We start from the raw sequence: 70038 nt of genomic DNA on the forward strand, positions 1-70038 counted from the left end.
GCTGCACAAGTGTGAGTAGATTCCCCAGCACCATAAAAGCCAGGGCAAGCATCCATACCTCAGCTCCGAGAGGGGAGGGCAGGATGCCTGGATGGGCAGCCCTTAAGCTCACTGGCCAGTCTAGCTTAACCAATGCAGTAGAGGTTTAGTGAAATGGCTTAGCAGGTAAGGGCACTGTTGCCAGGGCTGACAACCTGGTTTCAAACTCTGGGACTGACACGGTACTCAGAAGGCAGAGACAGGCAGATCTCTGAGTTCAAGTCCAACCTGGCCTACATAACTAGCTCCAGACCACAAAGGGCTACTAGTGAAACCCTGTTTAGATAAGTAGTAAGGTGGAGGGACTAGAGGTGGCCCAGTGGTTAGGGGCATAGGATGCTCTTCCAGAAGCTTTGGCCTCTATTACCAGCACCCACATGGTGACTCAGAACTGACTAATTCCACTTCCAGGACATCTAATGCTTTCTTTTGGCCTCTGTGGGCACCGGGCACCAGCTGTGTGCATGATGCACTGACATATATGCAGGCAAAACACCAATACACATAAAATAAGACATCCGATGTCTTTTGGCCTCTACATGTACACACACACACACACACACACACACATATGCATGCACACACACACACACACACAGACACACACACACACAGACACACACACACACACACACACACACACACACACACACACACACACACACACACACACACGTTAAACTGAGGTCTAAGAAGAGATAGAACCCAGCTAAGGATCTAGAGGAGTAGAGAGGCCTGGGAAGTGTCCATGAGACAGGTGAGACAGGAGAGATCACTGGTCAAGGATAAAAGAGAGAAAGGTGAGCAAAACTAAAGAGCTTCTAGTCTGACCGAACCTCTGAGTCCTTCCTTAGTGGCAGAATTAGAGAATTCAGCTCAGGTTCTCTGTCCTGCCAGACTCTTTGTGATCCTCAGCTCCCCCATCAGTGTGTGTGTGTGTGTGTGTGTGTGTGTGTGTGTGTGTGTGTGTGTGTGTGTGTGTGTACACGTGCAACACCACTGCTCCAGCCTGCAGAGGGACTGCTCATCTCATCCTATTTTGCATGTATCTTTACATGCTTCCCAAGTGCCAGCATGCCAGGTGCTGTCCCAGGCTCCTGGTCCTCTTGTGCTTCTCCTGTTTCTCCCTTGCGGTCACTCTGGTAGATGTGCTCTACCCATTCACCATGGTGGCTCTGTCCTGCTCCCTACTTCAGACCACTTGCTGCTGCTGCTGCTGCTGCTGCTGCTGCTGTTCCTCCTCTTCCTCCTCCTTCCCTTTCAGACAGGGTCTCACTTTGTAGACCAGGCTGTTCTGGAACTCACAAGAGATTTGACTGCTTCTGCCTTCAGGTGCTGGGGTTAAAGGTGAAGAGGGGGTGGTCAGAATGAGAGAAAGGGGATAGAGGGAGGAAAATGGAGAGACAGAGAGGAAGGGATGGGGAGAGGGAGGGAGAAAGAGGTGCCATGTTTGAGGAAAGCTTGCTTCTTTTTTTTTTTTTTTTGGTTCTTTTTTTCGGAGCTGGGGACCGAACCCAGGGCCTTGCGCTTCCTAGGCAAGCGCTCTACCACTGAGCTAAATCCCCAACCCCGAAAGCTTGCTTCTTATATTTCCAACTACTATGTGCTTGTTCCTGTTGTTCCTGGCCTCCAGCCCTCAAAATCCCCACTCTGCATGCTCTGGGAGAACTGCCTTGATTGGTCACTACCCTGGTCATCTTAGCCAGTCATTCAGCTAACACCCAGGGAAGGGAACACTTACTAAACGTTAGCTTCTGGGAAGCTCTGCAGCGGTAAGCAAGGGCAGTGAAGGTTAAGAGAGGCTCCAAGAGAACAACAGGTGTTGTCCGAGGTAGAGGGTCACCTGAGGCTTCCTGACCACAAGACCAAGGCTTGGGTGGCTAAAAGAACTCTCCTAATGACCTTGCCTTGTTTTTCCCCAAGAGGATCCTGAGGAACTCTAAGTAAGTAATATCCAGGGGCACTCTGATGTTGTCCCTTCCCTCTATCTCCTCTAAGAGCCCACCGAGAGGGCAGGATCCATGTAGAGGAGGGAAGGCAGCTCTAAATCTGGGGTCTTTTAGGGGAAAAGAAGGACAGGAACTAGGTTGCTTCCCCCTTGGTCCTCACCCAGACCCACAACTGGGGAAACAGGTTTGCCAGCAGATGGTAGCTCCTGCCGCTGAAGGGAGGGGCCACCTGTGCTGCTGGCTGGTTGACTGCGGACTGACAAAAAGGGTCTCTTCTTTCCTTTTGAGACTAGACTCTGTAGCCCAGATTGGCCTCAGACTTTTGGCAATCCCCCTGCCTCAACCCCTCTCATGCTGGGCTTACAGGCATGTGCCATCATGCTGGGGCTCTGAGGGTCTCCGAACACCTGTCAGATCCACACTTGCCTTACACACACCCCGTGACACACACAACGGGTCCCTAGCAGCACCCTTTCTCCTTGGGAGCCCAGCACCGAGGACTGGGACGGTGTTTTTGGAGCAGGCAGGAAGGCTGCACTGGGAGGCTGCCTGGCTTCCTCTCCCCAGGCAGCCCAGCCCCACCCGACTCCTGAGTTTGCTCTCACATCCTGGATTTATTTGTTGGCTTGGTCCCAGACTGCCCCCTGCCTATCTGGGCTTCCACAACTACAACCAACCAGCTTGTGCCCCATACCTAAGCGGTCTGGGAGGCGGTGGGAGTACACCGGACAGAAGTGGCTAACAGCTCAAAACCAAACAGCCCAGCAACTATAAAAGGGCGCAGTCCTGGGAAGCCGGACCACATCTCCAGCAGCCTACCACCCAGCCTGAAAACCCAGCAGTGACAACTCTCAGATTCATCACCTGGTTTAAGTTCTCTTCACACGGTTATCTCCCCTGAAGATGGAGAGACAGAGGTTGAATGGAGGGGAGGCAGGCTTTTCTGACCTACACCAGCCATAGTGGCTCCCTCTTTACAAAGTCCAGATGGCCGGAGGGCAAAATTGTGCCAGTTTTACAGTCGGGAAGTAGAGGCTTAAAGGTGCAATGGGTTTGGACTGGGTTACCCTAAGTGGGACTCTACTACGTGCCACCAGCCCAAGACTAAAGAAGCTGTGGCCCTTCAGACGTAGACCTTATGTTCCTAAGAGACAAACCATCAGCCAGCCTCTTCAGAGGGTCAGGGTAGAGCATGAACTCTCCCCATATCCCTGCTCTCCCAGTGACAAGCTGTTCAAGGACACACAATGGACCATTGTGTCCAGGGCACACCTGAGCTAGGCACCTAGTGCCAAGCAGGTGCAAAGAGGGAGGCGTAACCCCAGGATCACTCCCTGCTTCCAGTGCAAAAAGGAAAGTGGGGCTTCTAGAGTTTGAATCAGAGGCATCACAGCCCCTCCACTCCCCTTCGGATACCAGCCGAGGCAGCTTGAAATGAGAGTCCTTTCAGACATCCCTCCGGGCTTCACCACCGACCCTGTCCCATTGCAGAATGGAGGTAGGCTAAGGTTGCCTCAAGTACAATAAGAGCTCATCACTAAGTACTTCTCTGAAGGAGTCTGAGGTGACTAACGTCTGATGTACTTGTCAGGAGTGGCACCTGCCGGATCCCCTAGCCTACAAGACATTCTAGCCACAACGACCAATCGCGAATGCGCCCCTAGGACGAAGCAGCCAACATGCAAACTGAGTCCCTCTCTTTCCAGGTCTCCGTTTACCCAGTCGTGAAAAGGGTGAGAACTGACTGGCCAGGGCAACTGAGGCTGCGCGGTCTCGCTGGGGACTTGCAATTCAGCGCGCACCCGCGAACGCTGTCCCCTGGCACAAATGCCCCAGGCAGCCCGGCGGCCAGGGGCACGCACGTGTGCGCGGAGCTGAATTCCCGCGTGCGCGCGCCTATCTGCGGCCCCGGGGGACCGGGACGCAGGTGCAGCAGACACTGCGCGCGCGAATCTGGGGACCCCGGTGGACCAGGGGCGGGACGGGCTCACCTGCGCGTAGTAGAGCAGCCACAACTCGTAGAGCCGCTCCGAGGCGGCCATGGCCTGACCGGGCTCTGGCCCTGCTGCGCGCCACCTGTCGCCGCCTCCTCCGCGCCGCCCGCCGGTTGCCCCGGGCCAGGCCCATGGGCGGGAGGGCGTCACTCCGGGGCGGAGCGGCGCTACACTGCTGGGGGAAGTCCGCGGCTCCCGACCCTGTCGCACTTAGCCACCAAAGTCTACACGCCCCTCCTCCTCCTCCCGGCCGGCCACCGCCTGGCTTCCTACACTTGGCTGTCTGTGGCAGCGGCCACCGCCCCGCCTCTCCTAGGACTGTGCAAAGGGCGGGGAGTCAGGCTGGAGGAGGAGCCTGGGGTCAGGGCGGCCCGGGAGGTCGCGCGGAGCCCCGCCTCTCGCAGGCGGAACCCATTCACAGCCACCCGCAGGATCATTTCCAGCCTTCCCAGCTAGGGGTGGGTAAAGGCTTCCTAAATTGTTTATCCGAGTACAGAACCTATCGGACTTGGAATTGTCGCTATTCCACGAAGGGACCGTGGTTCGCATGGAGATGACTAGGGTCTTTCAACGACATTAATAATAACCTCGTCCATGAGGACCACTTGTGGCACTAACTGCGCGCAAGGGTTCTGATCTAAGAGCTTTATGGAAGACAAGTGCCACCTTTTAGCTCTTGCCAAATGTTGAGCTGGATGGGAAGAATCATCAGCCGACAGCAGGACAAACCTGCCTGCAGAGGAGCGGCGTCCTTTGATTGGGCAGATCCTTACCAAGTTTAGGATACCTACAGCCCACTCTCTCTAGGAAGCCTTCCCAGATGCTCCATTGGTGGCAACCCCTCCTTCCAGGGCCCAGCAACTCTTGTCATTTTTTTTTTTTTTTTTGTTCCTTTGGCCTGAAGGAGATGGGTGCCTCATGCCTGCCTTAATGAATGAAGAAACTGAGGCCAAGACAAGCCGAATGAGAATTACAGGGACAGCAGGAACAAGGGATCTAGGTCTGGCTGAATCTTTTCTGGGCCACTGTCACCAACACTCTGTCCTTTCCTTGGGCCCAGACTGTGAGGTGAGGGAGCGCCTGGTGTTGGATGGGTGTTCTTTGATAGGAGTAAGGGAAGATTTGCTCGGTTCGGACAGCTCCTATTGGTCCTGATCAGTATGAAGTGCCCTATGCATCTCAGTCGGAGCTTAGATTTCCTAAGCAGACACCTTCTATGCCAGGGGCTGGCAGCCACCCTCCTCTCCTACTGTAAGGGAAGGTCCTAGGCAGAACCAGGTCAACCCAGGGTGACAGTGTAGTTAGGAAACAGTGGCAGGGCGCTGGGAGGGAAGACCATTGTCCTGTGGGCTAGCTTTATAATAGAAGCTCCAGACAGGGAGCCACGTTGCTAATGGACCAGTCATCTCCTGAGAAGAGGAGTAGAGGAAGGGATCAATGCATCTGTGCCGTCTGCTGCAGTCAAACTTCTTCCTCCTCCTGTTTTTTGTTTTTTGTTTGTTTGTTTTTGTTTTTGTTTTTTTAATTTTGTGAGACAAGATTTCTTCTGTGTAGCCCTGACTGTCCTGGAACTTGCTCTGTAGACCAGGTTGGGCCCGAACTCAGAGATCCATCCACCTGCCTCTGCTTCCCAAGTGCTGGGATTAAAGCCGTGTGCCACCACTGCCCTGTGCCCATCAAACTCTTTCCATACTGGGAGGAAAGAGTAGTTTTGTGGCGCTTATTTGGCCTTGGTTGCTGTTTTCTCTTATGCAGAGAAGGTAGCCTGACTCTGATTATGCTGCAGCTCTAGAAAGGGATGAGCGATCATTCTTGAGTTCAAAGGAAAAGGCCATGCAGCCAGGCCTCAAACTCTGCAGGTCTGGAGCCTACGAGCAACTCATCGGGTGAGACCAAGGTGCCATTGGCTGCTGTCTGAAGAGAAGGGAGAGGCTGACCTCAGAATGAGATGGGAATGAGAGTGACCAAGGAAGATTTCTGGGTGTTTGTCTGGTAGTGAAGCTTTAAGGCATGGTTATTTTACGTGACCCAGACTGAACCCGAACCCATAATTCTGATGCCTCAGGCTCTGAAGTGCTGGAATTACAAACGTGCACCACCTCACCGGGCTCAAGGAGTGTTTCTCAAGGCATTCGCTCTTGAAAAATCGGCACAAGTGGATAAGAATGGGTAAGCATTCCAAGAGGGCAATCAGGAGAGGTGAGTGGTGGTTAGGCAAAACCAGAGCAATCGACTCACTCTATTCTCTTCCTCTCAGGTCTGATTCTACTTGCTTTCTCACAAGTAAGTGTCGGACAAATCGAACCTTAACGCCTTTTTTCCCCCCAACCCAGCTCACTTGCTGTACAGGTTGCTCCAGATCAAGGGGGCGTAGCCTTCTGTAGCAACTCAGCATTGATTGGATCTCAGGGCTTCATTGTCTCCCTTGGATTGGCCGAAAGACCTTCTTCTACTCACTGAGCCTGCGCGAGGCAGGAGCGAAAAGGAGGGGGGGCCTCTGAAAAGATGGCGGCTGCTCCTGCCGGTGTGGGCCGCCTCGAGGAAGAGGCGCTGCGACGGAAAGAACGACTAAAAGCTCTCCAGGAGAAAACTGGGCGCAAGGTGAGGAACATGGAGAGATGCGGGCATAGCGGCCAGTGCTTTGGGTCAGTGGGAAGGTGGAGGACTACTAGGGAACCACTACAGCGAAAGTGCGCGTGCGCGGGAGAATGGCGCATGCGCAGTAGGACGACGCTGAAGTCTGCTGCTGAGATAGGCTCGTTTCTTAAGACTGGGGGCGGACCTCGCTCCTGCGCTTTAGGAAGTTTTGTTTGTTTTGTGAGACAGCCCAGGTACTTCATCCTTGGTAGTTGTTGCAAGGCCGGCTTTTAACTTTACATGTTTGTTGGCTTCGGCGGCGTTTGTTTGTTTGTTTCACGTTTTTGATTGGTCTCATTGGCCGGGCCTTCCGACTCCTGCCACCAGGGCTCCCCTAGGGTAAGACAACTAGTGACTTTTCTGTAGACGAGCAGCTGGAGGTGATCCAGCAAAAGTCCAAAAGATGTCTGGGTGGACTGCAGGGAAAGAAAGCTGCCTTTTCTTTTCCTTCTTGTCTTGCTAGTCGTCTTAGTTCCAGATTCGGAAGCACTTTTCCTTAGCCACCGAGATACGGTCTGGATTCATCTCTACTTGCTGATCTTTCCAAAGTAATGAAATTCACTACTTGTGTGCAGACTTTGGCCGTGTCACTCGACACGGTGAGAGTTGGGGACAAATTATTTTATGTTCTTAAGCCTGTTTGTTTTTTTTTTTTTTTTTTTTTTTTTTTTCACTTCTCCACCAGAGGAGTATGACACATTAACTTTCCGTGGTTATTTTGAAGTGTAAAAGGGAAAATCAGTAATTAAGACTTGTTCCACCACGCCCGACCTGCAGTAAGTTTTGAAATTAGTCTAAGTCCTGTAAGTCCTGTAACTTAGTTCCTTCTCAAGCTTTTTTTTTTTTTTTCCCTTTTTTGGCTATTGAGGTCCCTTCAAGATTGCACGAGAAGCTGGACTTCGTTGGCTCTGTTGTTATGTAGGCAAAAACGGTGTCCCTCATTCAACAAAAACAGATTTGCCAGAGGTGGGGGAAATTGGAGACTCCACTTCCGACTTAATAAACAAAAATGAGATTGGTCAGTCTTGGTTGGCTTTTGTTTGTTTTCCTTTCGGAATGGCTGCCTACTGTATATACCTTGTAGTACACTGTGAGAAAGTGAAAGGGAAGTGAGAGTTTGCCAAGCAGGCTTCTGCTTTTGTTGGCAGCCGGTGAGATCCATCAGATAATCATCCTCCTGCAGCCCAAACCCAGGGACACTCGGGCTGGGCTCTTACCCTCATCTGTCATCCTCTGTGTTAGTTTGAGGCAGGTTCTCTCCAGAGCTTGTGATTTGTTTGCTTTGAGTAGGCTGGCTGTCAACAAGCCCTGTAGGTCTTCCTGCCTCTGCCTCCCCTGTACTGGGATTAAGGCTCCTTCCACCATGCCCAGCTAGCAGTGAGTGTTGGAGTTCGTCTAAATGCTGTAACTTAGTTCCTTCTCCAGATTGTTTTGGCTATTGAGGTTCCCTTAAGATTCCATATGAAGCTAGGGGCGGTGGTGCATGGTCGTTATCTCAGCACTTGAGAGGCTCAGGGACATTGAAAGGAGCCCTGTCTCAAAAGAGCAAAACAAAAAAGATTCCATCTAAATTTTGGAATGAGTTTTCCCTTTTATGTAAAGCACATTGTCAAGATTTTTGTAGGGATTGCCTTGGACCTGTAAGCCATTTGGGATGATGTCATTTTTATTTTTTTTTTTTTTTTTTTTTTGGTTCTTTTTTTTTTGGGGGGGATGATGCCAGAACCGGCCTTCCTAGGGCTCTACCACTGAGCTAAATCCCCAACCCCTTTCATCATTTTAAATGTGTTAAATCCACTAGTCCTGTTTAGGCCTTTTGTTTTTGAGATAGTAGACCAGTCATCATACTCACCAAGCAACAGAAGGCCTTGAATTTCTAGTCTTGCCTCCAACCTCCTAACACTGGGATTATGAGCATGACCCACCATGGGTTTTATATTTATATATTTATAAAGAGAGCTGGGGACTTTTTAAATGTGTGCTGGAATTTACTACTGAAGTAGTGTGGCTTACCTTTCCTTTGGCCAGGAGGAGCATGTGTCGGCGGATCTATTTACTACTGTATTGGGTTCTTACACCTCTGCCTCCCTCCCAACCCTTATCCCATCCTTATCCCTTCCATTCCCTCAACACTAGGTAGGAGAGAGAGAAGGTTAGAGGGGAAGGGATGTAGACATATTTCAGCCAACAAAGTAGACTACTTCCTGCTGATTACGGGCTTTGAGTTCCTTGGGGCTATCTTTGCTGTCAGGATATCTCCAGATCTCCCACTTCTTCTCACCTCTTTTCTCATGACCAGTTGACACACTACAGCAACAGGAACCCAGCGCAGCTGCCAGCCCTCTCAGGGCTCTCTCATGTCTACCATTCCCAGAGTCCAGAATTAAACTATCTGTAGCTGGCAAAAACCATGCCCCTACTAGAGCATGAGGCAAACCACAATCACCTGCTGTGAAGCAGCCTCTCATCCCACACCTGGGAGTAAAACAAAAATATGTATTCACATAACTGGAATTTGAAAGAAACCAAAACTCTCACTGCAAGCGTGTACTACTGTTTGTGTGGATTTGAGTGTGCAGGTGTGTCTGGACCCGTGTACATGCGGAGGCCAGATGTCAGCATTCGGTGTCTGTCTTGATTCCATTCCACCTTACTCTTGTGTGTGTGCATGTGCAGTTGTGATGCTCATGGAGGCCAAAGGTTGGCATCGGATGTGAGATAGGGTCAGAAATGGGGATACCTGCCGGCCGGCCAGCAAGCTACAGGGAGTCCCCTGGCTCTGCTACCTCTGCACTTGAGCTGCAGATGTTGCAACCGTGCTCAGCTTCTTTGTTGGTATGTGAGTTCTGGGCTCTGAGCTCAGGTTCTCATGCGGGCAGAGCAAGCATTTGACTGGCTGAGCCATTTCCCCAGCCCTCCCTGCTATTCTCCCTGTTATTGGTCTCTTCTCACTCAGTCTAAAATTCGTCACTTAGGTTAGGCTGGTGGGCCAGTGAGCTCGCAAGGACACTGTTGACGAGGTTACAGATGTATGTCACCAGGGCTTGGGGATTTAGCTCAGTGGTAGAGCGCTTGCCTAGCATGCGCAAGGCCCTGGGTTCGGTCCCCAGCTCCGGAAAAAACAAAAAACAAAAACAAAAACAAAAAAAACCCCAAAAAAAGATGTATGTCACCTGGCTTTTAAATGGTGTCATGGGTGCTAGGAGTCTCAGAACTCAGGTCTTTATTCCTGCATGGCAGGTACTTTACTGAGTGACCCATATTCCTGGTCCCACTTTTTTTTTTTTTAACTCTTGTTATGCTGAGATGAAACCCAGGGTCTTAAGAGTGCTAATCCCTGGGTTGATGTGTTATTCATTTACTTACTAGGTGTGAAACTATTCCACTTTTTTTTGTTTGTTTGTTTGTTTGTTTCTTCATGAGTCAGTCTAGTTTGTGTTTTTCTGTGACTGTTCATTTTCATTTCATCTAGATCACCCAGTTCTCTGACACACTGATTGCTATTTAATTGGGCTAACTTTTCACAGTTATGGTTTCAGAAAGCTTTGGGCATAATTCTAGAAAGTTTGCATATGGGAATTGTATGGCTTCTGCATTAGACTGGAGAGCTCACTATTGGTTCTTGGGATTTCCTCTCATTCCCTTTAAGAAGTAGGGGCTTGAAAGACAGCGCAGCAGTTAAGAACACTGTCTGCTTGTACAGATGACCCAGGCTCAGTTCTCAGCACCCACGTGGCTCCTCACAACTGTCTATCACTCCAGTTCAAGAGGATCCAACGCCCTCTTCTGGCCTCCACAGGCACTGCATGCATATGGTACATGGACTGCAGGCAGGCAAACACTCGCAAACATAAAATGAAAAAGGAGTAAATCTAAAAATAAAGTAGAAGTAACTGTAAAGTTCCCTCTTGAATAGAGGGTTTTGCCTTTTCCTGATTTCTTTCCCTATCCGTGAACTCTCTGGTGTAGGTGGAGGGTCTTGGTTTTTTGAGACAGGATGTATGTGTCCTTGGTTAGCCTGGAACTCATACAGATTTGCCTGCCTCTTCCAACCAAGTGCTGAGATTAAAAGGTGTGTGACAACAGGCAGGACACTTTCTATAGGCTCTTAACTTTGTCCCCACCCCCACCCCTAGGCCTTTTCCTCATTAGCAAAGCAAAGCACACATTTTTTTTCTTGATTTTTTTTATTTTTTTCAGCTTGCAGGATAAAATGTTAGGTTGGATTCCAAACAGGTCACTGGAGCTGGCAGTGCATTCCTTTGGCAGGAAAATATACCGAGCTTACCGTTCGCAGGCTTCGGGCACTGCAGTGGAGCTGTGGGAAAAGCAGCTTCATGCAGTCACCGTCTGTTTTTCTGGGGAGACAAACACCAAGTACACTACATCTAGTGTTAGGTGGAGATAGCCCTGTCGAGGAAAGGAGGAGAGGGAGCTGGGATTTCCTGGAGTCTCTGTCTGTCTGTAGCTCTCACAGTTTCATTTATTACTGGGAACAACAGCACTTTCAGGGTTAACTGGGCGAAGGTATCACCAGAGCAGCTTATCTTCTCTGCTCTCGATGACAGTCGATAAGGCAGCAGAGGAAGGAAGGCTTCACTGTTAGTTCATGGGGCAGCTGAAGCCAGTAAAGCTTAGCTCATTTGCCCAAGACCACGTGACTAAGACCAATGGAGCAGCAGAGGAAGGAGAGACCCTGAGAGCAGATGACAGCTCTCTTTTGTTTGGTTGGTTTTGTTTTGTTGTTTGTTTTTCAAGACAGGGTTTTTCTGTGTAGCCCTGGCTGTCCTGGAACTCGCTCTGTAGACCAGGCTGGCCTGGAACTCACAGAGATCCACCTGCCTCTGCCCCCTTAATGCCGGGATTAAAGGGATGCCCCACCATTGCCTGGCTGATGATGATTCTTTGACACTCGGACTTTATTTATTTTTTGTGGCATTGATGATCAAATTTAGATCCTCAAGCCAGTTAAACATTCACCACAACACTCTCCCACTAAGACAGAGTCTTGTTAAACTGGCTTTGGACTCATTCTGCAATCCAGACAAACCTTTTGAATTCGTAATCCTCCTGCCTCAGCCTCCTGAGCAGCTGGGATTCCAGGTCTGTGCCACTGCAGTTGCTGCTGCTGCTGCTGCTGCTGCTGCTGCTGCTGCTGCTGCTGCTGCTGCTGCTGCTGCTGCTCCTCCTCCTCCTCCTCCTCCTCCTCCTCCTCTTCCTCCTCCTCCTCCTCGAGTGATTTGAGGTGTTTGCTGAGGTGAGAGACGTGTGAGAGTGGCTTTGGAAGCTCCTTCCTACATAAATGCTTCTTGTGTGGTGCTGGGGATGGAGCTCAGCTCTAATGCATTCCAGCGGTATCCTCCACCACTGAGCCACACTCCTAGCCACTGTGTGCTTTCTGATGCATTCTGGGTTGTGCATTACCTGATTTTTAACAAAAATGGGCTCGGAGAAATGGCTGAGTTGGCAAAGTGTGTGAGGACCTGAGTTTAGATCCCCAGAAAACCTCCTAAAGGCCGGGCACGGCTGTTTTCCTGGTGCTTCCACAGTGAGGCGAGAACAGGAGAGGCCTCAGACGTTCATGGGCCTGCAACCTGGCGTACACTGTGCTGAATGAACTGCTTCTGACCTCCGAGTGCCCACTGTGGCACACTGTAATGGTGTTTGTGCACACACACATACACCACACCACAGAGTAAATCTTTCAAAGCATCAGCTTCTGCTGACTCTCCTCTTCCTGCAGCTCACTCTAGGAGTGCTGGATTTTAGGCTTGTGCCTCCACATCTGGCCTTTTAACTGGGTTGTAAGGACCAAACTCAGATTATTAGGTTTGCACGACAAATGTTTTTACCCACTGACCCAGTTCCCCAGCTCCTAGATTTTAAAAGACTTTTCAGTGATGTGAAAGTGATAGAGATTTCTATTACTTGAAACTTTAAATTATATTTCACATTTTGAATTTATGTCATTTCCCAAATTACCTGTGTGTGCTATGGTCTTCCTCTCATGGTGCTAGGCACTACAAGACATGACTTGTTCCGGCCAGGCTTCTGCTGTTAGATGGCTGCAGTGAATTTGTGTTTTTACAGCAACCACCACACTGCTGCCATTAATGCCAGCCAACCTGTGGCTCACCGCTCCCAGCCAAAGGGAAAGGGCAGGTTGAGTCAGGAGGCCTCACTCCTATGGCTTGCACATGGCAGATGCTCTCAGGTCCACAGCAGTGAGGCATGCAGCAACTGGCTAGAAAAACCATGCAAAGTGTGCCTGCTACGGAGCGGTGAAGAGGTTCATCACCCCAGGCCTGGCACTGTGGTACTCAGTGAAATGCGATGCTGTAGAATTTGAGTGAGCTGATCTACAAACTCCCAGCACCTGGTGTAAGAAATCATTCAGGACTTCAAACTGATTCGTACTTCCTGAGTGTAACTATTGGTGTTTTGCAGATAAAGTGGAGGAGGTGAGGGCTGTCTGGCTGAGCCTTTGAAGATATCAGCCTCTGCTGTCTGTTTAAACCTCTAACTATTATGCCAACAGATACCCAGCTACCACACAGGCAGAGAACAGGCTTAAGAATCCACGGTAGGGACTGAGATGGCTCGGGAGTTAGGAGCCCCTGCTGCTCTTGCAGAGGACCTGGGTTTGGTTTTCAGCACCCACGGGCTGGCTAACAGCCATCTATAACTTGAAGTTCAAGGGCTTCTTACCTGAGGGCACCAGACAAGTATGGTGTACGCACATGCAGGCAAAATGCTCAAATGAATAAAATAAATTTTAAAAAGAGAGGGCAATGGTCCACCACAGCTTCTCTCTTCCTTTCTTTCTCATTTCTCATGTGTGTGTGTGTCTGTGTCTGTGTGTCTGTGTGTGTCTGTGTGTGTGTGTGTCTGTGTGTCTGTGTGCAGGGTTGTGTAGTCCTCACGAGTGTTTCAGAGCTTTTGCCCACTTCTGCAGAAACACTGCACCCGTTAGGCCGTAACCACCGTCTGCTCCGCTGCAGCTCCAGCTTGCTTTCCCTGAATACCCTTGCTCGAGATCCTTCATTCAGATGGTGTCTGTCCTGTTGTGTTTGCCTGCTTTGCTTTGCATGAGTACAAACTTTCTTCTTTTAAGTATTATTAGGATGGCGATAAGGAGGTCAGAGGGCAACTGTGGAATCAGTTCTCTTCCCCCACCTTTATGTGGGACCCAGGAATCAAACTCTGGTCATCTCTAACCCATATTGCAAACCCAGTAGGCACAAATTCTCAGTGTTCAAGCATCAAGCATCAGGACCTTCTTTCTTTTTAAGGCTAAGTATAGCACATGTGGTGGTTTGTATATGCTTGGCCCAGGGAGTGGCACTGTTAGGAGGTGTGGCCTTGTTGGAGTGGGTGTGTCACTGTGGGTGTGGGCTTAAAGACCCTCATCCTAGCTGCCTGGAAATCAGTCTTCTCTTAGCAGCCTTCAGATGAAGATGTAGAACTCTCAGCTCCTCCTGCACCATGCCTGCCTGGATGCTGCCGTGCTCCTGCCTTGATGATACTGGACTGAACCTCTGAACCTGCTAGCCCCGATTAAATAAATGTCATCCTTGTAAGACTTGCCTTGGCCTTGGTTTCTGTTCCCAGCAGTAAAGCCCTAACTAAGACAGCACACCCTGGACATGCACATGCATTTCCTGGGTTTCTGTTACTGAGGATTGAAGCCATGTGCAGCTTGAGCTCCGCCCAGCTTTCACCCCCACTGACTTATTATGCATTTATCCAGCGAGGGACACCTTTTGACTGTCGCTTGTGTGTGGCTCTCGCTCTTGTGGATACATACCCAGGAGTGCAGTTGCTGTATTAGTCACTCATTCTGGGTTGTCGTTTGTTGTCCTTGCTGTTGTTTTTTAAAGGGGGTCTGGGTATGGAGTCTAGGTTGGCCTTAAACTTAGCTATTGTATTGTGGCCCAGGCAGACTTCAGACTCAAGATGCTCCTGCCCCAGCCACCCAAGTACTGGGATCCTAGGCACGTTGTGCTTTCTATTTGATTAGATTTTTTTTTTTTTTTTTTTTTTTTTTTTTTTTTGGAGAACCAAACTGTTGGCCTCAACAGCTGCACCGTTTTATCTTCTCACCAGAGACACATGAGGTTCTGATTTTTCTCCACATCTTTGTCAACTCCTATTCTCCCATCCCTCCCACCCTCCGTCCCTTCGTTTTTTTAAATTATGCCCACCCCTAGCAGGTAAGTGTCTTATGGGTTTGATTTGCATTTCCCCAGGAATTAGTGACATTGAACATCTGTGCTTGCTTGCTGTTCGTGCTTCTTTAGAGAAATGTCTGTCTGCTCAGGCCTTGGGCCGCAGTTCTTCTAGTCAGGTTGTCGTTTGCTGGGGTGGTTGAGTTGTGTACAGATCCTGGACGTTGAACCTTTATTGGATTTGAGATTTACTCACATTTTTCTCACTCCCTAGGTCTTCTTTCTGTGGTGTCCTTTGGTCATGTCCTCTGATGTTCAAAAGTTCCCGAGTTCGGGGCACTCTAAGTCGCCTGTTTTTAATTACGTTCCCTGTGTGTTTGCTGCCGTGCCCCCTCCAGGTTCTGTTTGTTCTTTAATTTGTTTTATGTGTATGAGCATTTTATCCACATGTGTGTCTGCACCATGTCTGGGCCTGGGGCCGCTAGAGTCAGGTGAAAGCATCAGATCCCCTAGGCCTGGAGTTACGGGTGAGCCACCATATTGGTGCTAGGAATTGAACCAGGATCCTCTGGAAGGGTCGCCAGTGCTCTGGACTGTGCCGCCATCTCTTCAACCTGGGTTTTTTGTTTGATTGCTTGTTTTTTTTTTTTTTTTGGTTCTTTTTTTTCCGGAGCTGGGGACCGAACCCAGGGCCTTGCGCTTCCTAGGCAAGTGCTCTACCACTGAGCTAAATCCCCAGCCCCTGATTGCTTGTTTTTATTTTTGAGACATAATTTCATTACATAGCCCGGATTAGCCTGGCCTGGTATTCATGATGCTTTGATCTTGTGTAGCACAGGCTACCCCAATTGCTATGATATGATGAAAGGAGAGAACCACCTTGAATTTGTAATCTTTCTACCTCAACTTCCCAAGTCCTGAGATTACAAATGTGGACTACTACATACCTGACTTCTCTTTTGTTTATCATCTTTTAAATATTGTTTGTTGGGGGGCTGTTGTGGTTATTTTATTTTAAATCTCTGTGTGTGTGTCTGTGTCTGTGTGTCTGTGTGTGTTTACACGTGTGTCAACTCACCAGTGGGAGGTCAAAGAACAGCTTTTGAGATGTGGTTCTCTCCTTTCATCATGTGGATCCCAGAAACCTCAGGCTTGGTAGGAAATAATTTTATTCTCTATACTCCTGGGCTTCTTCTCTGAAGTTCTTAAGTGACATTTTCCCACCTTGCTCTCTGTGTGGTATGTGTCTGTCACTGAGCTACACTCTCAGGCCTGGTGTGATCTTTTTTTTTTTTTAAATTAGGATGAATGCCCGGGGAAAGGGGAATAGAATTAATATGCCTTTCCAGTTTTGTACTACTCAGTCTTTAACATACTGGAGGCAGTGCTCTGTTAGCTAAATTCTACTGTGTATAACACAGTGTCTGCCTAGCAAGGTTAGTAGATCCTTAGTGAAGTCAGTTTATTATACCCAGTTTCTCCTGTGTCCGAAGAAGGAGTGTCTAATTACTTTGAGTTGGTTTTCCAGCCCACAGTGGCTTCTTGTACTACAGGGTAAGTGGGGATACTGGGAGGAAGTGTGGACTTTCTGCTGTCTACAGATAAGACCCCAGGAGGCCCTCCCTAGGGAGGAAGTGTGCCACATTGTTCGTCTCAGCCCTGTGATATGACAGTAGCCTCTATGAAGCTGAGCACTTTTCTTCTCCTATACCTGCCAGTGGGAACCCTTTGACCTTTACAGCTGTCCTTGATGGCCCCCAGAAGTTGGTGGCAGGTCCTCTGTGGGCTCCTCCTGGGTGGATTGGTTTCTCCTATTGTTTTGTCCCCCACCCCAAGTATAAGCTCCTAAGAATGGTATTCAGTTAGAAGCAGTCCTTAGGTTGTGGGCAGTGAAGACAGACAAGACTTGGAATCACATTGTTTCTGTGTACTAGGTACACAGGTCTGTGTAGGAGACACACAGCTTTTAAGTTTACAAAACACTTACTGGTGAGCCAACCTGCTGTGACAGGTCTGTGAGAGACACAGCACAAGAGGCTCAGGCTGGGTCCTGGAGGGGAAATGATGGTGCCTGGAATCTAGGGCCTGCAAGTCCTGTGGGGAGGTAGATGCCGTTGAGGTCACAGTGCTGCCCAAAGCAGTGTTGTATGGTCAGCCAGCCCTGGTGGGCAGCTGGAAAGTCCAAGCACAGTGTACTCTGTACTCCTGGGCTTAGTGTCGGGAAGTCAAGTTGGGTCTGAGGCAGCTTCATGGAAAGAAGCTTGCGTTGAGCCATGGGGTGGGAGGTGAGCATGGGGTGGGAGGTGAGCCACTGGGTGGGAGGTGAGCATGGGGTGGGAGGTGAGCATGGGGTGGGAGGTGAGCATGGGGTGGAAGGTGAGCATGGGGTGGGAGGTGAGCCATGGTCATCGGGGAGCTGAAGGAAGAGTCTTCCAAGGAGCAGTTCAGAGGTGGGGACATTCAGGGGCACAGAGATGGCAGCAGAGACACTGTGGAGGATTTGATAGCGAGTGCTTTGCAGTGATTGAGGCAGGGATACAGTTTGCCCCGAAAGTGCAGGGTGATTGGTGACCTAATCCTGCTGCAGCCAGGATCCATGATTTCCAACTGGAGAGCAGCTATCCTGGCCTCTTTCCTTTGTTGTAGTTGAACCTTTTTTTTTTTCATCTCTTCTCTCCTTTGTTTCTTTTTTCTTCTGTTTTGTTTTGGCATTCTTCCAGAAGTTTCCATCTAAATGGGTAGGTGAGCAGTTTCAAGACCGTGTGGATGGATCTCTTTAGTGCGTCCAGCAGGGCCGTATGAGGTCACTTTGTCCTCTTTTGAGCCCTCTCTTCCTTAGTGTCCAAATGTAGTCACTGTAAAAGTGATTGGCTTGGCATAAACCCCCATGACTGCTGTTGGCTTCTGGAGTACTGGGCCAGAACCTGCTGTCTTTTGCTTCTGTGACAAGGACAGAGAGATCAGTGGTGTTCCACCCACCTTTAGGGGTTGGATATGACCTTGGAGACAAGAGCTGATTGACAGCTTGTAGTCTCATCCTTAGCTCCTGGACTGGCAGCTTTAGGGACTGGAGAGGTCTGTGCAGTAGAACTTTATGTAGTTATGATTATCTGTGTCTTTACTAATCTGACCCATAGCCACAGCTGCCACATAGCTTTTAGCCCTTGACATGTGGCTAGTGTGAAACTCAGTTGTAGATAACTCTTCGTAAGTGGCCACCTGCAGCTCTGGGTGCCTCATCAAACAGCACAGCTCTGAGGCCCTAGCCCTTACACAAGGACCATATTTCTACCTGAATCCCCTTTACTAGGATTTGAGGGAGATAGTGAGTAGAAGCCCAGAGAACCCCCAGGCCGCAGGAGATTTGAGCTGAAGTGTCCATGTTCATGGCCACAACCTCCAGCAGATGACAGTCTCATGCCTCCTGTGTGTGCACCCTGACAGTGGAGTGCTGTGGCTCTGAGCTGCACACTTAGGACACACAGCACAGAGAGGGGACAGCACTGGGGTAGAAAGCACCTTCTGACCTATGGGGAGCACAGTGATAAGAGAGGACAGGGAGTACAGGACAGCATGTGCTGTGTGCAGGGTCACAGACCTCCATGTCCTGCCTGTGCCTCAGCTTGATGTCTCTGTCCCCATCCTAGATGGCCACAGCCTCAGGCCCAAAAGCCTGGTTGCAAAGACAGCCCGCCCCAACCCCTGGGTTGACAACCTCTTGCATATTGGCAGTCATAACATTTGCGTAGCCATTTAAGGCAACATCGCACCTTGTATTCAGTCCTAGAGTTAGATGTTAGTTCACTCCTGTTTACCAGACCAGGAAATCTAAGGCCTAATGAACCTGTCCCAGGGACGCTTTGACATTGCTATTCCTGTGTTGCGCCTTAGAACCTGGCCTCATTTCTTCATTCCTCACCTCCAGTGCTTAGGGCTCTGCAGTCCCCGTGAAGGAACCTCCTGTCCTTTGATCAGAGACTGTTGTCAGACTGCCTGGTGTAGCCCAGGCCTGGTGGTGTGACGGAGATAGCATGGGTATCTGTGCCAGGCATATCTGGCTTAAACCTCAGCTCCGAGATCTTGAGCAAATCTTTAAAGCTTTGCCCACCCTCCACCCCATTATCTGTAGAATTGAGATGTGGCTTCTGCCTTCATTGGTAGCTTTGTGATAAGAAACAACGAAAGCTACAAGTGTCTGGCACAGGGCCTCTCATAAACAATGATATGGGTTTTTTTCCTTATCCTCTTGAAGGGAGGAGGTCCAGGTAGTCCTCTAGCCCGCTTTGCTAGGTGCTGGTTGCTAGAGCCAGCCATGCTGTGGTGGGAACAAAGAGGTCACTCTCCAGACTTTGACTTTACTCCCTTTGATTTAGTCCCTTGAAGGTAGAGTTCATTTTGAGAGTCACATGTGAATTAGGGAGAAAGTAAAGGGCTGGAGACATGGCTCAGTGGTTAAGAATAAGTTCTGCTCTTACAGAAAGCCCAAGTTCCATTCTCAAAACCCACATTGGTGGTTCACACCTGCCTGTAACTCTGGTTCCGGGGCATCTGGCAGCTTCTGACCTCCATGGGTACTGCACACATACGCACATACTTTCCCAAGCACACACACAATGTAAAAGAGAAAGGAAAGGGAAGGAACATGGAGCATGGTGGTATCTCATCTTTGTTCTTGCTGAGTCTGTCCTTTTCTGCGAGGTTTTCAGACCTGAGATGAAGAAGACAGAGAGAACTGTGGGTATCAGGCTTGTGGATCCATCAGCACCTCTTGAGGCAGCATTGATAGTTTGGATGAGTCACCCTTCCAAGGGTGTACATGTGTGAAAGCAAAGCACTGGATGGGCTGACTCAGGTCAGTCCACCCTGTGTGTCAGGATCACCGGGGAGACATTTGCAGCTCTTCCCTGGCCCTTCTTCCAACCTCTGTTCTGTCTGGCGCATGCCCTGGACACCCAGTGCTGCATTTTTCTGGACTCTCTGATAGCTCCCTGGCATTCTGTTACTGGAAGTAAGATAGCTTCTTTCTCTGGAACAGTAGTGCCCGTCCTCACAGCAGCCATAACCAACTGCAGGCTAGACATTGTATTATAATGCAAACCAGACAGACTGCCCACCTCAAGGGTTTCAGTGAGTGGTTATACAGTCAGCAGGGAAGATGATAATATCAGACTCAGGGCAACTGGCCATATTGTGAGAAAGATTGCACACTGTTTCCAGGCCTTAGAGGTCCTCTGACTCTGAGGGAGGGGTGGGTGTGGGCCAAGCGGGGAACCTCTCAGGAGAAGCAAGAACTAACTCGGCGTCTCTGAAGTCCCTGAAAGGCTGGGGTTGTAGCTCAGTTGGTAGAGAGCACATGTCCAGCACAAAGTCCTGAATGCAGTCTGAAGCGCCACATAAGTCAGCTGTGGTAGCCAACTCCTAGTCCCAGCACTGGGGAGGTAGAGGCAGGAGGGTCAGATAGAGGGATGGTGCATACATGAGTGCCATAGGGGCAGGTGAGGCCTGGGAATGGATTGGCAGAACATGGTGGTAGGGGAGCTTGGTCCTTGGGTGTTTTCTGAGAGTATATGGGAAGAGAAGTGCCCAAGCTCTGGAGGTTCAGTATAGCACGGAGGTCAGAGCTTTGCTGGCCGCAGCCTGTGAGAGCCACTGGTTCTCTCAGGACAGGTAGGACCATGCTGAGGTGAGACTCTTATAGGCTGACTCTGGGTTTGCATGGTGTGGCGATGGCAGAGGCCTCCTAGGTTCATCTGTATCCGGTTTTCCACTCATTACACGTGAGCTGTCTCCGGCTCTCCACTCATTACATGTGAGCTGTCTCCGGCTCTCAGCTCATTACATGTGAGCTGTCTCCGGCCCTCCACTCATTACATGTGAGCTGTCTCTGACTCTCCACTCATTACATGTGAGCTGTCTCTGGCCCTCCACTCATTACATGTGAGCTGTCTCCCGCTCTCCACTCATTACATGTGAGCTGTCTCCGGCTCTCCACTCATTACATGTGAGCTGTCTCCGTGCTGTCTCCGGCCCTCCACTCATTACATGTGAGCTGTCTCCGGCTCTCCACTCATTACATGTGAGCTGTCTCCGGCTCTCCACTCATTACATGTGAGCTGTCTCCGGCCCTCCACTCATTACATGTGAGCTGTCTCCCGCTCTCCACTCATTACATGTGAGCTGTCTCCGGCCCTCCACTCATTACATGTGAGCTGTCTCCCGCTCTCCACTCATTACATGTGAGCTGTCTCCCGCTCTCCACTCATTACATGTGAGCTGTCTCCCGCTCTCCACTCATTACATGTGAGCTGTCTCCCGCTCTCCACTCATTACATGTGAGCTGTCTCCGGCTCTCCACTCATTACATGTGAGCTGTCTCCGGCTCTCCACTCATTACATGTGAGCTGTCTCCGGCTCTCCACTCATTACATGTGAGCTGTCTCCGGCTCTCCACTCATTACATGTGAGCTGTCTCCCGCTCTCCACTCATTACATGTGAGCTGTCTCCGGCTCTCCACTCATTACATGTGAGCTGTTGGGTGTTTAGTTCGTTTATTCATTTAGGGGCCTGGGCAGTGAGACGGGTCTTGTTTGTAGTTCTAGCCCAGGCTGGCCTCACAAGCAGGCTGGTCCTCCTGCATGAGCCATTGTGCCTTTGTGTGAGCTGGTGCTGTTTGGGATTTCCTGTTGGAGGGACTGGAACATGTGCTATTCCCAAGTTTTCTGGTGTTGCTATACAGCTGTCTCGTCCAGCTTGGCCTCCCACATGTTGGGCTTATAGGTGTGTACTGCCACACCCACTTTATTCCCAGCCTGGTACATTAGTGTGCAGGCAAACATGTACACGTGGTCATATAGGAAGGGATGTAGTTATAAGTCACAGAATATAGGGTGGATTCTGCCAGACAGCTCAAAATGGCAGCACACACTCCGTCAGCAGTGGGAGACTTCCCTCTGATACCTGAGGTAATACGTCTCTTTCATGGTAGCTGTGAGGGACGAAGTAAAATGGGATCCTTTTTCCTTTGTGATTAAACGGTAAAGATCTTTCCATGTGTTTGCGTGGTAGGCTTGATGAATCTTTTCTCTCTAGCCAACCTCCTTCTCCAGACAAGATCTTACTGCATCGTCCTGGCTGGCTTAACACTCACTGTGTAGACTTGGCTAGCTGTGAGCTTGAGGGATCCCTGGCTCTGCCCTCCTAGTGCAGTCCGTATAGGTGTGCACTACTACACTGGCTTCCTCCCCCTTTCACCTGGCAACTTTCCCTATTGATTCTAGAAATGAGGGGCAGGGTGTTCTGAGGGTTTGGGCCCAGGACCTCTGGCATACGGGGCATACGGGCATAGGGGCATACTGGATACTGGGCATACAGGTATACGGGGCATACGGGCATACTGGCATACTGGGCATATGGGTATACAGGGCATATGGGCATACTGGGCATACGGGCGTACTGGGCATATGGGCATACTGGGCATACGGGCATACGGGGCATACAGGCATAAGGGCATGCAGCTAAGCACTCTGCCCTGGGCACTGTCTCCAGCTGACAGGAACTAGACAGGAATTCTTTCTTTTCTTTTTTAAGATTGAGTTTTCTTATTTGTTAATTATGTATAGCTGGATGTGTGCACGTGAGCGCAGGTGCCTACAGAGGCCAGTGATGTTGCTCCCTGGAGTCACAGGCAGATACGAGATGTTGTGGGTGCTGGGAGCCAAACTTGGGTCCTCTGGAAGATCAACAAGTGCTCTAAATCACTGAGCTGTCTCCCCAGGCCCTGATTTCTAGGAATTCTTTTGAGTCCTTAGCTTTATATGTACATATGGATGTGTGTGTGTGTGTGTGTGTGTGTGTGTGTGTGTGTGTGTGTGTGTGTATTAACTCTGCAGCTCAATATATAGACCAGCCTGGCTTTAAACTCATTAGAGATCACCCTGCCTCTGCCTCCCAAGTTCTGGAATTAAAAGCCTATACAACCACACTGGGCTAAATCTCATGCAATCCAGGCTTCCTCCTCTGAATCCTAAAGATAACCTTGAATTTCTAATCCTCCTGCCTCTGCCTCCTGAGTTCTGGGCTTATAGGTGTGGATCAATACCCAGTATATACAGAGCTGCGGTTCACGCTTCGTGTGCTGGGCAAGTACTACCAGCCGAGCTCGACCTGCGGCCCCTGTTTCTCAGGTCTTAATGGCATGTGTGTGTCTTTATGTAGCCGGAGGTCAGCCTTGAAACAGACTCTCACCGGGACCCGGAGCTCCCTGATTAGGCTGGCCTGGCTAGCCAGTTAGCTCCAGTGACCTGGCCTAACACAGACCTGGAGCATGCCTGCCGTCATAGCACTCACAGCGCGGCAGGAGTCGTCTTCCTCAGCCACACAGCTAAGTCAAAGCCAGCCTGGGCTACATGAAATCTTGTCTCCAAAAACTGAAGTGCACTTTATGTAATTAACTTATTATTCCCATGTAGCATCTTGGGCTTCTGGAGAATGTGTCTCCACAACAAGGAGCTGTGACTACCCCAGATCCCAGCTCATTCTTAAGTCAAGTTTGCATGGAATACAGCAGTGTGTACTCCAGCCCCCCACCCCCACGCATCGCGTCTGTACCTCACACTTCCCCAGCCCCGGCCACTATAAACCCCGACTCCCTACACAGTGCTGTCACTCAGCACCTCCCCCACCATACTCATACCCTGACACCACTAATATCCCCACAGTTACCCTACCCCACACTTCCACATCCAAATACATCCCTAGCACACACACAAATCCCCCTGGATACGGCCTCCATGCTCCTCCCTAAGTAACTGAGAGGGCCTGGCTGGTGGTCGCTCACTGTGTCTGTTTTGTGAGACTCTCCACTGGCTTTGGAGCCTCACCTTTGATCCTGGTGCCCTGGCCTCTCTGAGTTTTGTTTTGGGAGGAAGCAACAGCTTGTACTCTTGAAAGAATTCCAAGAAGAAGAAGAATTGTTTGAGTGCCAAACCCCTGGGGGAGTAAGTTCTGATCCTGGGCTCGGAAGAGCTGTTTTGTGTAGTGAGACACTGCTGGGATTGGACAGAGCGCACTTGTCCTTCAGACACGTCCAGCCCTGGAGTTTTTAGGGCAGGGCGGTGGCTGGGCTCCCCACACTGGGCCAAGCTTTCCCGTCCTGGGTCCTCTTTCCATAGGAACTGAGAGCGTGTGCTGAGGTCTCTCTTGTAAGGCTCGCTGCCAGTGGGACCTGGGAGATGTCATCACGTTTATTATTAAGTGCTTCTGTGCACTGCAGCTGGGGATCAAGGCCAGGGAGGCTCACCCTTACCTCAAGCAGGGGCAGCTGAGCCCCACACACTAACCTAATACTCTACCAGTGCTGCGTCCTGGAGGGAGGGTGGTGCTCACATGCAGCAGCTACATGGAGGTGGAAGCTTCTAGACCAGTAAGGGCACATGTACCCCAGGTGCGCCCCACCTTTTCTCATCAATTGGCCTACAGGTCTTGTCCTGTTCTGGGGTCATTGTCCTAGGCTGCATAACTCATCCTTGGCCAGGGACTAGAAGATGCCTGAGGGACTAAATGGAAGGCCTGGAAGAGAAAGAAGGACTTTAGGCTGATGAGGGTCCATGTGGTTGCTGGGGATTGAACTCAGGACCTCTGGAAGAGCAGTCAGTGCTCTTAACCTCTGAGCCATCTCTCCAGCCTCTGGCGGGGGTGGGATACGTTGTGTGTGTGCGCGCATGGCAGTGCACAGCCTACAGGATTCAGGTCTCTTCATTTGGGATTAAACACAGGCTCGACATAAGCACCTTTGCCCACTGGCCCTTTTGTGTGTGTGTGTGTGTGTGTGTGTGTGTGTGTGTGTGTGTGTGTGTGTGTGTGTGTGTGGTAGGAGACTGGTTGATGTGCAGGTTGGCCGCAAACCTTTTGAACTCCTGATCCTCCTGCCTGCTGAGACTACAGATGTATGCCATCGAGCCTGGCCTTAAATGGAGAAGCCTGTTAGGTGACCTGGGGATGAGTATAGGAGGGTGCCACTATGAAGACAAAAGCAAGAGTGGCCCTCGGCTGTCTCCATCTCTGGGGCTGGTACCTGTTGCTCTGATGCCTGTGGGCCAGCCACAGTGTAGGGCAGTCCTCATGTCTCCTTCCTTCAGAGTTTGCTGTCACTCTGCAGTTAAAGGAATTGCAACTCTGAAAAACCAAACACTCCCCCAGGGTCCCACAGTAGACCAAGCTGTATTCCCAGGGTCCCATGGTAGACCGAGCTGTGTCCGTCCTCTTGTGGCCTGGCCCAGCTTTCTCTGCCTCTCTGCCGAGCACATGGCTCAGGTAAGGATTACAGACCTCCTTAGGTGTCCCCCACAAATAAATGTGCCAGTTCTGACTTGTGCTTCAGTGCCTTTAATTAGGATTTTATCACTTGTAAATCACACCAAAGAGGAGACAGCTGTCTTCCTGTCTCAGACTGTGACACTGAGAAGCAGCTGATCAGACAGAGGTTAAAATAGCTTACAGTCTTCTAAGAGATCAGAGCAACCTCCTTGCCGGGGCATTGATGCGAATTTTGCTTTTCAAACTCTGGGTTCTGAGAGTGTTCTTGCTGCAGTCCATCTTCCGACTTGTCACAGGGTTGATTTGGCTGACCTGGCTAACTACTTGGGAGTCCCCTTGCTCCTGGAGCACATCTACTGCGCTTCGGTGAAGGGTATATAGGCAGCCATGGCCCTCCCCCATCCCCTGATCTCCAGACAAGCTCAGAAACTGGGTGCCTGGTGTTGGGGCCTGCCTTGAACCTGGTTCTGTGTTAGAACAGAGTGGGGAGCAATGACCCGCAGGCTGGATGCAGGCCAACCTTGGAGAGCAGGCTGGGGTCACAGAGCACTGCACTGTCCTCCATTTGTGAAGTTGGCTCTAGACATAGACGGTGCCCTACATACATCCCTATGAAAACAATGCCTTTTTGCCCTTCCCACATCATTAGGTCAATGGCCATATACAGCCAAACACTTCATTCCAAGCAACAGAAACCAGTGCTGGCTGATTTTAAAACCAAGTATTGTGTATATTTGTTTAGAGTTTTATGTTTTACTGACCATGGTGACATCCGCCTTTTAACCTAGCACTCAGGAGACAGAGGCAGACAGGGCTCTGTGAGTTCAAGACCAGCCTGGTTTACAGAGTGAGTTCCAGGCTGACTAGGGCTGCACAGTAAGACTTTATCTTTAAAGGAGGGATGGACTCACTGTATAGTCTTGCTCACTATGTGGTCTGCAGCTCACTAGTAGACCAGGCTGGCCTTGAACTTGAAGTCACAGTGATCTGCCTGCCTCTGCTTCAGTTTTATTTTTCAGTTATGTGTATTCCCGTGTTGCTGGGTGTGGGTGTGCACGTGCGTGCAATTGCCCTCCAAGTCAAAAAGGGCATCAGTTCCTCCAGAGCTGGAATTACAGCTGATTCGGGTGCTGAGAACCAAGTCAGGTCCTTTGGAAGCAGTGTGAACTCCACCACTGAACCATCTTTCCAGGTCCAGTAAGTGCTTAAAAAGAGCTGCCATGCACATGGGTAATCCCAGGACCTTTAGCAGCCCAGGTTAGTCTCCAACTCTTACCACTGAGGGTGACCTTGACTTCCTGATCCTCCTGCCTCTGCCTTCCAAGTGCATTACAGACACTTGGCCACCATTTCCAACTCTTGGAATCAATTTTGAATCCATTTTGTTGCCACCAGAGAGGTGTTGAGCCCTCCCGCTAGAGTATCATCCCCAGGTCTCAGTCCTGTGTGGTTTATAGGATCAACAGCCAGTATCATATTCCTACTGCAAAGTCTGCGAGGAAAGTGGGTGTGGCTGTGTCAGGCTTGATCGTGTGCAGTGGGCCACTCCCTGCTCCATGTGGTGGTGAGGTAGATGGAAGTGAGACCTCAAGTCTAACCTGGTTTCTGCCCTTCTCTTGCTGTGTATTCTGTCTGAACCTACTGTAGCCCTTTAGACATTACATCACTCACGTGGTTTCTTGCTTTCTTCTTGTTCTGTGTGCTGTGTTCAGAGCTCACTGTGGTGACCACAGTAGCCCTTAGACAGTTGGCCACTTCCTCTTCTGGTTGAGCTTCTTGAAGAGTTCTGACTTGGGCTTCCCAGCTAGTGTGCTAGAGTTAGGTCCTGAGACTAGGTGAGCCATTAAGCATGCTGGCTCCTAGATCTTGCTGGGAAGCTTCTAATTCAGTAGGTGCTGTTTATCATAGTCCTCCTGGCCGATAAGTCCAGTTCTTCTTGAGCTAGATAATAGTTGAGGCCTTTGCAGCATCACAAGTTAGTGTTGTGTTTTCACTTGGTCTAAGAATGGGCTGTGCTTGTAACTCTCCTGTTGCTGTACAGAAAAGAGACCTAAGCGGTGGCCATTTGAGATTCTGAAAGAGTGACACAGTTGGGACACATCAGTAAACAGGCTGACACAGCTTTTATTTGCTGTGAGTTATGAGTTAAGAACTAGGTGTCTTAGCTGTCCTGAACCAGGTTGTTTGGATGGGATGAGGCCGGTTCCCAGATATGAACAGGGCCTACAGAGGCTCGTGTGAAAGCGAAGCATGAACAGATATGCCAGCAGTTAAAAGGCCCAGACAGACGGACTCTGAGACCTCCCTCTGCTATCCTTGAGAGACTCTCCTAACCCACATTGAGCTTGTTACTTAAGTGGCTTCAACAGTGACCTTTGTCCTTTCCTTCCTGACTCTTGTTAAATGCTCTTCATAAATACCATCCTTTACATGGTTGCCACACGGCTGTCTTTCTTCTTCAGCTGACCTCTGCATCCTGTCCAGCAGGCCTGCCCACCCTCCCTGTTCCTCTGCCTGGATGTAGGACTCAGTCTTATCTACCTTCCTGGGCCGACTCTAGCAATTCTTGCCATGCCTGCTGGCTCCAGGAGGCTGCCAGCTTCATCCTCTCTGGGTCCTACCATACCAGCCCATGTGGCAATTATACACTTACTGTCTCCTCAGCTGCCCCAGCTCCCTGAAGGCAGCAACTTCACCTCAGTTCCCGTCACCCTTGCCAGATGACAAGGCTCAGGCACATGGGTTTGCAAGTTGGCTGGGCTGAGATTTTTCTTCAAGAAAAGCAGACTTGCCTTTTGGACAAATCCAATGGTTATTTAAAAGCCTGCAGGCCAAAGTGACTGAAAGGCCAGCCCAGCGGGGCAAACGAGACTCGGCAGGCCTTGCTCTTCTCGGCAGGCCTTGCTCTTCTCGGCAGGCCTTGCTCTTCTCGGCAGGCCTTGCTCTTCCCGTCTCCATTCCTTCTCCTTACTGAACTGCTAGGTTCCATTCCTAAAGCCATCAAGGCCTGGTCCCTTATTTGGCCACTTCCTCCCCCAAAGCTGACCTCCAAGCTCCAGCTATGGAAGTACTGAAGTCCAGCAATCACAGCCCCATCATTGCTGCCCTAATTAACCTGTCCAATGAAAATTAAGACACCTCACCCTCCACAGGTTTTCCCTTTATAAACTACCCTTTGCCTGCAGGCCATGTCTCCTCTCTATCCTGAGGCAGTCCTTTGTCCCTCTGGAACAATACTCCATTCTTCTTCTCCCTTGTCCTCTGTCGCCTGTCTTTGTTTCTATTCCTTGCCCTTTGTCCCTCTGGGGCAAATAAATCTCCTTTGTGCCTAGAACTGGTCTCAGCGTGTCCTGTTCCAATTCTAATCCTTTTGGTGATATTAAGTAGTTTGAACTTTGTGGGGGCTTATGAAGTCAGACAGTGGCATTGCCAGTCTTACACAGGTGTGGGCTATAGAGCCTTGTCAGTGGTCCATAGAGAATAAAGGTGGGGTTTTAGTTGATATTAAACTTGGAAGAAGCTGGACGCCACCAAGAGCTCTCTGTCCTAGCGATGGCGTTGGCCAGTGTGGGTGGCACCTCTCCTGTGTAAGGTTAAAGGTTAACCTATTTTAAGAAGGTCAGTTCTCACCTCCAGCACTGATAACACACACCATTAATCCCAGCACTAGGGGTTGGTTTGGTGCTGCTTCGTATTCAAATGCTAAATACTGGGTCCCAAGGTCTGGTTGCCCACCACAAGGAGATCATTGGATACACCAAATGATGCTATGTAAATCTTGCCCCCAAGTTATCCTGGATTCTTGGGCTGGGCAGAAGAGAGAGGGTGGAGCAGAGGTTCCCAGGCTTGGAGTCTCAGGCAGGGACCATGAGGAGAGGAAGGAGGAGGTGATCATGGGCTAGGTGGATCTTGAACGCATGGCCACAACAGCTGGCCCGATGAATAGGTGTGGCCCAGGCGGAACATGGCAAGTGATATCTTGGGACTCACCACAGGCAAGTAGACACAATAGCATAGAGGACTGATGATCAGTCCCTGGCTGTCTACCATGAAGTCCCGGAAGAGGTCCCAGGCACCTTCCTGTAGTGACCATTTTAATCCAGTTGTGGGAAGTGGGGCTGCTTCAAATTGTCCACTGCAGCAGACTGTGATTTGCCAAGTGCTCTAGCAGGGGCATGATTTTGCCAGCAGTTTCTGGGATTGTGTGATGGTGGAAATTCTGGGGACTTTTTGGAGGGTATATAAATGCTAGCTAGCCCTGAGAGGTAAGGTGGGTCGCTGGTTGTTGGTCTCGGTTTGTTAAGTAGTCCTGCATGAAGAAGAGACAAGAAATTAGATATCCTGATGATGAAGATTGAACCAGCCCCAAGGAACTTGACACCTCTAATCATCAGGAAGTAGTCTAACAGTAACGTCACCCCCTTCCTTTCTGTCCTTTTTTCTCTTCTGTCTGGTGTTGAAATGGTTGGGAAAAGGGTGGCGAAGGGTGGAAGAAAGAACCCAAGAAGTAGCCAAAGACCAGACACGCCTTCCACAGGAAGCTGGCCCACACTTTAGAAGCCTTCACCCTGCAGCCTCCTGGGGCTCTGTGATCGCTCACTAGCACCTCGGCCACGCGTGGGTGAGGAGTCTCGGCGGTTAAGGAGTTCTGCTTTGCAGCTGAGGCAACTCTTCCCCTCCAAGACAAGAGGGAAGTGAGGCCAGGTGGGAAGGTGGGGGAAATGACCTCACTGTTAGCATCAGTTAGCATCTTAGCTGAAAATGCTCAGTGAATAATAATGGAGGTGTTTGTGCTAATTTAGGGGACCAAGCCTGCGGTGTGTCTGATGTGTCTGCTGCTGTGTATAGTCAGATTACAAAGGGAAGCTGGTGTGTGCAGACCTCAACCAACCCTGTCTGTGCCCCTGCAGTGCCTGGGTTGGGGCTGCTGTTGAACTTGTGAAAGGTCCTAAGACACTGCCTAGGCTTTTGAGGTCTGTTCCCCAGTCAGGGTCGGAACAGTTTAGGGTTCGCATGGCCAAGACAGTGAGTCCTTTGCGTCTGGATTTGCTGGTTGCTTTTGTTTGTTGGTAAATTTTTGGCCACAGAAGTAGAATGGAAAGATGTTACACACAGTTGTGCTGGGCAGCTCCACCCCGTTGAGTCTTTAGCTATGTAAGTGTGGCGTTGCCATGGTAGCAACCTTGGCACTGTAGTTAGTGTGGGACTCAGCTGTGCCCTCACATTCTCCAGTCTGTTTTACTGAGCAGCTGGCCCTCTGGACTGTGCCCAGCAGGCTGAACTATGTCACAGTCCCAATTATGTATGCCTTGTGATGAGCACTGATCTGAATACCTCTGCCTGGATTGTTCTGGTTACTTTAATTTTCTGAACTGGAGTTTCTGGCCCAGAAATGGTTGGGTTTGGGGCTTTTGGTAGTTGGCTCATATCTCTCTAGAATGGTGTCAGAAGCCCTGTCAACCCTATGGTGTGTCGTAAGAGTGCTTTAGTCTAATAGAGAGGCCAGGCATGGTCAGTATCTGTGAGTTCAAGGTTGTCATGGTCTATATCGAGAGTTCCAGGTCAGTCAGGGATATATACTGTGAGAGACAGACAGACAGACACACACACAGAGAGAAAGAGAGACAGACAGGCAGACAGACAGACAGACACTAGCTGTGTGTTGTGTCAGGACAAGAATTGGGCCAGAGAAAGGAGTAGGCATTCAGAGGAGAGCAGCTTGAAGGCCTCCTCCCCTTCCCCTTGGGGTTCTGGCAACCCCAGGCCATGTGACTCTGGATGAGTTACTTAATTACCCTGTGCCTCTGATTTGCTCATCCACCAAAACAGGAAGGAATGCTGACCTTATAAAATGTTTGCAGTGGTTAATTGGGTAAAAATGATTATGTTCAGTAATGTCAGTGTTATTCACTTTAGGTTGCCTATAGGAAAGCAGGACAGAAGTGAATGCTTGCATCCAGCTCTCGGAAGCGCTCACCTCCTAGTCATTGGGGCCCTAGTGCGATGCTTTCTTGTTTTGTTGAACCTACTTTCGTTTTCTTTCCCCTTCTCTCCAAAAGTGGGCAAGATTGAGCTGGGCTGGGCTCAGTTACTAGAGCCTGTTGTGGTTCCATGATGCAGCTGACTGTCAGCTCTCTTGAGTTTTATTGAACCAAAGTGTTGGGTGGGTGGCAGAGAGGGAACAGCCGACTCCCTAGGAAGAATACCACAAGAGTCAGGTGTGAGCCTGGCCTATCACTGTTGGGCAGCAGGCTTTGGACCTTGCCAGGATGCCACTGAGCCTTCCTACAGTAGACATCATGGAGTAGAGGGCTTGCATTGGACAGTGGACTTGGTTCCCTTACTGAAGAACCACCAGGGCCACCTGTCCCAAAAAGGGTCCTGCAGTTTGCTTACAACTCCAACTTGGGTGAGGATTGATATCAGGATTTGCCTGCTCCCTGCCCAGTCCAAGCCAGTGCTGTAGGCTTTCTGTATGCCTCAGGGGTTCCTGCAGGGAGAAGCCAGGTGGGAGTGTGGAGCCTCTCAGTTCTGGGCTGCCTCTGTGAAATGGTCTAGTCTGGCTCTGCAAAGGAAAGGGGACTGTGGTTTCTGCTATGCCCTCTGCCTAACCTTCCAGTTGGTTACTTCCTGCTGCTGCTGCCGGTGAGGGTGAAGCCCTGGGCACTAGAAGGGCCATGTTGTACTAGTTGTTCCCTGTTCCCTCCCTCTGCCCCCTGCCCCTCCCATTCATTCTGTAACAGGCAGGACAGGGAGGTGTACTTTGGAGACTCTCCCCAGCCACCTAGAGAGCCACTGCCTCTTGTTCACTTCCAACCCTGCCCTCTGAGAATCCAAAGGAGTTCTGGACTTTTTCTCCAGAAAGCTGTACCTTCTAAAATCTGACGTGTGTGTGTGTGTGTGTGTGTGTGTGTGTGTGTGTGTGTGTGTGTGTGTGTGGTTGTTGGCTCTGGAGTCTAACAAGGTACCCAGGGTAAGGATTTCCTGTCATACTTGAATTCTCAGCGTGTGCTAGTGCTTTGTCTCCTTGGCTTCCAGCTTGTGATACTTGCAATCCCCAGCACCGGGGATCTGGCCAGTATCTGTGGACTTCTGAAGGAATGGTGCGGGAGGAGTTACCTGCCGCCTCCCTTGTAATTGTGGCAGTACGCCCAGTTGCACTTCTGGAAAGAACAAGAGCTGACTTGGCCTGAGGCCAGCTCCCTATGTTCCCCCACCACACATAAGACATCAGTGATCCCAGGGTTAAGGCCGTGTGACGCCGTAGGAGCTGCGTGAACCCAGCATGCTGCAGCCATGGTCTCAGTGGACAGTGGGGCTAGTCCTGCCTTTCTTCTGCAACCAGGGGCCATCTTTCCTATTGCTGAGGACATTTTAGCCAGCATGGATCCCTCACAGCCTCTGCACACACATCAGGCTCTAGTCTGCTTGAAAGCTGCCACACCCTTTCTCTTTGTCCCCAGAGCACTGCCACCTCCTTTGTCTCAGCCTAGCTGCCTCCTCCCAGTGTCTCTGCAGCCAGTCCTGCCTGACTTCAGACCTAGTTCCAGCTCTTATCCTGAGCCTTATCTCTGGCTCTCTTGCTGCTCTGCCAGCTGCCAGAAAGGCACTTTGTGCTCTCCTTCTCTGTCCACAAGCCTCTACAGGCTAGCTGTGCCCACAGGGGAGCTATGGCTCCTGCTGTGAACCCTCTGGCTGGTGTTCCCCAACCTGCCGTGTCACACTCTCGTTCTGAGTGAGGGATCAGAAGACCCATGTCCATGCCTGGTGCCCATATGGAGGCCAGAGGAAGGTGTCTGATCCCCTAGAAGTGGAGTTTTGGATAGTTTTGAACTACACTGTGGGTGCTCAGACTTGAACTGAAGTCCTCTTGAAGAACAGCCAGCGCTCTTCACTGCTGAGCCATCTCCATTTTCTCATGCCCTTGATGAAGCAAGCATTAGGATATACAGCGCCTTCCTGTTCAGAGCTTTGCTGAGGGCATCACAGAAGATCCATGGGAATGAAAGCCCCTGTGCCCACGGTCCTCTCCTCCTTGCCCTTCTGGGAGCTACCTGCCCACCCACGCTGCAGGTTTTTCCTTTTCCCTCATCCTTTCCGTCTTGTAATAGTTTGATGATGTCACCATGACTGTCCTTGTTTTCAGAGATGAGGAAACCAAGGCCAGACTTGCCCAAGGCCACACAGTCAGTGCAGCCTGATTTCCCACTGGGTTGTAAGCTAGAGCACACATGCTCTGTGAGTAGCAGGTGTCAGGCCTAAGGGTATAGACTAGTAAGACAGGTGCCTTCCCAGAATGCACCGCCTGCTGTCAGAGTGGACCCGCAGGCAGGAGCTCCCTGCAGCAGCTAGGATTTGCATTTGGAGACCCAGAAAGGGAAGCAAAACAAAACAGTTCAGTTCAGTGGGATCAGTCTGCCTAGAGAAGTCAGAGCAGTCTGTGGTGGTCACCCTGCTGTCTCCCCCAGTCTCTGGGCAGTAAAGAGCCTGCAGGTTTTGGTCCTGAGCATGGTGCTGTTCAGTCCAGACCTTATCATTCCATCTTCAGGGTGAGTCAGGCACCAGTGGCTGCCCTACCCTTCTAAATGCTCTTGTAACACAGCTCCCAGGGGCCACCGCACCCAACAGGAAGTACCTCCACCCCATCATGAGGTGGCCCTGGTTCTAAGGACAGGCTACAGGGTGCTGTTGTGGGACCTGCCAGGTTTGCCCCAGCATTGCCAGCTTCTTCCTGCCCCGCCTTGGGCACTGCACGGCCATCTGTCACTCTTCCTTACTGCCTTGAGTTAGAACCATAGCGACTCTTGCTGTCCTCTTAGGAGACTATAGTGTGCGGGATGAGGGTGTGGGGTGTGGTGGGGTTGGGGGGGTTGCATGGGAAGGAGGAGGATTTTGAGACCTCGTTTTCGAATGTCTTTAAGTTTGTTTATTTGGGGGTGGGGGTTGGTATGAGCATGCTACCGTGTGTGTGGAGATCAGAGGAACTTGCAGGAACTTGTTCTTTTCTTCCACCACACATTAAACTCGGGACATCAGGCTTGACCGTAAGCACCGTTACCCTCTAAGCCATTTTCCTGGCCAAGGCCTTGTTTTTCTGGATTGATCCACAGAGGGCCAGCTCCTATGGAAGTGTGTCTGTCTGCACTGGGAAGTGGTCTGTACTGTGAGCTCTTGCTGGGTCTCCAGCTGCCTCAGGAATAGGTTGAAGGTGACAAGATAGCCCTTCAGCAGCTGGCCTGCCTCTCCAGTAAGCATCCCTGTATCCCTTAACTCCCTCCTGGAAGTAAGAGCCCCAGTCTTCAAAAAGCTGAGTTTGTGGAATATCTCAGGATGAGAGATGACCTTGTTCCTTGGCTACTCAATTTAGATCCTTCATCTTTGGGGCACTTGGCCCTGGGTACAGTTCCTTTAACCTTAACCATCCTTCAAACCCATACGCACAAGTAGCAGCAGGTTGAGGCAAGTCCTGGCTGGGCGCAGAGAGGTGTCCTCTTCCCACAGTGCTGTCAGCATAGGCAGCACTAGAGGAAGACCCTGTCACCCCTTCCTGAACTCCTTAGGCCATAGCAGGGACCCAGCAGTCACCTCTCCCAGGAATGTTCCCTAACCACTTTGTATCCTGCCCCAGGAGATGTCAAGAATTGAGTTGAAGGGCTGCCTCCCTCCCTCATCTTGCCAGTTCCCCAGATGTACAAAACCCAGCAAAGCCTTCTCACCAGGTCTGTTCCTTTGAGTATTCTGGGGATCCTCGAAGTGTTGCCCTTTCTCCTTCATCCATGAGCGCAAGACAGACCGAGCAAACAGAAGGAACTGGGGTGCAGAGATGCACTCTGCCTTAATAACCTGGGGGGAGGGACAGCAGAGAAAATGTGTGGTTTCCCTCTCCTCTCCTCTCTCCTGTGTGTCTGGTTGAGGATTGAGCCCCAGGGAGTGGCTCTGCATTCAGACAGCCATGTGGACAGGACACCAGTGCTCAGCCAGCGAAGGTGCCTTCCAGGAGAGGAGTGGAGGAGCAAGGCTACTGTTAAAGCCACTGTCAAGAATGAGGAGCTCAGGTAGAGGCTCCCCAGAGCTCAGTAAAGCTGACAAAGAGAAAGGAAACCAGAGCAGGATGGCGAAGGTCTCTGATTCCAGCAATTACACTTGAGCTACAACATCCCATGACCCTGCCATCCCCCTCCCCACTCCACACCCCTGAGACACATAGGGATGGGTAAATATAGTTACTAACATCTGTGACGTCACTATGCATCTCACAGATGCTGAAGGAGACGGGATATTATAGGCTATTTTATGCCAACAAATTAAGTAATTTAGATGAAATGTATGGTTGGTTTTGTTTTCTTGACTCATGGAGAAATAATCAGTGCGAAGAGGGGCCGTTCAGTAAATTGTTTGCCTTACAAGCACAAGGACCTTAGTTCAATTCAGCACCCGGGTAACAAGCCAGACCTGGGGCAGCAACATGGCTCTGTGGGGAAGTCAGTTGTGCCACCAGCCTAAGTATTTACTTGAATTCGATCCCTGGGACCCAGATGGTTAAAGGAAAGAAGAGAGTCCCAAAAGGTTTCTTCCACATATGTGTGCAGCCAATAAATAAATGTGATTAGTACTGATAAATGAAACTAAGAAGCCAGGCATGCTCTTGTGTGCTTATAATCGCAGTGCCGAGGAAGCAGAGGCAGCTGAGCTCACTGGCTGGCTAGCCTAGCATACTTGGCAGCAAGTCCCAGGCGGCTGAGGGGTGTGTTTCAATAAAACAGATGGCAAGGCTGCCAAGGTGACTCAGCAGTCAGGAGCGCTCGCTGTTCTTTCAGAGGACCCAGGTTTGATTCCTAGCACACACGGCGTGGCGTACAGCCATCTGCAACCCTCTTTCCTGGAGATCTGAAGTCCTCTTCTGACTCTGCAGGTTCATGTACACACATGGTACACATAATACACTTGGGCACATACATATACATATTAAATACATAATACATAATCATACATACATACATAAGCAGAACAAAAGCCTTCAAAGGTGGATGACTCCTGAGAAATGACACCCAAGGTTGGCCTCTAGCTTTCACATAACATACAAATTCATGTGCACTCACGCATACATAGCAGATACACAAAGAAGCCATTTTTAAAATTGAACATTCTTAATATACCTTTATACACTAATTTGACACATGTTAAGGAATGATGGTAGGAAAATATTTAAAATGTGGGGTTCTTTGATAATTAAGTTTTTCTAAGAGCAGAAACATTTAATAAAAACACTTCAGGGACTGGAGAGATGACTCAGAGCACTGGCTACTCTTCCAGAGGTCCTGAGTACAATTCCCAGCAACCACATGGTGGCTCACAACCTTCTGTAATGGGATCTGGTGCCCTCTTCTGGTGTGTCTGAGGACAACTACAGTGTACTTATATATAATAAATCTTAAAAAAACAAAACAAAAAAACCACGGCACTTAAGTTCATAACCTGGGTAGTCTTGAATCCAAGACTGAGTGCTTCCGACACCATCGGCACTTGTGAAATGCATGAACAGGCAAAGTGTACAGGCTGTGTGTTCAGAACCAAGGCAGCTGAAGTCCTTCATGCAGCACAGAGGAGTGCTGCCAGGAACACTTTGAATTCATAAGGCATTTAATTTTGAATTACCTCTTAGTCATTGTATGTTTTCCTAACTGTTTTCATGATTCAGTTATGTGACCCAGAGTGAGTCCTGATCCACACTTTAAGACACTGGATTCTAGAGGAGAGAGTTCTCTGGCTAGTGAAGGTGGAAGAGAATGGTTGGGGACTTGCTTGTAAGGGACGGAGGGATCAAGAAGGGAGAATAGAGCTGGCTCAGTAGTTAAGAGTATTTGCTGCTCTTTCAAATGGTCAGGGTTTGATTCCCAGCACCACATGTCTGCTTGCAACTGTCTGAAACTCCAGTTCTAGGGGATCCAGTGTTCTTTGCTGGCTTCCAGTGTTCTTTGCTGGCTTCCATAGGCATCGGGCACCATGATGCACAGATGCACATGGAGGGGCGCACACACACACATGCGCGCGAGCACACACACACACACACACACACACACACACACACTCACACACTCGGGGGTGGCAGGGGTAGAAAGCTGGCTCAGCAGGTTAAGAGCACTTTCTTGCAGAGGACACTGGTTCAATTCCTAAAACCCACAAGGCTGCTCACAAACACCTGTAGCTCCAGTTCCAGAGAGATGGGACGGGCACTAGACATACATGTTGCACAGATACACATAAAATAAATAAATCTGAAAGAAAAAAACAGAATGGAAAATGGGGGGTTAGAGGAAGGGAAAGGGAGAAACTTGGGAAGGACATGGAGACAAGAGTAAGGACACCGAGCGTGATTCAGGGGTCTCCTAGGATGTTGGATATGAGACCCCTGGGTTGCCTGCCTTGTTGGGCATCCACTGGTACTGGATCTACGTGTGTAGCCACATCTGAATTATGTGGGGAGACAGGAAATAGGGCTGAGTCACTGTTAACAGACAGTACTCCTCTCTCAATAGGCTGCTTCTAACCTTGGCAAGAACTCCAGGGCAGGCCTGGAGGACCATGATCCAGATCTGCTCTCGTCATTTATGGTTTTGTGACTTTGGGCATCTTTCCTCTTTTTTCCTTTCTCTGATAGCCATTTCTGAATTATTCCCCCACCACCACCACCACCACCACACCCACACACATTGGACTGAGAACCTCAGGTGGGCACTCCTGTGATTAGTTCCTCTAGTTCCAAGGTCCTAAGTTCATGAGTTCAGGCTCTCAGGCTGGGGTGACCTATGCTGGAGTTGGGGTGAGGTGGAGAATTCTCAGCATCCCTGAAAGGGGAGTTGACCGGGGTGGGGCAGCAGTGCCCGTGACCTAAGCCGGTGTTGGCCCAAAGCAATTGTCATCTCAGGCATGCTTGCTGCTCCTCCTGAGAGGCACCCTGTTCACCTGAGTGCCCTACGCACTGTTCACCTGCTCCTGCCACCCGCAGTCCTCCGGCCCCTGCCGTGGTCAGGGCTCTACTCAGCTTCCCAAATGGGGGTAACTGGCTGTCTGTAGACCATGCTGTACCTGCCAGCCAGATGGCTAAGAGGTTTGAAAATGTCACTTGGATCCTTCAGTGTTTTGTCCCTTGTTAATGAGTAACTTGGCCCTTGCCAGAGCACTTGAGTGTTTCTGGGGCTCTTAGAGATGGCAGTGGCAGTCTGGCTCTGGCTGAGTTTAACCTTGCCTTTGGTTAGGAAGGGGCATAGTGTAGGCCAAGTACTCCTCCTGGTGGATCCTTCTTACACAGACCCTGCCCTCTTCTGTCAGCTGCACAGAGCCCTTCAGAAAGAAGCTTCCCGGAGGGGTGGAGTTCAGTACCCTGCTCTACCACATCTAAGCCAGGGAGCAATTTACCAGCCCCTTCCCTTGAGGCAAGCACTTCTGGGATTTGCTGTTGATAGGGGATAGTAAAATATCTGCATGCTTTTAATCCAAACACTCAGGTGACGGAGGCAGGTGGAATTCAGTGAGTTTGAGAGCAGCCTAATCTATATAGTTGGCTCCAGGCCAGCCAAGCCTACATAATGAGACCTTGTCTCATAAACAAAAGAGAGAAACTTGGTAGCGTTGTGACCAAGCCTTTAGTCGGGGAGGAGCCCATGTCAGCTCTGCCTCTTGAGGGCCCCTTTCCACCCTGTGAGCCTTTCGAATGCTGACTTGCTTCTCAAGCCTGAACCTCTGTCTACTCTTTGGACCACACGTTACCTTTGCTCAGGTTATCCCTGGGAATGCCTTTCCCAATCCTGTCTGCATGTCCCAGGGAACCCAGGTTTCTCCCTCCTCGTCCCAGGAAACCCATGTGGTTTCCTTTCATCCCTGCTGTCTCATGAGACGAGCTGCCCTGGGCTGGGCCTGGGGGTCTTGATCTGTTCTGTTACGAAAGACTTTCAGGCCCCACAGGTCATGTGGCCAAGAAAGGGCAGTGTCTGTCATTGCCCTGGTAGATGTCACCCCAGAGAGAGGAAGCTGTCGGTGTTGTGCAGGACCGTCCAGGAGAGGAAGTACAGGCCGCTACTTAGGATCCAGTGTCAGTGTCAGCCATCACAACAGGTTGCAAGTAGAAGCTTTTAGGTTTCTTCTCAGAACTCCACTCCAGCAAGAGTTCATTGCCAATAACAAAGCTTGACATCTCCTAGAGGGCTAGCCCTGGCATGTAAGCTCCAATCCTAGCCTTGGTTCAGGCCCTGGGCTTATGGCATGGCTACATACAGTTGGTCCTGCCCATCCTTAAGTTATGGTCCTCAAGGCACTTGGACCACAAGCACACTGTATCGGGACTGAAATAAACATGTCTTAGATAAACTGGGGTGGGGGAGGCAGATTTTGAGTGGGTCAAGGTGCTTGTCACCAAGCCTGTCACCTCAGTTCAGTCCCTGGAGCCTGCATGGTAGAGCTCCTGAAATTTGTCCTAAACTGTTCAGACTCTTGGAAGTTCTCCTCTGACCTCTGTGTACACTATGGCATACTTGTACATGTGCACGCATGCACACAGACACACACATAAGAAAAAGTTTAAGAACCAGATTTAGAAGAAAATTTCCCATAGACTGTTAAATGGGTTCTTTTGCCTCCGTCTCCCTTAGTACGCCACAGACCTGGGTAGTGAGTCTAGTTCCAGGCCTGGTCCTGAATTAGGTTTCTTCCAAAGGGATCCAAATAGGCTTTTCTGGAGAAATCTCTAGGCTGGAAAGAGTGCTAAGAGGCCTAGTTGTTGGTGACCATCTTTCCCCCCATTCCCTAGAGCCCAACACTCGGTTCCACCCAGATCCATGAAAGTGGCTAGTAGCCATCCAGCCCTGACCAACTCCATTCTTGCTGTCTAAGATCTTCTAGCTCTTCCTGCTTGCTTTGTGCCCGGGACTGGACTGGGATCATGGAAGGGTTTGTTATTATTGTTGCTGTTGTTCGATTTAATTTTGAGACAAGGTCTCACTGTGTAGACTGTTGTGGAACTCACCGTGTAGACAAAAATGGCCTAAAACTCACAGAGATGTGCTTGCCTCTGCCTCCTGAGTGTGGGAGGGTTGGAGAGTTTTAGGGAAGAGAGCAGGAAAGATTCTGCATGGCACCCAGCAGATCCCTGGCCCTGATTGTCCTGTCTTTGTTGGCTTCCCAGAGCTACAGCAGAGTTTATCTGAGCAGTGGTTTTCTTTCTTTCTTTCTTTCTTTACAGGACAGGGAAGATGGGGAACCACAGACCAAGCAGCTCAGAGAAGAGGAAGAGGAAGTTGGGAAGCACAGGTAGAGCCTGGGGGAGGGGCACTCTTGCTGTGACACACTGCCCTGCTCTCCCCACTGACTCCTTCCCAGTGCTGTTCAGGGCCGTGTTCAGACCTTCCTTGCTTACTGCCTGGCTCAGGGGTTCTCAACCTTCCTCATGTTGAAATTATTTTCATTGCTGTTTCATAACTGTCGTTTTGCTGCTGTTACAAATCTTAGTGTAATATCTGTGTTTTCCCATGGTCTTAGGCGACCTCTGTGACCACCCCAAGAGGTTGAGACTTACAGGTCGGGAACCATTGGTCTACCCGTTAGTTTGGTTCACATTCTAACTGTGTATTACATCTTTCAGTCTTGCTGTCCACCTTTTGTGTGTTTTACATCCCTGCAGAAGCAGGTCCCACTTCATCTGAGTACAAAGCTCTAATCATCTGCTCACACCTGCCTTCTCAGCCTTCATTCATTCATTCATTCATTCATTCTTCACCTATTGGATGGCTTCCCTCATGCATAGGCACTGCTGTTGGCAGTCTGTGGAGAGAGTAGACCGCCCCGCCCACAGGCAGAGCTCCCAATAGGAGCAGCCTTTCCTTAATCAGCCATTCTCTTTAATGTATGTGAGTACACTATAGCTATCCTCAGACACACCAGAAGAGGGCATCAGATCCTATTAAAGATGGTTGTGAACCACCATGTGGTTGCTGGGAATTGAACTTGGGACCTCTGGAAGAGCAGTCAGTGCTCTTAATTACTCTCCAGCCCCAGTTCCTCTCATTCTTAGTCACTACGTAGATGCCAGAACTTTTCCCTCTGGCTTGTTCATGGGTTCTCAGTTCACAGGTTCTAGCTGGAGCCTTGAGTCTCATTTCTGGGCTGTCTCTGATACACTAGATGGTCTCTTCTCATCTTCTTCCTCGCTGAGAAAGAAGGGTCACTGTGAGCAATCGGTGGGTCAGTAGGAGACTCAGCTGTTGGACAGCCATGTGGCTGAATCTCAGAGATGGTGCTGCAGCAAAGAGAAACTTCAGGATTGAAACTCGACTTTAGAAATGACGCCTGCGTGTTTCCCAGTCCTTACCAAGCTCTCATGTATCTGCTGTGCGCTGTGCAGGACACTGCCACAAACACCTGGGAGACAGTGGTAGGTGGTGGCATTCCCTACAGGGACACAGGCTGTTTACCAGAGGAGTCATGATTAGCTGCTAGGAAGAAAGTATGAGCGCACAGGGAGAGGTGGCTGCAGTTAACGCTGGTGAAGAGGCAAAGAGAAGGTCCACAGTGGCTTCCCCAGTCTGTACTACGTGTTTTATTTTTAGACAAAGACCAAAAGAAAGGGGCAAATGCATCTCGCTATACAGCAAAATGTGGCTTTTTCTTGACTCGGGTTAGGTGAGGACATAAGTCATGACCTCCTCCTATCTAACTGAGAAAGAAGGAGTATACTTAGTTCAGGCTCCTGTCAGTAAAATGTCCACCTTGTGGATCCATGTCAAAGCTCTGCTCACTCACTAGGTTTGTAGAGGTCATGTGTGACAGAGCGCTGACCCCGTGTCCTTCCATCAGAGCAGCTGAGGACCAAGCATGGTGGACATTGGGTTAGGTCTGCAGCACTCACTGTGCTCCCTTCTCTGTCTCTCCTCTTGAGCAGTGAGGATCGACCGAGCAGCTTGTCTGGCTCGGGAAGGGGGCCCAGCTAGCAAGGAACCGCACCTGCCTGACAGCTCCCAGAGAAAAGCAGGCTCTTCTGACTTGAATGCCTTCAGAGCACAGAGCCAGGAAGGCAAGTCTTGGCAACAGTTAACACGAGGCCAGACCCTTGGGCTGGACACAGTGGCGTTCGGGGATTGAGCTCTCTGGGAAGAGCAGGACGCATGAAGCAGAGGGAAGATACTCCATGCAGAAAGGGCTCCATCAAGACCCCTGCGCGTTCCAGCAGATCCAGACAGACCCTGAGGCCCAGGTCCCCTTGGGGAGAGAGGGTGACTCACAGCTCCACTGGAGGGCTGGCCTCTGAGGCTAGTCACTAGTGAGCATATTGACTTGGTGGGCCTCTTGGAGGTGAAAACGGTTTGCTTTCACTTCAGTGAGCCACAGGGGAAGCGTGGGAAACAGCAGAGAACAGCATGTGCTGGCCCAGAGGTCTGAACCTGCAGTAGGAAAGGGTGGGTAGGCTGGGAGGACAGACAGCGCCTCAGCTCCTAGGACCTCTACTCATGAGCCCCCAACCCCTGTTTTACAGTGTCAGTGGGGGTCCATCCTGGGAATGATTCTGAGGGACTTGGAGGATCAGTGTCTGAGAAGCTGTGCCTGGCACCTCCTGACCCAGACTCACAGGGAGGAAAAGGCGCCTCTTTTTCTCCTTTCCTTCCCCATTTCTCCTTTGCCTGGACCTGGAGACTCTTCCCTAGCCATTACATCACACTGCCACTCAGCTCTGAACGCTCTCCACCAGATGACCCCAGGGACCTGCCGTCTGTGAGCACCTGTGTGCTGACGGAGAACAAGATCCACCTGCCCCAGTGCCCTGTAGGTCACTTGGCATTGCTTGCAGAGGCCAGGTTACCTTGACACTTCACAGACATTGACTGACAGCCATTTCAGTTGGTTTGTATAGTTAGCTCATCATACCCTTAAAACAAACAAACAAACAAACAAACAAACAATAGGCCCTGAAAGATAGAGTGGAGTTGAGGTCTGAAAGCCAGGGCCTACAAACTATTAGCTCTTTGCCCCTAGGGTAAGTCATGTTGCCTCATTGAGCTTTTGTATCTTCAGCTGACCAGTTAATCAGAAATGAAAGGACACTTGCTTCCCCTGATGGAGAACTTATATTTCCCAGCCGTGCTGGGCTCTGAGCAGCAGGAAGACACTGGGAGGCCCTCCCCCCAAGATGGTTACTTACAGACAGAGCTGGAGCTTGAACCTGCCTAACTAGCTCTCAGAGAACACACACACTAACTTTACAGCTAGGACAGTAGCTGGGGAAACAGCAAGGTGGGTGCATGGGAGTTGAAAAGAGCACATGTGACCAAGAGGAGCCGGTGCAGAGCGTGCTCACAGAGCGTGCTCACGCAGCAGATTAGATAGTGCTGGAAAGAAGCCGAGTGGCCTCATTTCACAGATTGAGCTGTCCCACCAGAAACATTGCAAAGCCAGGGTATGCAGCTGAGGAGCAATGGGGCCAGCACCCTAGGGTCCTGCCCCTGCCTCCCCAGCCAAGCTGGTTCTCATGGCTTGCCCAGGGCAGCCATTCCGTTGTCCATAAGACTTTTTCCAGAATTACTTTGGCTGTTCTAATCCTTTGTTTCCTTATAAACTTTACAGTCATGCTGAATGTAGTGGCTCACCCGGCATCCCAGCACTAGCAAGGCTGAGGCAGGAGGATTGTCGTGAGTTTGAGAGCATCCTGAGCTGTCCATTTGAGACTGTCTCCAAACTCTCCTCTGCCTTACTCTCTCTAACAACCAGCTTGTTGCTATCTACTGAAGAGAGAGAAAACCTCCTGGCATTTTGATTAGAACTTCATTGCATCTATGTATAAGAAATAGTTTTCTTTCTCTCCTAGGATAACTCTTGTCCACTTCCCCACAGACAAACCTGTGGTAGGAAGGGGGGAGCCCTAATGGTGTCAGACTTGTGTTTGTTGGGAGGAAAGACACCTCTGGTCACCAGAGGTCCGCTGTCTTTGCTTCCCAAAGGCAAGTCCTCTCAGCTAAGTGCCCAGAGGCTCTCTCTGCCTTGTAGAGGGTCTGTTGGGTTGGGGCTAAGAAGCAGGATGAAGGGAGGTAGCGTTGTACCAACCATATCTGACACGGGAGTGTACCATGCTAAGTGCCTGAACCAGCAGGTCACAAACAGCTTCCCTGCAGCTTTAGATCCTGGTCTTTGTCGGGTGTGCTGCTGGGGCTCAAACCCATGGCTCTGAACTGCGTTGAGCAACATTCCCTGTCCCTGCGTCCAGGTTCCTAGATCCAACAGACCTCAGTGTTTTCCCTGGAGTAAGTGTCCCATATTGTGAAAGACACTAGGCCACTGGCCTGCCTTCTCAGGGGATGGAAAGGTTGTTCCCTAGCTCCATGGTGACCCTCTTGAAGACAGTGGTCCCACCCTGCTGAGACCCAACCCCATGCTAGGTGCCAAAACCCTTTAGTCTGGAAAACGCCAGCTTCTCCCTTCTGCAGATGGGGTCCCAGGGTCCTTGTACCAAGGCATGTCATAAGTTAAACACGCGTTGCCTCATTTTCTTGGTGACCACAAGGCACTCACTCCCACCTCCCAGCTTCAGGTGTCTGTGTCACCAGCCAGTGCAGTGGCTCTGCCTCCTTCTCTCACCAGAGCTACAGCATGGGAACATAGCATGCAGCACCTCTTTCCAGACCCAGAATTCTCAGGAGCAGGCTGGGGATTGGGAAGAACAAATCAAGAAAGGGCTGGCTTAAGACCAGCGTGCGTCTGACTGCCCTTGTGACCTGCAGTGGGCAGTCCCTGCTGTGTAGGAAGAGAGTGGGAGCGTTGCTGGGGCCTTCCCTTTCTGTGTGGGAAAAAATCTTATCTTATGTGTCATGCTCTTCTGCGCTTTCACAGTCCTTTTCTGAAATCTCCTGGCCACTCTGGGCTGGGTGTGGTGTATAGGTGGGGTAACCACAGTCAGGCAGGTGAAGTCACTCGGCTAAAATCTCCCAACTGAAAGGGAGTAGAGCTGACTCGAGGCCCCTCCCTGCATCCCATCCGATGTGTAGGGTGGGACGGTGAGCTCATGCAGCCTCCTGTGTCACCAATGAGAAACTGAAGCTGTCCCTGCCCTCCGCTCCCCAGGCCAGACAAAGTCCTGCCGCGCCCTCTCCGCCTTCAGTGCTACTCCACAGGGACAGAGTCCTGGCCTTGGTCCCACATCCTCTTTGCCCAGGTCAAGGGTGGGCTGAAGGATGCAGCAGCCTTGCGAAGAATCAGTCAGGCATTTGCAGGCCAGGGCAGCCTGGTGTGGTGAACACTTCCTCCTGCAGTGCTCTGTGGAGTTATGGTTGGGCTCAGGGTGAGGAGCATTGGATTTTGCAGGCCTCTCCCTGTATCCCTGTTACCTGAACTTTTTCTGGGAAGACCTGAACAAACCAGATAGGGCACCAATTACAGCAGAGAACAGATCCATCCCAGTCCAGCCTGGGAACCAGCTAGTGTGTTGGACTGACTTATATAAGAATGTGGGAGAGATCACTTACAGGAGCCTGGGTGACCCCAGAACAGTAACACCACTGACCAGGCCACCCCAGCACGAGCAGGGCTCAGGAGGGGGTGTCTAGACTCTCAGGTGAGAGAATGATCCACCCCAGCACGAGCAGGGCTCAGGAGGGGGTGTCTAGACTCTCAGGTGAGAGAACGATCAGCCTCTCCCGCACTCGCTTTATGCCGGAGCGTCAGCAGGCACCATCAGAAGGGTCATCACAGCTGCTCTGGTTAAGACAGTAATGGCGGCTAGCCAGGACTAGCCAGGACGGCATCCGCCATGGGTCCCGCCTCCACTGGGCTTCAGGTAGGGGAGCCTTTGTGCCCGCTCTTACCTGTGCGCCCCCTGGGGAGCAGCTCAGCTGATGTAAACCTTATTTCTCTTAAATGTAAATATGTGTACACATACTTGACACACACACATGCACACACGCACACATGCACGTGCGCACTTTGTTTTGGGTGGTTTTTTTTTTCTTTTTCTTTCTTTTTTTTTAGGGGGTGGGGAGCTGGGGACCGAACCCAGGGCCTTGCACTTGCTAGGCAAGCGCTCTACCACTGAGCTAAATCCCCAACCCCTGTTTTGGGTTTTTTGAGACAGAGTCTCACTTTGTAGCCGTGGCTGGTCTTTGCATAGTCCTAGTGACATCAGAGTCCTGTGAGATTATAGGTGTGTGCCACCACATCTCGATTTAAATTTAAATTGCTGATTTTTTTTTCAGTTGTGGGAAGTTTAGAAAGTACAGATTAATGGGCAATTTAGCAAGTCTGTGGATAGAAAGGGCTGAGGATGCAGCCCAGCAAGTCTTACACAGCCATGCCATAGGCTTGGTCCCTGCACAGAGCAGATTGGCACACTCATGCAGGACCTGTTGTTTTATAAACGTTTTTATGTAGCATATCTTGAGTATGGGTGGAATAGCTAGAAATATTCTCTCTGACTCCTTAATACTTCTTTTTTTTTAACATTTATTTATTTATTTATTTTATGTATATGAGTACACAGTAGCTGTTTTCAGACACACCAGAAGAGGGCATCAGATCCCATTACAGATAGTTGTGAGCCACCATGTGGGTGCTGGGATTTGAACTCAGGACCTCTGGAAGAGCAGTCAGTGCTCTTAACAACTGAGTTAGCTCTCCAGCCCCTCCTTAATACTTCTAAGTACTGATTTATTTGTGAGCCCTTGATTTTGACATATATTCTATTTCAAAGAGAGAGACAGAGAGAGAGAGAGAGAGAGAGAGAGAGAGAGAGAGAGAGAGAGAGTGTGTGTGTGTGTGTCTGGGGACGGAGCCCTGCACTCCTACTAGATAAGGACCGTGAGATTTATTTTTATTTTATGTGTATGAGCTTTTACCTGCATGTATGCATATTTATACTACATGCAGGTGTGTATATGTGCATTAATATGGTAATCCAATGTCAGAAGAGAGCATCAGATTGTCACAACACTTGTGAGTCACTATTGCAGATGCTGGGAACCAAACTAGGGTCCTCTGCAAGGGCAGTCCGTGCTCTTAGCCCTGACTCATCTCCCCTGCCCTCTTTGGAATTCTTTAAACACCCGTTAGCTGTGGGTTTTCAGGTTGGGTGGGTAGAGAATTCAGCTAGGCTATGAGAGAATGAGGGTGGAGTCCTGTCCAGCAGATGTGATGGCTGCACTCACTGGGCAGAGTCTGATGGAACCAGTGGCTAGCCTGGAATGGGAGTGGCTAGCCTGGAATGGCTCTAGCTGTTGATAAACTGTCCTTGGGTGCGGTAGTACACACCTGTAATCCTGGCACTCAGGAGGCTAAGGCTGAAGATTGCAAGATTTCAAGGCCTACAATTTGGGGACACCAAATCCCCTGAGATCTGGGAGATAGCTGTAAGACTGTCTCTTGGAGTGATGACACCACTGAGCTGTTGTAAAGTTTCCTTGGCTGTCAGGCCGCCACTTAGTGACCTGAAGGAAAGCATTTAGCCCCAGTGACAGAAGCATCCCTTCATTGCCTGTTTGCAGTGTCCACGTTCCGGCCTCACCTTAAACATCACCTACTCTGATATTTCATTCAGGGCCAGGCACTGTGATCATTCTGAGCGGGTCCCCTTCCTTGGAAGGGCACTGGAAGGGCACTTTTAACCCAGGGTTGGGTCTGGGTGGAAGTCTGCCTCCCAGTCTCCCTTCCTTCCTTCCACTTGCCACTGTATGGTACTGTTGCCCGCAGCAATCTCCCTAGCATGGGAATCCTGGGCCAAGGCTTCGAATGCTTCCACAGATCTTGAGAGAAGCCACGGTCACCCTCGAGAGCACTAAGATCTTTGCCTCTCCTTCATTTTTGTGTTATTTACTTACATAGAGATATTGTGAGGGGGTCTTAGAGCTCTGGTGTCTCTGTACTTCAGACATTAAAAACGAGAGCTTGCGGCTGGAGAGATGGCTCAGCTGGTAAGAGCACTCACTGCTTGCTCTTCCAGAGGACCTGAGTTCTGTTCCCAGCACTTAGGTCAGGGGACTCACAGTCACTGTTCTACGTTATCCAGCACCCTCTCCTTCTCCTAGTTCTGACGACACCTCACATATATGTCATACGTCACACATGCATAGAGCAAACAGAACTTTTTTTTTTTTTTTTAATGAAAGCCTTCTGTGGTCACAGTCGCTGCTCTCTCTGGGCATTGCCGACTTCTAGAATCCTGCAGGCTCATCCTAGCTCTGAACTTACCTGGAGTCTATTACTGTGAGCAGAGATACAGCCTGACCTTACCAACCTCTGAGGGGAACTGGGTGATCAGAGAGGACCAAGGTGGCCAACTGAGGCAAGCTGTGACTTTCTAAGCTTGCTGTGAGGATGGCTGACCCTGCTCTCTCTACAAGGGTTCACGGCAGTGGGATGAGCGTGAAGAGACCTCAGGCTCTGTAGGGAGGGAAGATGGACCAATGTCCCAGTGTAGGCAGAAAGCATGAACTGTGAGGGAGACAAAGGTAAAGACGCCTCCATGAGGGAATCCTGTCCTGGGTGCCTGTTTGCCAGAAGTAAGATGGAACCGGATAGGTAATCTCAGACTCCTTTCACCTCTGAGTTTACCGCCCCAGAGAAAGAACATTGACTTTCTCCAGTCACCTCTGTGGCTAGGAAGATATGAGTGTGTGATGTCAGGCTAGCCCACACCGAGAGCCCGTGCAGCTGGCCTGAAGGTAGATCTTGCTGTGGTCACCAAGCCAAGCCTGCTGCAACACTATTCAGGTATAGATACGGTGGGGGTGGGGTGGGGGTGGGGATAAGGGAAATAGATACAAATGTGCCCGTTCTAGAAACGGACTCAACAGGATGTCAGCCTGGACATTGTCCTGTGGCTTGGCCATAAAGACTCAGATGGCACTTAGAAGTAGCTGTTGTGACCCAGCCACATTCCTGCCCTCGGTTCCTGGAGACACAGTAGCTTCTTAGCTTTCTTCCGGTTGTCTTCTTGTGGGAGCCTTAGACTCCCACGGACTTCTATAGCATTCTTCCCCAAACACCCCATGGATGTCTTTCCTCAACTGGAGGCAGCATAGGCCGAGGGCTGAGCTCGTAGGACAGAGCCTAAAGCCACGTGCATAGTGTGTGGTTGCCTCCAAAGGGCTAGGGAGCACAAAAGGAGGTGGTCAGTGCCACCCTGTCGGGTAGAGACCTTAGGGGAGGAAAGGAACTAGGGGGTTTGTTAACTGAGCAGGCTGCGGGGCCTGAACCACGACTTGAAGTTTAGACTTTGGGAAAGAACTAGAGACCCTGGACCAGAAAGAGTAGAGACACCAGGAGTGGCCTTTGCGTCTGCCTCCTGCAGAGAAATCTCAAGGCTTGATTCAGATACTGGCTGCCAAAGCCCAGGGGCTGAGGGGAAGTCCACTGCTGTGACCAAAGGCCCCTGTCCTAGAGGCCTGGGGCGGCTCACTGGTCCCTTTTGAGCCTGTTCCCTGAACTCTTTGGTGCCAGGAAGGAGCTTGGGTGCTGCCGCAGGCCTTCCCTGCCACAGCCATCCCACCTGTCCCCAACCTGGTTGTAGATGGTCATCAGATATTGACTAGACATTGTGGAAATTACAGAAAACCAAGGAAAGTGACTACATGTACTGATGAGAGAGATTTGTGTCTCAGCATTTGAAAGGTATGAAAGGGATGCCAGGAAATACCTTCCCCGGCTCCTGGCTTTGGAGCTGGGAGTCTACCCCAGGCCTGACTTCTTAGCTCTTTCCAGGCTTCCGGCAGGGTTATTTCTATCATCACTGACCAGCACACCACCATCCCCTCCCTTGTTCTTCATTCTAAAAAAGGCCATTACGAGTGTCCTTATTGTCCCTTTGACCATGTGACATTCTTCTGGTACACTGTGAGAAGCTGAGGTCATCCTGAATGTCATGGGCACCGCATGTCAAGGACCAAAGCCTCAGACACTCAGGAGTGGCAGAGCTTTCGTCCAGGTAGGAATACGAATGCTTTACACAAACTCACAGCTGTAACTTCTGCCTCAGGCTCTCCACCAGGGCTTGTTCTGTCCAGGCAGAGGCTGGCTCTTCCCTGGCCTGGCTCTCCCATTCCTTTGCCTTCTGGTACTTGAAAGCTTGGGTTTTGGGGGTCACCCCACGCTTCCTGCAAACCCTTGCCCCTGGCATTGTAAAGATTGGGAAGGGTCTGTGGAGCCGAAACCCATCTTCTCCTTTTCCTGTGCGAACTCCAGTCCTTGTCAGCCTCACACCTAGTTTGAAGCAGAAAGGGCTACAGCAGCCAGTAAGATAAGCCCGGCTTCTGGCTGGCCCAGTTTCCAAAGCTCACTCGTAACTGATAGCAGGTTGGTGGGGACCAGACAAACTGGAATGGCACACAGGTAGAAAGGAAAGAGGCCCTTTGGCTGAGCCTCCTGGTGACCCTGCTTCCCTATGGGCAACACAAAAACCAATTTCTTTTTGACTCATTAACCGCTATGAGAGCTACAGAGGGGCCTTGGCAGGCTTTGCCTGTGTGTGTGTGTGTGTGTGTGTGTGTGTGTGTGTGTGTGTGTGTGTGCTGTCTTGTTGCCAGCTACACACAAGGCTTTGTCCCTCGTGCTGGTCTCCTTTGTTTGTCCAGAGGTGGAGCTCTCAGGGCCAGCGAGCTTCTGGAGCAGTACCGTGGATATGAGATGTCTCGTCTAGAGGACTCTGCTGTAGTCAGTTGGGATGACTTCAGCCTTTCGCAACCCAAACCTCAGGAGAGATGGACAACCTTGGCTTCCTTTTGGAGACTGATGGTAGCACAGGCCTGCCCATGTCTGAAAAGCATTAAAACCAAGATTCAGGGCTGAGCCATACTGTTAGAAGTCCAGGGCTCTAGACCTGTCTTCCAGCAGCTACCCTATTCTAAGGGGCATGGGTGCTGACCAGAACCAGCATTTGGCTCCCACAACCCCCAGAAAACAGCTGGCTGCTGTGTGAATACAGGTAGCATCAGCATTTCCTGGCCCCTAAGAGGGTGGTGGGTGACGACTGGCCTTACTGGTCTGGCTGGCACTGTTAATCCTGCCACACTCAAGTCTGCAGAGAGAAGGCTGCTCAGCTGTGTGAAGGCCCAGGAGGCAGGCTGGGCGAGGGAAGGGAGGCCCAGGGGGCAGGCCAGCCTTGTCTACAGAGCAAGTTCTAGGACCAGCAGGGCTACACAGGGAAACCCTGTCTTTAAAAAACCAAACCAAACCAAACAAGTAGCAGCAGTAGTTCTACATGCCCTGCACCACAGGCCCAGTACATGCAGATGTGGGTACTGTTGGTCACTCTGCGCCATTGTACTGTCTTACTGGATTATATTTTTACTTGTTTGTCTGAGATGAGAGCTCATTTGTGGCCCAGGCTAGCCTTGAGCCCTCACTCCAGCCTCTTCTGCCTAACTAAGTCCTAGCCTAAGTTAAGGGTGAGCAGGACCACACGTGCTTCATATTTTATTTTTGTTTTGTTTTGCTTTGCAGGGGTGGGGTGTTTAGTTTGGTTTAGTCTAAGAGTCTTACTGGATGGCTGAGACTCTAGAACTCAACGTGCCTAGCTCAGCCTTCCCCTGCGCCTGCGCCTCACTGCACTGCCTTAGTCTTCCGTCAGCCAGTGAGGCCTTAGCTGTGGGTTTCAGCGTCGTCACTGAGGACGCTGTCTTTGATTTGCTTCTCTTTGTTACTGTCTGTCTAGTAATTTGGCAATGGTTTGACTACATCTACTTTCCTTGAAGTTCATGGTTTTCTTGTTTGTGACAGTGTTTCAGGTGTCCTAGTCTGGCTTCGAACCCAATATGTAACCCACCTTGAACTTCCGATCCTCCTGCTGCTACCTCCTGAGCCCTAGGAACACTACGGAGGCGCACGCCATGCTTGGTCCGTTCTTATCAGGGATTAAATCTAGTGCTTCCTTCAGGCCAGGCAAGCACTCACCCTCAGCTGCAACCCCGCCTGGAGTGGGTTGATGGTCTTTTTTAATCTACCTGTGGTTCGCCAGTTCTTTTCTGTGTACGTAGGCATCAGCCGCTTAGGCACAGCACCGAAGGGGGTCAGAAAAGCGTCAGATTCCTCTGAATGGAGGTACGGATGGTTGTGAGCTGCCATGTTAGTACTGCAAACTGAATTTGAGTCTTCTACCAGAGCAACATCCCCTCAGCCACTGAGCCAACTCCGTCCCATTTTATTAAATTCTGTATGGTTCTGTGAACATTCAGTCATTGCTGGGCATGGTGCTGCATGCCTGTATTCCCACCGGCTTTGAGAAAAGAAGCAGCCTCTGGCAAAATTATCTTCAAAACTCAGTCATTATCTCTTTAAAATGTATTTCCTGTGTATGGTTTGTAAGTATGTAAATCTTAGCATATTCCGTGGGTATCCTGGGTATGGTGGTGCATGCCTGTTATCATAGCACTCGGGGTGGGGGTGGGGTAGATGCTAGGGGATCAGGACTTTACAATGGGACACATGAGACACATTTTAAAAGGAAGAAAACAAGACCGAAGAAGGCTTAGAGGCTAAAGGTGGATGCTGCCAAGTCTGATGACCTGAGTTCAGTCCTGAGTTCAATACCCATGCTGAAGGAGAAAACTCACTCCTACAAGCGGTCCTCTGACCTCTGAGGAACATGTTACACACCCACATAGACAGGTAGGTAGGTAGGTGGTAGGTGGGTGGGTAGGTAGATAGATAGATAGATAGATAGATAGATAGATAGATAGATAGATAGATAGATAATCAAACCCTGCAGAAATAGAAAACAGTAGAAAATTACTTCTTTTTGTTTTATATTTTGGGGAGACAGTCTTATGGTGAGGCTCAGGCTGCCCTCAGATTTGCAGTTCTCCTGCCTCAGTTTTTCAGTATTAGCATACAGCACCACACCTAACTAAGTTTATCTCTGATAGTTGTAGTGCACCCCTGGTTCTCAGTGACGTTGGCGTCATCGGAGATTCTGGGTCATTTCCTCTTCTCCATAGAGAGCTTATTACCCCTCTCACCAACAGCTAGCCTAGGGGTGCCTGAGCCTTCCTTCTGGGACGAATGGGGTGCGCAGTTATATCCACCCCTGCAGAGCGGTGATCCACCTGCCCTGGTGTTGTGTGGTTATTTCTGTCTCTGGCAGGCAAGTGACGTGCCGCAGATTCACCCCATTCTTAAGAGAGGGTCACAATGGGAAACCCAGAGCTTGGCCAGGACCTGCTCCTCCTGGACTCTGCTACATTTTTCTCTGTAAGGTTGCAGGGAGCCCAGCTTTTCAGACACCATTAGCAAGAGACAGGTGCTCAAGGGAGGCCCCTGTTATTCACTCTTATCTCTGTGTGCAGCCCCTGCAATCCTGGCCAGCTTGGTTCTTCAGGGCTGCCTAGTGGATGTTTAAACTGTATTTGTGCCCAGTTTGTTGTTTGTGGAAAGGGAATTAAATCTTGGACTTGCTTAGAAAAGCACCAAGCACAATCCAGTGCCCCTTTCCCTGAGACTCCTTGTTGGCAGTGGGCCAGGGACACAAGGATTCAGGTTTTGGGGCGGTGGCTGGGGGCAGGGGGCTCATCTTCCTTTGCCCTCACAGTGAGTTGGGTGAGGGCTTGAACCTAGCTGGATACAGAGGCACAGAGAACAGCCTCTGTATTCACTGACGTGGGAAGTGGGATGTCTCACAGTGAGGGCCTAGGTGTCTGACTGCCCAGTCGGGCTAACTCCACAAGTGGAGCAGTGGACATAGCTGCTGCCGCCTGACTCCTCTGCTTCCCCCTCGCCTTGCTGGGTCCCCTTCATGCTGGTGGCCATCTGAGGACATGGGCAGCAGGTGAAGCTTGCTGCTGTGTAGTTCCTCTTATTACTCACGGACCCTGGATCTGGTCGTGGGGTTAGGATTTTTCTTACTCCTCTCACTAATCCCTGCCGTTTTCTTCCCACACCCAGTTTCTGTTCCTCTTTTCTCCCCACCCCGAGGTGAACAAAAGCCATGGCAGCAGATGGGTTCCACTTTTCACTGTGCACCCCAGTGACCTGTTGCTCACCCCAGGCCTGAGCAGGCAGAGGGGCAGGGTACCCCTGGATGTGTTGCATGACTGTGTGGGTACTGGCGCTCCCTGGGTTTAGCCCGGCCCCGGGGGCCTTGGCAGGAAGAGGTGGAAGGTCGGTACGTGAGCTGGGGGCACAACCACTAGTTAGTTGTGTGGCCACAGGCACTGTGCACCTCACTTACAGAATGGCTTGCCCTCTCAGAGACTGGGGAGCCACCAACCTAGCCTCGTCTCCATGGCCTTTGTGGGCCTCTCCCATCAGGTATGAAACAGATCAGTGTCGCCTGTGTTTTGGTTGAATCCACTATACCCTTGGGCCTAGAAGCCACCTCCTGGGATCTTTGTATATTGCACAAAGGCAGCCCTGCTCTTTTGAACACACAGTCTACCTCTGTCTGTCTGTCAATCTGTCCGTTCACCCCCCCCCCATCTTCATGTCACTCAGTACACCCAGGCCCTCTCCACTGAAAGTGATGACAGACTTTGTGACGTACGTTGGCTCCAAGACTTGAAGGCTCTACAGAGGTTCAGCTGGGTTTGGAGAGCTAGTATGGAGGGCTTTCTGTGAGGAGTGGCTCAGCCCAGGAGCTCTGGCTTAGCCTTGATCTCAGCCGTACAATCTCTGCTGTGTGACCTCGTGAAAATGGCAGGCCCTGGGTTCCCAATGGAGACAACCCAGTAGATACTAGTTAGTGTCCTCAGTCCCCCTGCCCAGCTTCTGAGGAGCGTGCACGCTTAAGGTCTGTGTTTCCCTTCACTTAGCCACCTCCAGACAGATAGGAGGAAACGTGGAAACGTGGAACTTGCAAATGGGAAGCACCCATCCCATCCCACTCCTGCATTAAGGTGTGCAAATGCTCTGCTCTCACAGGGGCCTCAGGCTTCGGAACTATGTCCCAGAGGATGAAGACCTGAAGAGGAGGCGGGTTCCCCAGGCCAAACCAGTTGCAGGTACATGGACCCCTTTTCTCCCCATGTCCCTTCCAACTACCCTCAGAGAAGAGCTGCTAAGCCAGAGACAGGACCTCTGGGACACTCACACACCTTCTCAGGGACCATAAAAGAGCCAGGAGGGCAGGAAGGAGGCCCCGTGCGCCTGCCATCCTGGAGGAGAGCACAGGCCCTGCAGGAGGAACAGAAGTGACCTGAGGTCTACGGGCAGCAAGGCAAGCAGTAGGCCCTGTGCCCCGGGAGAGGGAAAGAGCGAAAGACCAGAGAGAGGCCGACCGTAGAGCTGCATGAAAAACCAACAGCAACACAAAGGCCAGAGAGAGCCTTGACTAAGGGTGAGAGCCCTGAGGTGAAAGGGAGCCTCCTGCTCACAGGAGCAGGGTCATCCTTTGTTCTGAAGAATCTGGCTTTTTTTGGTTTTAAGACAGGGCCTCACTGTGGAACTCACCAGGCTGTCCCTGTCTCCCAGGGGCTATGTGCTACTGCGCCTATGCGAGAATCTTAGTTTTTTATTCTTTATTTTTGATACCAACTTTTCATTGCACAAGTAATGAATGAATGAATGATCTCATAAAAAATTCAGAAGTTGCCCAATTGTTTCTTGCTAATCCTCCCCCTACCCAGTGGCAGAGTCAGACGAAGGCATCCCACAGGGTAGGAGAGGGATGAGAAACTGGCTCTTGGCCTCTACTAGGAGGCCTCCAGGACTTAAAAGTCCGACAGAAGAAAGGAAGGTCAGAGGGACACTTCCCTGGTAACAGGTCTGAAGGCTGTCCACATCATTATGTTTCAGGCACTGTCCCCAGAAAGGGACACTCAGAGAGAGACCTAGGGGCGTGGTGGAGGCAGGGGTGCCTGTCCTAAGTCTGGGTGGAATGGAAGGGAAGATAAGGCACCCAGATTCCAGACCTAGAGGAAATTTCTCGGGCCTTCACTTTAAAGCCACACTCCCCCTGACATAGGCACCCATTTCTCATCTGGTAGCCTGAGGCCTGGGCCTGTCCACTCCAGCTAGAGCCTGCTCTGTCCCTTTCTGGGCCCTGGCGTCTGCCTTCAACCTGGGAAACCAGACTTGTCTTCAGAGTTGCGGCTGAGCGGGCCCCTCCTCCTCCCTGGGACCACCTGTGTTGTCCACTCTGGAGTGGAGCTGTTACCCAACAGACCTGTGTTCTTTCGCCCTCTAGTGGAAGAGAAGGTGAAGGAGCAGCTGGAGGCTGCCAAGCCAGAGCCTGTCATAGAGGAAGTGGTGAGTACCTGGGCGGCCCCTCCTGCTTGTGCTGCTTCCTTCTCCAGCTGTCTGTGTTCCCACCCTACTTCCTTCCTTGCCTGCCTGCATTTTTCTGTCTCTCCACTCCCCCTGGGACTGGGCCTTGACTGATGAGCTGTCTCCTCTCTCCCTAGGACCTGGCCAACCTGGCACCCCGGAAACCTGATTGGTGAGTGTTGTCCATGCAGGCTGGTGCAGGCTGTTTGGGAGGTGGTAGTGTTTGGTGCATGTCATAGGCCTCAGCTGGGAGGACAGCCAAGGGACAGGTAGGGACAAGCACTGCAGGCATAGCTCTGCCCAAGAGAGTCGGGGATAAGGGCTAAGTAAGGCATGAGTAATGGCTGAGGGTAGAGCTGAAGAGGGGCTTGGGATGAAGAGCAGCCATCCTTTCAAGGCTCTTGTGTAGGGGAAAACTCACCTGCTCTGGGCCCCATCTGAGCAGCCCCTTGTGCTCAGGATACCACAGTGAGGAGAACGGATGGGCAAGCAGATAGGGCTCATGTCTCTGTTGTAACTGTAGGAAACCCAGTCTCTTCAGGCCCAGAAGCCTGGACCCAGCCCCTCTGACTGAGCCGAGAACATGGGTGAGGGAAAGTACCGTAGGCTGTAGGCACATCGGGGCCGTCTTCTTGTGCCTGAGGATCTGTGGGGTTGCAGCCCCCACCGCACTGCCTTAGTTCAGTGAAGCGGGCGTGAGGTGTGTGCTGTAGGAGCTGCAGAACCAGAGGACTCAGGCTGAGTTTAGGAGTTATGGGCCCCGGGTGTGGGGGTGGGAGGCTGTGGCGAGAGGTGGAATAGGGCTGACAGTTGGCCACAGCAAGTTCCCCTCTGATGCTGACTTAGGGGACAACAGGGAGATCCCAAGGAGTCAGCCACCATTGTCTCGGTCCTCTACCCTGACTGGGTCTGGGGTACACATCCTCAGTTAGCTCAGTGGAGTTGGGAAGGACGACGGACCTTGGGGTCCAGCAGAGCAGAGAAGGTAGCATGCTGGCCTCCCCAGAGCAGCCGCAGGCAGCTGAGGATATAAATAGGAAAACACTGCAGGGCGGTCCCAGAGCCAGGCCCAGCAAGCCCTTAGCGTCTCAATGTCCCCTCTCTCCTGCGCCAGGGATCTCAAGAGAGATGTGGCCAAGAAGCTAGAGAAGTTAGAAAAGCGGACCCAGAGAGCCATTGCAGAGCTGATCCGTAAGTGCGGGCTGGCCAGTGGGGTCCTGCTCTCAGGGCGGTGGCTTAAGCAACCCCTTTACCATGTGTTTGCTCTCTATCCAGGTGAACGGCTAAAAGGGCAGGAAGACAACCTGGCCTCTGCAGTGGACGCCACCACCGGACAAGAGGCTTGTGACTCTGACTGAGATGTCCTCTGCGTCCCACCTGTTCAGACACTCATCCTGTGGGAGGGTAGGCTCAGCAGGGATGGGGTTAGACTGGCCAGCACTTCTGGGTCTTGAGAGCCGAGCCAACCCACTGAGTCTCAGCCTCTGTTGGCTGTGACCAGTTCATCTCCCAAGGGTGCCCACCCGGGGTGGGTCGAAGCTGAGATCTGTACATATGTATGTAAACGGAGCTTTTTAACTTTTAAAAATAAACTCCATTTAGTAGAGGCCTGTCGTTTCCAGTTTTCTAGCTGCTCTGGGTTTGGACTCTTAGAATGCAGAGGTTATATTCAGTGTTCTTACCCTGAGTTGGGCCAGCCTAGTTGAACCTGGAGGGGTGGGCAGGGCCAAGGTCGACCTTCTGCTCCAAGTCCTCAGTCAGACTCTGCAGTGGTCATCTCAGCACCCTTAGGCCACAGAGACAGAGACAGGGAGCGTCCTCTCACAGGGCCTTGCAGTAGTTGGTATGAATGAAGGAGAGGCTCTCACCCAGGTCCTCTGGACCCCTCCCAGTGTGAGAGTGAGGAGGGCGGGCTCTCACAAACTTTACATGCACCATCGCAGATTAGAGGGGCCACACTGCTTCCCCCAGTTCTGCCCAGCTGCCAGCACTACATCCCTTCCTCCCAGTCAGTTCTGCCAGAGATCAGGCTGTGGTGTGTGGTGAGATCAGGCTGGGAGCCTCTGCACTGATTGTCCAGATGACAGGCTGGCGGCATTAAGACTGATGTAGGCACAGCCAGCTGCAGCTCCCCACCAGGAAGGCTACGCCTGCGGCTCTGCTGGGGCCAGCCCAGCAGTGGAGGGGAAGAGCATTGGCAGGGGTAAGACTTGGTCTTACGAGGAATCTAGGGTTGCTGTATAATAGTAAAACAATTACCTATCTAAGTTACTCCATGACTATAGCTGACCTGACCTGTCTGAGTCCCTCTGAGACCAGAAACTGCAGTCTCTGGCATTTAACACCCCATCATAAAACAGCAGGGTATTAAGTAAAGGATTAATTGCCTGAGCCTTTTTCCTTTGTCCAGATGCCTCTCTCAGGTCAGGCTAGGGGAAAGTTTGGAGCAATAAACTTCTGTTGAACCAGGAGAGTCATGCTTGCAGAAGGAAGAACTTTTACATAAGCAAATAATCATAACGTCATATAGATTCATATACAGATTCATGTGTGCACATGAATACATTTCCATTTAAACCATCTGGGCCCAGCTTACATACATTCTCATAATTACATACTTAAACACACACATCTATATTAACATAGGAAAGACCAAGGGCCAGTGCAGAAAGAACTCACTCCTTCTGGATGAAAACTGAGCTCCAATCTTTACTGCATAGAGAAAGAAAAAGCTTCTACCCTTTTAATGCTAACTGAATTAAACCCAAGTCTGTAAGAAGAAAGCTTTGTTCCTTTAATAAGACTAAGCCTTCCTTGCTGTTTAGAAAGGACCTGGTCTGTCGCATGGTGAGGAGAAGCCTGCCTGCTCCTTCTGTTCTCTGCAGCTTCTTTTTTCCTCTCTCCCTCTGCATTCTGCACATTGCTCTCTTAGTATTCTATGTTACCTTATAGTTCCTAAGTTATTGCACTCTGCAGTCTCCTAGCCTCGCTCTCTCCTGCTCCGACGTCACAGCAATGTTCTTACTCTCAATGCTGGGCCTTTGCTTCCAAGTTCTTCTCAAGCTCAGTTCTGTCTTCACAAAGGTGTCCTCAGCTCAGTTCTGATGTCTCTCATTGTCTTCTGTCCATCTTTCAGAATACATGATCACATGGTAAAAGTTCATCTCACGTTTACACATAAATTCAAGTCATAAATAAGTTTACAGCTGAGAATGTTTACGTGCACATCCATTAGGAGTGATTATCTGGCTATACATTCACTATGTGTCACAGCCCCACAGGTTCGTGGAGAGTTACAAACAATAAGTTACTAGAGAATCTTTGTATTGATAAACCCGTCAATATTTTATCTTCTGTCCTAGTGCCTATAATAAATCGTTAATTCCCTTTTTATGCCCTTTGGTTAATGGTTTTACAACCTCTTGGAATGTGCTCTAAGTTGTAGATGCCTGCCTGCTACCTCAGAAGCCGTTAACTCTTGACACTTGAAGACTGGCAGAGTTCTCAGTGCGGTTTTGATTATCAGAGAGGACTTAATAGCAGTCCCACTAAAAAAGAGCTTAATAAATACTGGTATAACTTTAGGAATTCTTATGGGATCATCATTAAGAATTAATTCTTCTATTTGCCTATACAGCACCTCTACAAGACAGGACATCTTCATAGTTCTGCAGAGATCTGCTCAAAAGGGTGGGCTAATACCTAGTGATTGCTGAATAAATCTAATAATAACAGGAAAAGCATACCAACAGCAGGAATCTTTTCTAAAATGAATTTCTCCTGGGCCTTGCCTACCGGAGTTCTGTTGTAGATTTTAATGCAAAGTGGACCCACCTCAGGAATGTCACCTGTTAGTTTTTAGCTTCTCCTAAGTTGGCTCCTGACACAGTTTATTTTAGGGCTTCCTCTCCCCCTAACTCATGCGGTGTGCTGGCCTGTGTGTTGTGTTCCTTCCATACAGTGGCCCAGCTTCGGCAGACAGTGCTGAGGACTTAGATCATGCGCTAAAGTGCATGTGCGCACACAAGTTAGGACACCCAAACAGTGAATAAAATCAGATGAAAGCTTCAGACCTGTGTGTGGCTGCAGATAAACTGTAATCCCAGCGGTCGAGGGAGGCGGGAGGAGCCGGAGTTCAGATTATCCTCAGCTACATAATGAGCCTGAGGCCAGCCTGGGCCATAGAACCTTGTCTCAGAAAGTAGAGAGAGGGTGGTTGTTGGAGTGGGGGTGGGCAAGAGAAGGGAGAAGGGAGAGGAGATGTAGGGAAGGGAAGGGAAGGTAAAGAGGCAGCTGTCAGGTCTGCTTAGCTCAGAGCAAGGCCTGAAGCAGTTGGGCGCCCTGCAAGGCACTGAATCGTCAGACAGGCCAGGGCTCTGATTCCCTGAGTAAACAGAGTCCAACTTAGCCGGAGCCTTCGGGAGTGCAGCTAGGAATGAAGGATGAAAAACTTCCCCACTGGGTTCTCAGTGGCGAGGGGAAGCTGATCTCTGGTGACTGGGAACCCCTGCAGCCCCAGTCCTGGATCCAGACTGTTGAGAAGGCTAACAAAGGTGGCACATCTCAGTCTGTGGCCTTTGGGGACTTGGCTGCCTAATAAGGAAAGAGAAAAACATACCATGCCAAGATACATTCCGACAAGAATCACAAAAATGAGCCCGCCGGTGTGTCACACACCTTTAATCCCAGCACACATAAGTCAGAGGCACACAGACCTCTGTGAGTTCAAGGTCAGCCTGGTCTGCGGAGTGAGTTCCAGAACAGCCAGGGCTACATAGAGAAACCCTGTCTTGAAGGGGGAAAAAAAGAATCATAAAAGTGAAAATTTGGGCTAGAGAGATGGCTCAGCAGTTAAGAGCACCGACTGCTCTTCCAGAGGTCCTGAGTTCAATTCCCAGCAACCACATGGTAGCTCACAACCATCTGTAATGGATCCAGTTCTCTCTTCTGGTGTGTCTGAAGACAGTGACAGTGTACTCACATAAAATAAATAAATAAATCTTTAAAAAAATAAAAGTGAAAAATTCTAGTGCTCTGCCAGACATGTTTGGACATCCTTGTAATCCCAGCACTAAGGAGTCTGAGGAAGGAGTTTAAAGACTGCTTGGGCTATGCAATGAGGCCCCATCTTAGGGGGGAAAAGTCTGGGACGTGTACTGAGTGTTTGCTTAGTGTGCACAAAGCCCTGATTCAGTCCCTGCCACCACACGAAGCAGATGCAAGCAGACGATGCGAGAGGATCGGTTCGGTGTCATCCCTAACTACATAGTGAGTTCAAGGCTAACCTGGACCATGTGAGACGGTGTCTCACAACAGGGAGGAGGGAGACACGGGACGATGCTCAGAGGGTAAAGGCACTGGCCACCAAACCTGATGACCCAAGTTCCTTCCCAAAAGTTCTCCTGCTCATTGCCCTGATACCTGAGCTTGCAAGGGGAAGGGGATGGGGGGGGGAGTTGCATACACACGAGTAGATCTCATTAAAAAATTTAAGGACCAGTGCACAAAGAGTAGCCAATAACCTAGCAGTGGGTAGACTGGAATTCATCAATTTCATGTGTTTTGCCTGAGTGTACGTTTGTAACCATGTCTCTGCCTGGTACCCATGGAGGCCAGAAGAGGGCATCAGCTCCCCTGGAACTGGAGTTCCAGATGGGTGTAAGCAAAGGGCTATAGAGCCAAGGAAGCTGAACCGATAGCCCTAAGATACGTGTCTGTTTTATTCTCAGATAAACAAGACGTGCTATTCCTCTTTACACAACGAGAATTAGATGTGAAAACCGATAGAAAACTGCTCGAAGTGATGTTACACAGCTGTAATCCCAGGTTTCTCAGATTGAGGCAGGAGGTTGAGGCCAGCCTGTGCTATAGGGAGAGCCTCTCAAAAGAGAACAGCCTAACCCCAGATTGAAAATAAGGGACTAGCAGATCTCTGGTGAGCCCAGGATTGGCAGAAAGCAGCAGAGACCGCCGGAGTAAGTAACCTCAGTGCAATGGAGACTCGGACACACACACGTTCTCAGCTGCACTGATGTGCTAAGTGAGCGTGGGGATCAGGAAGGTTTGCACAAGGCGGTGGCAGACACTGAGACAACTTTGGAAAGTTGCGTGTGTTTACTCTGACCCTTAGTGTCCTGGTGAACTGTTCCACGTGTTCACCAGGTAGCAGGCCAGGAATTTCATAGAATCACAGTAACTCAGTCGCGCACACACGCTTAAAGCCATTAGGGATATGAGTCTCTGTGTCTTCTACCACCACCCTGCTTCACCTTTTCATGGTGGCGCCTGCATTCACCTCCAGTCCCATCTGCCACGTTCACTCTCACTTCTAGCTGACCATAATTTAGGGCTCCCGCAAGTTGCAAGGGTGTAAGGAAGTCAGGGGGATGAAGGTAGTTTAAGCCAATCACATTGCCCATTATCGAAAGGAAGGCAGCCAGCAATGCTTGCCCAGGCTAGTGGGAGAAATGGCAGAGAAACTGGCATGGTTTTGGAGAGATCAGTAAGGTTGACTGCTGAGCAAGACGGACAGACGACATAAGAACCAGGAATGAGATGAGAGCGTCATAATGGGCAGACACCCGAATATGCAGGTACAGGACAGGTGTAAGCGTAAGCAAGGGCTGGGGAGACCGATCAGTGAGTAGAAGTCCTTGCTGCTCAGGCCAGGCATCCTGTGTTGGAGTCCTGGAACCCATGCAGAGGTGGAAGAACTGACTCCACAGAGCTATCCTCGCACACTTCTGCATGCGCACGCGCGCGCACACGCACACGCACACACGCACATGCACACAGTAAATTTTTTTTTAATTTATGGGTGTTTTGCCTGCACATATGTCTATGCACCACATACGTGCCTGGTGCCTGACAAGACCAGAAGAGGGTTATTAGGTCCCCTGAGACTGGAGTTACAAGTGGTTGTGAACCTCAGTGTGAACCCAGGACCTGTGGGAGAGCCGCCAGTGCACTTCACCACTGAGCCATCCCTCTAGCCCCTAACATTTATTTTAAAAACAAAACAAAAGTTTGACTTAGTGGCTTATGCCCATAATCTTTTCACTCAGGAGGCTAAGACTAAGGCCAGCCCGGACTATACATGAGTTCTAAGTCAGACAGAACTAGTGTAAAATCCTTTTCTCAAGAAAACCCAAATCGAGGACTGTTGAGGGCTCAGCAGCTGAGGGCGGTGCCTGTGAAGCCTGGGAACTCAATCCTGGGGACACATTGGTAGCAGAGAACTGACTCCCTCCCTCTAGTTCATCCTTTGACCTCCACACACTACTCATGGCACATTAGAGACCTTACACACATGTGCTCACACATGCAAGCTATTTTAAATTACAAAAACTAAAAGACCACTTTCCCCAGAATCCCCACCACCCCAAGAGGCTCCTCAGCCAAGAAAAGAGCAAGGCTGAGAATGCTGTGTCAGGGCCTATATTCCCGTCTGTCCTCATATGGCCACTAGGTGGCAGCAGGAGACACCAGGCTGGTCGGCTAAAGCATCCTTCAACTTTGCCTGCTCTCGCCAGACACCAACATAGCCCCATACCACATGAAGCACTCCTCCCTTTCCCATGGGCCTGTGTCACTTGTTAAGTAGGTTTTCAGAGATGATCCAGGGTGGGATTCAGGTAATCTGAACCCAGAACAATGATGTGACCACGTCCTGGGGACAGCAAGTCCCAGGGAGCCTTCTGGGTACAGTCTTCAAGTGTCCTAACCTAAGCACAGATTCAGTCCTACCAGGCTCAACAGTCTTGTTCCTCTTTGAGCTGGGGAGTCGAATGTATGTATGGTGTGTGTGTGTGTGTGTGTGTGTGTGTGTGTGAGAGAGAGAGAGAGAGAGAGACAGACAGACAGACAGACAGACAGACAGACAGACAGACACCTGGAGATGATGACTTCCTGCAAGCATGACTGGGAAGGGCAGCTTGCCTGTGCACAGGTGGAGGTGGCATCCCCTCTCACCTTGCCCTGGACATCCTGCTTACTGTTAATCTGGTGTGGTGGTGACCTTGCCCACCAAAAGCCTCTGAGCTATGCAATCCACAGTGAGAGAGGGAGGAAGGACATGTCGGGTCCCAGGCTATCTTGTCTTATGCTCGGATCTGGCCTGGGCTGCTGCAGCTGTGGACCAGGCAGAGTATCTGAGCCGAGTTTCCTAGCCAGCCTGCCTCTTCCGTATGCATTTCTGGTTTTCTTTAAATGTTCCCATTACTCAGGCCTCCAGTGGGCACTGAGACAGAAATAAATCCCACAAGGCAGCCCAGCCAGAAGCCGGGAATCCGATTCTCCCTCAAAGGCCGGAAGAGGCCCCTGTGCAGAGCATGCCAGACCACAATGGCCCACACACTCCACATGGCCATGAATATGCCCTCCTTCATACACACACACACACACACACACACACACACACACACACACACAGCCTCACATATATTTCCCACACACACTGGCTTCATACCCATGCATACACAACCATTGATGTACGTGCAAGCATCCGGACGTGCCTCAGACACAGAAGTACACACGTGTAGGTTTACGATGTGTAGGTATGCACTCTCATGCACACACTCCCCCAAAGGCTAACATCTAGAAGTGACCACACACTCTGGGTCCCAAACCCAGCCACCCTCAAGGTAATGGTGGTCAAGAGAAGCAAGGCAAAGAAGACTGAAGGAGGCTGAAGGAGGCTGAAGGAGGCTGAAGGAGGCTAAGGAGGCTGAAGGGGGCTGAAGGAGGCTGAAGGGGCTGGCTCTGTGCAGCTTAGGAGGAGAGTGGCCTCATGGGAATCCTGGTCTAAGGCTTCCAGGGCTTCTGAATTTTTAAAAGAAGCTGGAAAGCTGAATTTTTATGTGAAATATCCTGATTTTTAAATGTTGGCTCAAGATGTTGAAAATACTGGGAGAGCCAAACCAAACATGTCTGAGAGCCAAATTCCACCCACAGGCGGCATTCGCAGACCACGGGTACACACACACACACACACACACACACACACGTACACAGACACATACAAACAAAAATAGACACAGACACACAGTCTCTCGGATGCACTAAAAGACATATATGTGTAAAGACATACAGACATATACAAACATGATATAAATACATACTGGCACACAGACAGACAGACACAGGTATACATGCCAACAGAACCACAAGCAGACACAAATACAAATAAATATACAAGTTCACACACACATGGAAATCCAAGCACAATGCACCCTTCTTTCTTAGTGATGTGGGTGATCTTCCTGGGGCACGTAGTATATAGCAGCATGGCCACTGAGCACAAGAACCACTGTGTGAACCACACCAACATTACCCTTTGATTCACAAATGCCATAGAGTCTGGGTCACGTTGACTTGGATGGACCAGCACTTTACATGACTAGTAGAGGTATTCTGGCAAAGGGCCTCCTATGTCTAGCCATTACTGGAAGTGACTGGATCCACGGAAGTTGATGAAGGAGCCAAGAGCCCACCTTCTCCTGTCCCAGAATCCATCCTCCAGCCTGGCTTGCATGACTGTGATGTTGAACTAGGAGGAAGTTGTAGATGAATTTACCCATGAGTCCTTGAGGATCTGCCCAAGGCAGGAAGACAAAAGCCCAGTCCACGAAGTCCAGGAAGCTAACCTGGGGTCGCACATGAGAGAGAGGTGGGGCCTCAGAGTGCACAGAGCCTGACTTCTGAGAAGCTGTGGCTCAGAAAGGGTAACCGCTTGGCCAGGGTAACACAGCATGTGTGTGTGTGTGTGTGTGTGTGTGTGTGTGTGTGTGTGTGTGTGTGTGTGTGTGTGTGTGTGTGTGTGTGTGTAAAACCAGCAGGAGCCCAGGCCCTCCATGGTCCCTTTCTCCTCTACCTCTCCCAGACCAGCCCTGCCTCAGTTTGCTGTGGTAGCCTCAGGCTGGAATCATTCTGTGGTTGGTCAAGAAGGCATCAAAGACAAGGAAAGACCCAACCTAGAAGTTGCTCTGGAAGCTTCACATCCCTAGTCCCAGAGCCAGTGACCTCTCAGGACCCGGGGGCAAGGCTGTGCCTCTTCAAGGGTACCCTGCAGGGCTGAGTTCTCTCACACCCCTGGGACACAGGGATATCCCTCTTGAACCTCAGTGCCTTCCTCCTGGTCACCCCCTCTGTCACCTCCCTGGGGTGAGGACTGGAGAGTGTGGGCTATCACGGCCTGCCCACTGCAGCCTGCAGGCCAGGTGTCCTAGATGAGCAGGGCTTGCAGGCGAAAGGTGTGCAGCAATGGGATCTGAAGTCCCAGGATTCCATTCTGAGTTGGCAACAGTAGGCTTAGCCCCCACCAGAGGCCAGGGCTGTGTGTCTTCCCTCAGAGGGGATGTTACTTCTGGGAGTCTTCAGAGAGACCCTTTAGGTGCTCACATTGGTGGTTCTGAGGAGAGGGGCCCAGAGAGGGGTCCCCTCTTGGCATGCTCAGGGCACGTTAAGCACTGAACCCGGCCACTTCACTGACCAGATCTAGAATCCAGCGGACCCTGTGAGGTGCCTGGATAGACGGGACGGAAGCAGTGGAAGGGGTCTGCTCCTTGTCTACTCACTGGCCAGCCTGGGTCTGTTTGTGTGCTCCCTGTGGCTTGGCTGGGCCGTGGGGCCTTGCAGGGAAAAGTGACCACCTGGCTCCCGTGGTTGTTCAAGGCAAACAGGGCCCTGACCCTCTGCCAGGCCTTCTGAGGCTCCCACTTCTGCCAACACCTGGACAGCCCAGGCCAGGCTTGGAAGGGTGGTTACTCTGAGTGGAAGCCAGCTTAGGGCCAGAGGCCACAAGTCCAGGGTCAGGGAACGTCTCCTGGATGGCAGTCAGGCTGACGTGCCGGGGCCAGATGGATTTGTCTCAGACATTGAGCCAGGAAAAGTGATACCCAGCCTATAGGGCATGACTGTTTCTGCCCCGCAAATGTCCCAAGGAGGAAGCTGGTCTTTGCTGAAGAAGTGTCCAACTGAGTACAGGAGGCCTGGTCTGACATGGCTACAGCGTGCAGGATGGACTCTGAGGGCATTTGACACCTTTGAAGGAAAAGGACAGGCCTATTTGGGGGATCCAAAGGGAAGATGGTAACTGATGGGGGGACAGAAGCTGGCCTGGGGGTGCTATTTGGATATTCTCAGGTCATGGCCTTCTGACAGAGCAGTCTGGGTTGGTTGGTGGAAAGAGTGAGTAGCCATGAAGGCCCAGCGATCCACGTCCTTTAACACTGACTGGACAGGTCAGTCCAGACCCCGTACAGAGGTAGCACATACTCCAGGACGAGGCATGGTGTTTTGTCCAGCCGAGGACTCCTTTCTCAGTCACTGCCTCATCCAGGGTTTTTCCTGACAATAGTATGGTCTTGTCATGACCTGCTCTCCTGTCTCCTCTGACCCTTGTGTGTCTCCTTCTGGCCTCTGCATGGAAGCAGGGACTCTAAAGTGTTCCCCTAGAATGTTCGTGGGCTCCAACTCGGCCTGGCTCAGTAGCTTTGGGAAGACTTTGGTCATTTGTCCTGCTGGTCAACCAAGAATGCTGGACAGGGTTGGCTGAGGCGTGCTCAGTGTGTGTTCATAGCACCCAGTGCCTGAGTTAGATGGCTCAGGCCTGGGGTGGGGGAGGACTGGAGGAAAAGCAAGGTGGTTAGAACCAAGAACGGGAGGACTTGACGGAGGCACCAGACGGTACAAAAGCTGGGAGGCACAGAGAGCCAAGCAGCCCGTGTATAGGCATGTGGCCTCAGTGTCAGGCTTTTTGAGGGCCCATAAATGGTTCAAGGCAGGACTAGGAAGGCCCAGAGGATGAGGATGGGGGTAGGGAGTGTCAGATGGGGATACTGAGCAAATGTTTTGTGTATTCAGTAAACAGGTCCAGCCTTGCAGGCCCGCACCCCAGCTAACCCTTAGAGCCTAAACTCCTAGCTTCTAGAGCCAGGGCAGAGGCAACCACCTCCCACTGTCCTTGTAACCTCTGCTAGAGGAATTCCCCCTTCCATTTTGGCACTGTGGTTATGCATAGAGGCCACCTGTGTGGCCGTCAGATGAGAAAGGTTCACCTGGTGACAGGGCCTCAGAGTGAATCAAGGACCTGAGGTATCTGCTGTCAGCCTTGGCTGCAGTGACTTGGGGCTAGCAGGTGGAAGAGTTGTTCTAGGGGTGCTCAACTCCAGGTGTATGCATGACAAGGGGGAAGGCTGGCTGCTCCCTCAGATTCCTGCAAACATGGCCCTCTCTGGGCAATGATTATTTTGTTTCGTAAGACATGGTCTCGTGTACCCCAAGCTACCTCCCACCTTATCTATGTAGCCAAAGATGTGCTTGAATTTCTGATCCCCATGGCTCCATCTCCAGAGAGCTTAGATCACAGATGCTAGCCTTGTTTATGAGGTGCTGGGAATAGAACCTAGAGTTTCTGAGGCCAAGTACTCTACTCAGTTAGTTTGGAAGCCCTTTTCTGGGCCTTAAGAGCAGAGTCCCCCTCCTGTTGGACAGTGCTGAATCCCCAAATCCCAGACCCTTCCTACATAATGAGACCATGGGTCCTTCTCCCAACCATGTGCAGAGCCCTCCCCAAACTCTCTCATGCTTCCTAGACCCAGGCTTCTTCTAGTGCAACACAGGAAGCCACACAGAGCCCCCTTCTCCTTTTTTTTTTTTTTTTTTTTCTTTCTTTTTTTTTCCTTTTGTTATCTTCCTGGTCCAGTCCCGAATAGACAACCAGCCAAACACTGGCTTCTTGGTCCATCTGTCCATGTGCCCAGGCCAGCAGTCCAGCCCCCTAGTGCCCAGTCACATGACTGTTTCCCATTCTTCCTGCAACAATGGAGGCGGCCGCGCAGACCCAGAGGCCTCCTCATCCAGGCCTGAGCAGGAGCCGTTAAGGAATCCATCCTCCTTGGGAACCGCCATAGTGACTGGTAGGGTTTCAGTCTCAGTGGCTGGAGCCCCCGGCTTGGCATGGCCAGGCAGCTGGGAGTGGCCATTGGTGGTGGCAGGAGGCAGGCGGGGGCTGAGGGGGAGGCTGAGTCCTGCACGGGGGCCCACATTGGTCACACTCGTGTGAGACACCATTGGGCCATAGCTGTAGCTGCTACTCCCACTGCGTGCTTTGCGCTTGAAGTCCAACGCCAGTGTCCAGCGGCTCCACGACTTCCTAATCTCTGCCTGCACCTTGTAGAGAGATAGATGGGTGGCAGTCAGGTGCGCCCTTAACCCCCTGGTCAGGTTTCCCTGCCACCATCCCTGCATCGATGGTAGGAGACCTACTGAAAAAGCCCAAGGTGAATCTGAGCCCAGTCCCCAGAAAACAGAAACGGGCACAGCCAGAATCAAAAAACTCAAATGCCCCAAAGGCGGCTGAGCCCTCAGACTGAGTTCTAAAAATCTTCCTCTCTGGGACTGAGGAAGAGCCCACACGTCCCAGTCCATTCTGCGCCTGAGTCATCTTTGAATCCTTCTCTTTACCTCCACAGCCTGGTCAGGAAGGTTCTTGAGGAGCAAAGAAAGAATGAGGGCAGGGGAGAGGATGGAGGGACAGGGCTTGAGGAACCCCTGCCTGCTCCTACCACCTCACCCCTGCCTTCTCTTATCACCTCACCCCTGCCTGCTCCTACCACCTCACCCCTGCCTGCTCCTACCACCTCACCCCTGCCTGCTCCTACCACCTCACCCCTGCCTCCTCCTACCACCTCACCCCTGCCTGCTCCTACCACCTCACCCCT

The 70038-nt window shown here is 50.8% G+C and overlaps 3 protein-coding genes across 3 annotated transcripts in view; 1 reads left to right on the plus strand and 2 right to left on the minus strand.

Moving 5' to 3' along the window:
* The window catches only part of Nbeal2 (neurobeachin like 2), a 30077-nt gene extending 25780 nt beyond the window's left edge, over nt 1–4297 (minus strand). The window contains exon 1 of the mRNA XM_032910771.1: nt 3980–4297. Within this exon, the coding sequence (XP_032766662.1) occupies nt 3980–4030 (51 nt within the window). The 5' untranslated portion in view covers nt 4031–4297. The remainder of the gene's footprint in view (nt 1–3979) is intronic.
* A 2151-nt stretch (nt 4298–6448) lies between these two features.
* On the plus strand, nt 6449–57925 carry Ccdc12 (coiled-coil domain containing 12). Its single transcript, XM_032910772.1, has 7 exons — nt 6449–6583; nt 40338–40405; nt 54974–55053; nt 56238–56299; nt 56455–56489; nt 57432–57508; nt 57593–57925. Exons 1-7 carry the CDS (start codon nt 6488–6490, stop codon nt 57673–57675), a joined length of 501 nt encoding a protein of 166 aa, XP_032766663.1. The 5' UTR covers nt 6449–6487; the 3' UTR covers nt 57676–57925.
* Nucleotides 57926–68952: 11027 nt separating this feature from the next.
* Pth1r (parathyroid hormone 1 receptor) overlaps nt 68953–70038 on the minus strand; it is a 20572-nt gene continuing 19486 nt past the window's right edge. Inside the window, exon 14 of the mRNA XM_032910910.1 lies at nt 68953–69487. Within this exon, the coding sequence (XP_032766801.1) occupies nt 69107–69487 (381 nt within the window). The 3' untranslated portion in view covers nt 68953–69106. The remainder of the gene's footprint in view (nt 69488–70038) is intronic.

The sequence above is a fragment of the Rattus rattus genome, chromosome 8 (genome assembly GCF_011064425.1).
Source record: "Rattus rattus isolate New Zealand chromosome 8, Rrattus_CSIRO_v1, whole genome shotgun sequence".
In the NCBI taxonomy this organism is placed as follows: domain Eukaryota; kingdom Metazoa; phylum Chordata; class Mammalia; order Rodentia; family Muridae; genus Rattus; species Rattus rattus.

Excerpts from the sequence above, each read along its gene's own strand:
- Ccdc12 (XM_032910772.1), top strand. The coding sequence starts at position 6,488 with ATGGCGGCTGCTCCTGCCGGTGTGGGCCGCCTCGAGGAAGAGGCGCTG. Across the intron at positions 6,584-40,337 it reads AGGAGAAAACTGGGCGCAAG|GACAGGGAAGATGGGGAACC; the intron begins GTGAGGAACATG and ends CTTTCTTTACAG. Across the intron at positions 56,300-56,454 it reads AGCCTGTCATAGAGGAAGTG|GACCTGGCCAACCTGGCACC; the intron begins GTGAGTACCTGG and ends CTCTCTCCCTAG.